The sequence below is a fragment of the Lepidochelys kempii genome, chromosome 2 (assembly GCF_965140265.1).
Source record: "Lepidochelys kempii isolate rLepKem1 chromosome 2, rLepKem1.hap2, whole genome shotgun sequence".
Taxonomy (NCBI): Eukaryota; Metazoa; Chordata; order Testudines; family Cheloniidae; genus Lepidochelys; species Lepidochelys kempii.
This window is the reverse complement of record NC_133257.1, coordinates 33,430,239-33,502,327: the sequence shown is the minus strand read 5'-3', so window position 1 is coordinate 33,502,327 and position 72,089 is coordinate 33,430,239.

Genomic DNA, 72,089 nt, shown 5'->3' with positions numbered 1-72,089 from the left:
TTTGAGTATGTAAACAAACATAACAAGAAAGCAAAGATAAAACATCATCTTTACTTTGTTCATTTATTTTGATAATTAGAACCCGCTCTGTAATTTCTGATAATATTTCTTGAGGTACTGTAAACAAAGTAAAACTATTTCCCCATGCTTATTTTTCCCCCTACTGTTACTCACACCTTCTTGTCAACTGTTGGATATGAGCTATCCTGATTATCACTACAAAAGTTTTTTTTTCTCCTACTGATAATAGCTCACCTTACCTGATCACTCTCATTATAGTGGGTATGGCAACACCCATTTTTTCATGTTCTCTGTGTGTATATATATATTGTGACAAAGTTCCTCCTCTACCTTGGTGGGTCTTGCGCTTATTGGTGGATTTGCTCACCTTGGAGCTTCACGGCAGCCCTCAGTTTGGCTGTTTTTGTGAACCCACAGTCCAGGTCAACTCCTCCTGTGTCTGACCAGGAATTGGGAGGTTTGGGGGAACCTGGACCCACACTTTACTTCGGGTTCCAGCCCAGGGCCCTGTGGAATGCAGCTGTCTGGAGTGCCTCCTGGAACAGCTGTGCAACAGCTACAACTCCCTGGGCTACTTCCCCATGGCCTCCTCCCAACACCTTCTTTATCCTCACCATAGGACCTTCCTCCTGGTGTCTGATAATGCTTGTACTCCTCAGTCCTCCAACAGTCCATGTTCTCACTCTCAACTCCTAGTGCCTCTTGCTCCCAGCTCCTCACGTGCATCACAAACTGAAATGAGCTCCTTTTTAAACCCATTTGCCCTGATTAGCCTGCCTTAATTGATTCTAGTAGCTTCTTGATTGGCTGCAGGTGTTCTAATCAGCCTGTCTGTCTTAATTGTCTCCAGAAGGTTCCTGATTGTTCTAGAACCTTCCCTGTTACCTTACCCAGGGAAAGGGGACCTACTTAACCTGGGGCTAATATATCTGCCTTCTTTCACTCTCCTGTAGCCATCTGGCCTGACCCTGTCACATTATGCGCAAATAAATTTGTTAGTCTATAAAAAAATAAAAAACCTTCCCTGTTACCTTACCCAGGGAAAGGGGACCTACTTAACCTGGGGCTAATATATCTGCCTTCTATTACTCTCCTGTAGCCATCTGGCCCGACCCTGTCACAATATATATCTTCCTACTGTATTTTCCACTCATGCATCCGATGAAGTAGGTTTTAGCCCACGAAAGTTTATGCTCAAATAAATTGGTTAGTCTCGAAGGAGCCACAAGTACTCATTGTTCTATTTGCTGATACAGACTAACACGGCTAGCACTCTGAAACCTGTACTAGTCAATGATCTCTAGCATACATTTTTAGGAACGTTGTAACTAGTGATTACCTCCACTTTTAAGTTTTTGCTAAGTGGTGGAGAGCATGCCAGATTTTCTGTATAGATCATAAAATACATGAATTAGTGAAGTTCTGTTCTATAGAAAATCAACTATCAAGGTGCACTTCACAATATGTAAAATACAAAAAGCTACATGAAGAAACTTGGTGTTTGGTAAAACAACATAGCAGCATGTAAACTCGGGAACTTTGCAATGTTCTATTCCTTGTCAGTGTTACTTGTTATTTTTGAAGTTTAATGGATGATTTTGTAGCCTAATTTTTAACATCAGTTTAGGGTCTCATTAAAGCTATGACTAATTGTTAAAACAGGTATAAATATACTTAATTCATTTGCTACTTTTAGTCATTTAGAGAGGTATTTAATAAACTCAGTGTGATTGCAGGGCTGTATCTAGGGGCAGAATGTATCCTACTATATTCAAAAAAAAATACCTGAACTGTGAGGGCAGAGAGAATAGTACTGGACTATCAGGTTTCTTTGCCACAATTTCTGAAGACAGTGGACCATGTTCTGCCATTGATTACCATCCTACAAGCCAACAATATCTCATGGTGAAGTTGAATATCTCATGGCGGTTTTGACCACAGCTCTTTTGAAGGATGGACTTCTTGTCCACAGACAGCTGGATGAGTGGTGCAGGAAATGTAGCTCAAATGGCAAGAGGTATCACGCCTGGCAATGAGCTGGGTGCCATGTTTTTCTGGAATCATCCAACTATGGTATAATCAAGCCAAAGTCTCCCTTTTCCTATTTTAGGTGTAGTATACAGTATCTTAATTTAGATATGGCTAAAGTCACCTCTGTGGCCCAGTCAACTGCAACCACAGCATAGGCACGTCTCCAGGTACTGATCTCTGTGAAACTATGTCTGAACCTGGTGCCATAGGCACATTTTTATGTGTGGCTGCTCCAACTCTGGTTTTCAGAAAGAGCAAGTTCAACATACTACAGACAGACATCTTCAGAGCCTGTTGTAAGACAAAGTTAAACTCCCTTAAATGTAACTCTTTTAACACTCTCAGACCTGGCAAAACTCACCTTAAGTGGAAAGTATGGCTCAGGAAACTCAACTCCTCCATTTCATGCCTCCTTTTTCTTTAATTGAAAGCTCAAACTGAGCTTCATGCGTACTCTACAGGACCTTTCTGCAAATCTTTTGGGGGTGCCCTAGCAATCATCTAGCATGGGAATACAGAAGCTTGTGTGAGGCTGATGCTGGCTTAAGAGATACACTGGAGAAGAACCAACAAGTGTGCCACAGTTCAGGGCAATTGCACCTGTTTCCCCCCCACTTATGGTCCAGCAAGGGAACCCAGTCTAGGCTCCTGGCTCCTCAGCCATCACCTCTCTTAGGGAGAGACTCATTTCTCTCCCTCCTGATGAAGGTTATTCCAGGCGGCACGGTTCCCTGCCTACGTTGTGTGAGAGCCCAACCAGTCAGACTGGCTAAGCAGACCTTGCTTTTCCCTCTCCTCAGAGGCTATAAATGCGTAATTGCCCACAGATATAAGGTATCACACAGCTCTTCCTAAGCAAGCATGTTTATTCTTAAAGTAAAAGCATTACAGCAAAAACATATTAAAACAATAAAAGAACCTATATGCCTGCTAATAAGCTACAAGTTCGGTGTTGTCTGGCCCATTGTTTTAAAACTCCTCTGAAGCTCATAATATTGCCCAGGGTTTACACTGGTTTGTCCAGGATAATACATGAAAATGCCATATCTGCCAAAGTGTGTACATGGGGATTCAGAATATGTTGGCAGGGAGAAGAGGATCTGACAGGTGTGTATAGGGGAAAATCAAGGAAGAGAAGAGGGTGAAAAAGGAAACTGAACACCTTGCATGTTTGCTTGCAACCTGACCATCTGCACACCCATCCACTCTCTTGTCAAAGACAACTGATAAGATACTGTAAAGCAACCTGAACCCAGGTAGGGCTATATCTGCTTAAAGTTCTGAAGAAAGAAGTTTGCTTGCTAAATAAAATAGGTGTACTCAAAAATTCAAATCTAATTGAAGCTTCTGTGTTGCTACATCTGCATTTTGTACCGGTGGAACTCTTCATGCCATACGCTAAGAAAAATATGCTCATTTTTGTAGCCTTGTATCAGACCATGACTGATTTCTGATTGGCAGAGAAATCTTATTTTGTTCTGAGAATTAACACACTTATCTCAATATCTTCTATCACTCTTCTCCACCAGTGATCCCCAACTTTCCTTTATTTCTAACATCACAATGTTGTTTTCAGAACAGCATTATGTTTCACTTTTTATTCTGTACTGTGCAGCTAGAATCATAATCAGTATTAGGTTAATTTAGTCAATTTGCACATAGAAGTTCTAAATATTTAGGGGCTTGCCATTTAGTTTTTAACAATTCTTCTGCTTCCATCACCATCAAAACTGCAAATGAGAAAGCTAGACTCATTGTATATCGGGGATGATTTTTTGCATCTGTATCCAATATGAAACCACTTCCGCACCCCTCAAGAAAAAGGTTCTTGGTGATGGTGGTGCGTGGGAGAAGGGGATTTATAACAAAGCTCTTTTGGGAGGGAGTGGTGGAAATTAACAGTGAGCCAAGGTTAACAAGAGAGGTTTTATTAATATTTAAAATCAGCCAGTACTGAAAAGAAAAGTCCTAGACATCTTGCTCACAGCTGCAGAATTGGCAGGATTCCAACAATTAAATATTGATTATTGTATAAATCCTGTACTTCATAAAAATCCAATCAAGTATTTAAAAGCTTTAAAATATACTCCATAACCCTTAACAATCTCCTTCCAGCTCCTGGCTGATATTTGATACTTCTGCATTCTGTCAGGATTGACTAGATCAGAGCAACTGTTGGCACGTGACACTGGTGGGCCACGATGGTTTGTTTACCTGCAGCATCTGCAGCTCCCACTGGCCGCGGTTCACTGTTCCAGGCCAATGGGGGCTCGTCCCAACCCACCAGTGGATTTCCCTGACAGGCCGCTTGCCAAAGGTTGCCAATCCCTGGACTAGATAAAGGCCTGAACATCAACTCCCCAGGCATACAAGTGTCATCTCTGAGGGTTTTAAGAAACAAGATGGAATGCTTTTTTAGGGGAATGATCCTGAGGTGTTTATGAATTACCAATACTGTCTGCTAAACTGAAGCTCAACTCTCACTTTGCCCTGCAAATCCTCAACTTGGTGGTACATAAAGAAATAGGAGGGCGGAGAAAGGTCCCAAAGACGTCCTTTACACTTACAATATAGTTTCCAGGAACTTTGTGCTTGGCCAGAGGAGTGAGGAAGCGCCAAACTCTTCCATGCAGAGAAATCCTATCTAGATTCCCATTGGGCAAAGGTAGAGAGTATGTTCATGCATCATTTCCTCCGGTAGACTTTCTGTTTCCATGGTTCTCAAGAAAGCTCTCCCCAAATGACTTTTTCTGCCAGGTTCACGAAGCAAGAAAAAGCACCATCTACACACAGGCATGGTGAAGAGAGCTCTGTGTAACTATACAGAATAAAGTCTAGAGGTAGGAAAAACAATGTTATTCCATGGGAAAATCTCCCAGTAGGTCCAGCTAATAATCACTCTTCACAGTGGGAAGTTACACCACAGAGATCTGCTTTTTTTCCTGTTGCCAAATGGGAAATGTTTAAGCCCTGCTCTATAAAAGGGACTTAGGAGAGAAAAATTATAGGTAAGGAACTGCCATATTGGTTCTGAAAGCATTTAAAGTCCCCACATTAATGGAAAGCAGTTGAACTGTCTGGGACAGGTGCGGTCTTTTCACCGTATGTCTATACAGGGCTTAGTGTCCTTTGGGAGTGGAAAGAAAATTTGAAATAATGCTGTATAAGCTAAATCAGTGTATTTAAACAGACTCTCCATTTGATATCAACCTTATAGGACATGGTCTTTATACAGAAGAAAGAAGTGTGCTCCAGTAATTTTAGACATGGGATTTGGAATCAGAAATCTTGACTCTGATACCAACTCCCTCTGTGGCCTTGGACAAGTCAGTTGACCTGTTTCTCCGTTTCCCCTTCTTAGTTGTGGGTGATCAGTACTTAAGCTATACATTAACTGCTGAATAAATTCTTACTATTAAAACAATCTAGGGACCCGAAAAGTAATTACTGTGTCAATTTAATCCTTTAATCATTTAAACTAAGGATTATGCTTCATCTCAGTCTTGGCACATCACTCTTGTTAATGATATCACTAGCAACAAAGCAATAGTATCAAGACAAACAAACAAATAACGCATTCAGAAGTTAAAATGCTCATCCGGACTTATCCAAAACTCTTTGGCATCAATATTAGGCTGAAATCCAACTGAGAACAGGCTGTCTTATATTACCCTGATACTTCAAATTCTGGCCAAATCCAGAAAGTGTGGACGTGTGCAATGTGAAATACTGGCATACAACTGAGAAAATGTAACTAAATCTTCTTGGACCCAAATTTTAGTTGAGATTCAAGCATGTTCAAGTCAAATCTCCCATCTCAAAATACTATACAGTAGTATTATAGCATATTCCATGGAAAAGGAGCAAAACACCTTTTCTGAGAGACAGCTAAAAAGGAGAGAATGCCAAACTCTACTCAGTTCCAGTTTCATTTGCACTAGTGTAAAGTAAGAGTCATGTCATTGGTTTCCTCACTTGAACCTCACACAAAGGTGTTGTAAGAGTTGCACAGCACCCTGAAAATATAAAACAGTGTAATAGTATTTGGCCCTTCACATAAGTTTGACATTAACAGCATTTTAAAAGCTTTTTAAAATTATTTGCATCTGTATGTGCTTTTAAAGCCACCTGGAAAATTAGGTTATATTCAGAAAAGTGATTCTCAGAGTGACATGGTTGTATTCCAGTAATTTTTTTGACTTCCATATCAAACTTGCTTGGTTTGTAAGTCAAAAAGTTTCCAAATTCAAAATTTGTAAATTCAAGTTGGGACCTAAAAGCCAAGCCCTATTCTTTCATCAGACAGCAAGAGATCTGTCAACCAACAATCTTCTTGATAACACATGTGGCGGGGAGAATCCCACTCATCCTATCATAGCTGTACTGACTCTGTGATACTAATGGAAGTAAAAATTTTGTTTGTGGGAATACAGCAAGCAGCTATACCATCTTCAGCAGGAGGGGGACACACGCAAAAGAAATAACTTTTCAGTACATCGAATAGTCATTCAACCATATCCTCCACTCTAGAACCTGATCTTAATACATGAGTGTATGCAAGTCAGCTATTTAAACCTGCACATTGCCAGTTATACTTCTAGCTGGCCACTTATACATGACAATTTCATATGCAATTATGGTATTTGCATATACCCATTCAGGCCCTAAATAATTTTTAAAACCTTCATTTTCTATTTTTTAACTAGACATCAGTTCCAAATAAAAAGGAGAGGATACTCACTCTGTGCAATAACTGTAGTTCTTAGAGATGTGTGTTCCTATGGGTGCTCCACATCAGGAATATATGCTCCCCAGGCACCTTTGATTGAAGTTTTAAGTAGAAGTGCCTGTTCAGACAGCATATGCACTCTTCTCCACCTCGTGCTCTGCACCATAGCTATCTAAAGCTGCATGGGAGAACTGCTCACAGTTCCTTCTCTACCACAAAGCTCCATAGCAGAGAATTCCAAAGCAAAGGGGAAAGCGAGAGTGTAGTGATGCACCATATCTCAAAGAACTACTGTTACTACACATGGTGAGTAACGTCTCCTTCTTCAAATAGTGTCCCTATGGGTGCTCCACGACAGGTGACTATCTAGCAGTACCCTCTAAGGAGGGGGAGCTTCAGAATGGAGACCAAAATTGAAGACAGTACAGTACAGCCATACACATCACCAGAAGCTGAGTCATGAATTACTGCATAATATTCAGAAAAGGTGTGTATGAAAGTCCAAGTTAAGGATCTACATATTTCATCAATGGGAACGTTCTTAAGAAAGGCTACTGAAGTAGAAAAAGGTCTCATTGAATAGGTTACGACTCTAGAAGGAGGCTGGAGATCATGAGACTGATAACAAAAGGTAATGCAGCCAGATAGCCATCTAGAGAATTTTTTTTTGGAAACTGGAGATTCCTTAGACCTGTCTGCAACAGACATAAACAATGGAGATTTTCTAAATGGCTCAGTTCTGTCCAAGTAAAAGGCTAATGCCCTTCTGACATCAAGTGCATGTAATACTGCATCCTCCTTATTCAGGAGTGGTTTAGGAAAGAAAACTGGGAAATGAATAGACTGTTTAATGTGGTAATCAAAGGACACCTTCAATAAGAATACTGTGAAGGGTGGAATATGCCATCAGAGCCCTGTCTCCCCAGCTCTTAGAGTAAAAGTAATGGCTACCAAGAAGGCCATTTTCATAGACAAGTCAAGAAGAGGACACGTTGCCATTGGCTCAGAAAGAGGTCTCATAAGGCATCTAAGCACCCAGTTGAGGTCCCAAACTGGGGTAGGATGTTTGAAAAGATTTCCCAATCCCTTGAGAAACCTCACCATCATTGGATGAGCGAACACTGAAAAACCCTCCATCAGGAAATGGAAGGCTGTAATGGCTGCCAAATGTACCCTAATGGAACTCAAAAGACAAACCTGAATTGTTCAGTTCTAGGGTGTAATCTAGTGTATCTGACAATGAAGAGAACACAGATGAAAGGTGTCTTAGGTCACATCAGCGGCTGAATCTCCTCCATTTTTGTAGGTAAGTATTATGGGTAGACTACTCTATGTAACAATATTCTTCTTACTTCCTCAGAACAGGTTGATTCTAACCCTGTGAACCATCAATCAGCCATGCTTTGAGGTGAAGAACACCAAGGTTGGAGTAAAGAAGTTGACAAACATCCTGAGAGAGAAGATGAGGGATGATCTGGAGGATGATCAGTTGACAAGCAGTCAACTTGATGAAACAAGGAAACCCCGTCTGTCTTGGTCATGTCAGAACCATCAGAATAACTCTGGCCCTGTCTTTCCTTATCTTGATCAGCACTTCAGATATTAGTGGAGCTGGAGCAAATGCATACAGACCCAACATCCAGTGAAGGAGAAAGCCATTTCCCAAGGAGTGAAGACCCAGTCCACCTCTTGAGCAGAACTGGGGGTACTTCTTGTTTCTGGCTGTGGTGAACAGTTCTATCTCAGGGATGCCCCAGCACTGAAATACAAAGTGAAGAATAATGGGAGTTTGCTCCCACTTGTGATCCTGAAAGAAACACCTCCTGAGGGTATCTGCAGTGATGTTTTGAATGCCCGGAAGATAAGCCACTGAGATGTTGATATGACTTTGCATGCACCAACCAGCCTTGCATGGTTTATCATAAAATTCCCAGCTGCAGTATGGCCCAACAACTGGAGACAGTTTTTGGCCAATGTCTGGGGCTGATTTAGACTGTAGTGACTAAATTCAATAGGGTTGTAAACCTGTGCATTAGGAGGGAGGCTTTGGCCACAACCGCATCTAGGTAAGCTCCTAGGACCTCCAATATTTGCACCGGGGTCAAGGTGGACTTCTGAATGTTTAACTGCAGTCCCATTCTATGGACTTCTGAGTGGCCACTGAGTTCTTGTGGTACGAGCATCCCTTTGGCAGTCAATCATCAAGATTTGAGAATATTAGGATTCCTCTTCTGCAAAGGTAAGCTGCTACCACTGACAGAATCTTTGAAAACACTCTGGGAGCAGAAGAGCGACCGAATGGAAGTGCTCTGTATTGAAAGTTGTTTTGACCTAGAATGAAACAGAAGAACCTTTTGTGGTAAGGGTGGATCGCTACATGGAAATATGAATCTTGTAGGTCAAGGGCTGAGAACCAATCCCCTATGTCCAATGATGGTATTATTGCTGCAAGTGTTACCATTTTGAATTTCTGTGTCTTCACAAACCTGTTGAGGAGCCTTAGAACTAGAATGGGCTCCACTTGCCATTCTTTTTTAAAACCAGGAAGTACCTGCAATAAAACCCCTTCCCTCTATGTTGTACAGAAACTGGTTCTATAATGCCTAAGTTCAGGAAGGAGTCTATTTCCTGCTTTTGGAGATGGTCATGAGAGGAGTTCCTGAAAAGGGATAGAGAAGGAGGTGGCACGAAGGGAGGGAGGTAAAATAGATGGAGTATCCTGCTGATATGATCTCCAAAACCCATATGTCCATGGTGATATGCTCCCAAGCTTGATGGAAGTGAGAAAGGCAGTCCACAAAGTGAGGAAGGTACGTGAACCATTCCAGCTGGTCAGAGGAAAGCAGGGGGTAATTCAGAACCTTGACCATGCTACCAAATCAATGGTTCGATTATGAGGATTGTAAGGTCAATGCCTGTGTAGCAGGTCTCTTTTTCTGGAACCTCTGCCTCTTGCACTGAGGTTCATAAGACCTCTGGGAGCAGAGAATTGAGCAGAATGAGATCTCTGTGCTGTCTGGGATTAACTAAATTTCCTTTTATGCACCAGTGTGTAAATTCTCTGAGAACGCAAAGTGGCCCTTGGATTTTTTAATGTATGCGAAGACTTATCTGTATTCTCCGTGAACAGTTTGGAGCCATTGAAGGGAAGGACCTCCATCAGAAATCCTCAGAGTTGAAGCCTGGAGGCCCTTCTCATGACTATCACCATAGAATAGGGTGAGCAGCTGTGTCAGTGGCATCCAGAGAAGCCTGAAGAGATGTTCTGGCAAGGAGCCGACTCTCTGTAATGATTGCCTGGAACTGGTCCCTCTGCTCTCATGGTAGATTCTCAATAAATGAACTAAACTTTGAGTAGTTGGTATGATTGCATTTCACCACCAATGCCTGATAGTTGGCAATTGTAAACTGCACAGTCACAGATGAATATGATTTGTGACCAAATAAATTGAGACACTTCTGATCTTTATTATACGGAGTTGATTTAGTGTGTTTTCCACATTCATTTACAGCCTCGACAACTAGGGAGTTGGGAGAGGGATGAGAAAACGGAATCTCTAGATCTTTAGATGGAACATAATGTGAACAGTACTGTTGCTGGGGTATGCCAGTTTACTTTTGCAAGATCCAACAGAGCCTCATTAATAGGTAGTGAATACCTAGCAGTTTGTATTGTGACTCCTTAACCTCCTCAAGTTGAATTTGTAAGGAGTCTGCTAGCCTTTTAATGAAGTCCTGGAGCTGTATGGAGTCATCAGCCAGGGATGGTGGGGGAGGCATGACTGCTTCATCAGGGGCTGAAGAAGAGATGTTGGTTGGTGGGGTGACATCTTTGTCCACTCTGACCTCCTGTTCCTTGAAAGTATATTATTGAGGTTGAGGCCTTTATAAGAGAAAGGACGAGGGTGAGGAAGATTGTCTACCCTGGTCATGGGAAAGAGTGATTCTAGGGGTCCTATAGAATTGTTGGTAGTATGCCATTCATGAATCCTACTATGGCCAATGAGGGGGCCTGTAGTGAGGCAGAGTGGCCTCCCTCAGCGTGTGACAGGGAGGGACCACTACGAACCACTACAGGTCCCATATGGTATAGGTGGAGGCACTGAAGAGTGCTCATACCACCAGGATGGAGCTTCAGGGTGTCTTTCACAAATATGTTCCATCTTTCTAGAAGTCTCTGGAAATCAGAGCCCTGAAGTGAAATTTCAAAGACCAATGAGAAATCCTATCATCATATTCAAACTCACTTTGGAGCATATGGAGGACCGGTAGAAAAAGGTGGTGACTCTGTCACTATCAGGTCAATGTCCTGACACTTAGGGGTCCTTAGTACCAAGAATGGACTAGTGCTGAACAAAAGAGGAGTCAGTCATCTCTGTTAGCACAAGGTTCCTTGAAAATCTAAACTCCTGAGATACCAACATGGTGGTTGGTACTGAGGCAGAAACCTAAGCAGAAGTGATTGTGGCAGAGGGAGCAGATGGTACCATAGGCTTTATGTGCTCCAAAGAGTGTCTGCTGGATGTTAGTCTGGTCTTCTGAGGTACCAAAATGTTAGGTACTGAGGGTCTGGCTGATTCTACTGGTACTGACTTAAAGGAGGTAGTCTTCTTCTCTTTGTCACCTCGACTCACTGAAGGTACCAAAGATCTTTCTGAGCTGGAACCCTTAGATTCTTTGGGCTTACTGGTGCTCAGAGTACCTGAGGAATCTGCAGCTTCATGGGTACCGAGCTGGGGACGAGCAAGTGTCAAAGTTGTCTCAACTGGCGACCAGGGTTTCTTTGAGGTAGATTCCCTACCTGGGGAACCCAAGCTCCATTTCTTAGAGTCTTTTTGAGAGGATTCTTGAAGCTCTAGGGTAGTGTTATGCCAAAATGGGTGAGGCATTCAACTTGTTCAAAGGTTAGTGTACAGGGGGGTGGGGGGTGCCATGGCCCAGATCAGAAGCTGGACAGGAGGAGCTCTCCTTCATAAGGAGGAGCAATTTAATCTCCTTGTTCTTTCTGGATCTCAATTTTAAGTCCAGGCAAAATTACACCTTTGGGGGATGTGTGACTCCCCAAGGCGACAGATGCACCTGGAGTGCCTGTTGCTCACCAGGATAGACTCTCAGCATGAAAGGTAACATTTAAAACTGAGAGTCAGGCATACCCCCTCCCAGCAATCTAAAGTTCCCAGCAGGGAAAAACAGAAAGAGCAATGGTCCTTACAACTTCTTAACTAAACTACTAATAATTATAACTAACTTCTACTACTATAACTAACTAAGCTAAGTAAAATTATGAGAAAAACTGCAGTTGAGGTATATGCCTCGAACACTGCTAAGGATCTGTCTCGGGCTGAGGCAGTTGAGAAGGAATTGAGGCTGGTTCACCCACATAGCTCTGTATAGCCACAGTGCAGTGGACAAGGCAGAGTAGAGAGCATGCACAGGCCAAATGGGCACTGCTGTGTAAAATCTCCAACCAAAGGCACATGGGGTGTATGCACACCTGAAGTGGAGCACTTATAGGGACATACTCAAAGAAGAACTCTCTTTTATACAGTTGTCTTTTTTGTTGTTGTTCTATTTAAAAAAAGACTAATACTCCAAGATATAAAATACTCATAAAATTATGGTTCCCCATAGAAAAGATTCTTGTTTTAGCCACTCTTTGCAGTATATCCTCCCAACCCTGTGAAACACAAGTCAGACCACAGCTCCTAAACAACACTTCAAAAACCTCTTTAGATCAACACAGGAGACCTAAAACTACCAAGAGGGTCAGTTCTAGAGAACATCAAGAAAGAATAGGCCACACAGAAGCACTTTCCTATGTAGACAAAACAAATACAATACATATAAGATTTCAACATATTTTCGAGCTCTTTTAGTGTTGATAGAAAAATGCACATTCCCTTGAGTCCTACTGAAAATATAAACTTTACCCTGGTATAGGCTTTGAGAGTTTATAGAAACTGCCATAGTGTTGATATTGTATTTTATATGGAGTATATTAGGCTGCTCTTACTTTTCAGTGTTGTCTCTTTCCTTTCTGAGTCCATAACAGAACATTTTTAACAACAAAATGACATAAGTATGTAGCACAGTGTGGGCACTATAAAATGAATACCATGGCCACAAATATGAGGATCAGTAAGACAGATTAACAATTAGAATCATACAGAAAAAATACCTGGAAATTAAACAAGAGATAAGAGTCAATCAATAAGCTGGTGCAAATATCAAAATCAATAAGATTCAAAACAAAATAAAACATCTTAAAATGATGGAGATCCAAGCAGAACAAGTCACTTATTCACACATTTAGAATATTATAAAGAGGTTAATATCACTGCACAAAGATTGGAATACGATGATTAAAGATTTTGGCAGAACATTGTAATCTAAGTGTTTTTTAAGCAATTCTGGAGTTCAATTTATCGGAGCATCAGAATCTTAACTAACATGATTTACAAAAAAGGCTTTAAAGAGTGATCTGCTTTAACTCTAGCGGAGAAAGACAAATGTTCAAATTGTATGTTACCATTTCTGTCAAATAAATGCTGCTCGCTGATTAGGATGAAAAAGGGATCAGGGTTATCTTTGCAAATGTCAAAGTTTGCACGATATGAAAGCTTTGACATGCTTTTGCTGGTCAAACATTTGGAAATATGAAGGACTACATGGAGACATTTTGACCCTTGAAAGAGGTATCCCTTGTTATAAAACACGCACACACACATTTTCTGAACCAAGTCAAGTAGAAATACAGAATAACGACAAGGTTTCCTCGAGCACTTGGGCCAGGGCTAGAAGCTGGTACTTGGTTTAACAGGATAAAAAGAATATTGCTTTTTTTTCTTGTTAAACTTGTAACCAATTAATAACTTTGCCCACTATTTAGAAGGAAGAGAACAAGATTTAGAAGGTAGTACATTTGAGAATTTTATTTTCCAAAACTACTTTAAAATACATACTTCATTTTATAGAAGAGTCTGATTTCAGTGGCTGCCTGGACTGAGATTGAATTCAAATGCTAACCATATTCCCATAGCTGGGTTAAAATCCACAACAGTGTAAGGTTTTAGCTTTATGTGTGAGCACCCTTGCATCCTGTCCACACTACAACTTGATTAAACTGTAACCAGTTCCCCTGACTGGTTATAGTTGAGCATAGGCAGGTCCTTGCTGATACATTCTAGGAGTAATTATGCAGGTTATGGCACAAAAAATACAGCTTTAATTTGAATGCCTGACAAAACAGAAGACTTTCAAAGTTGCTGTAAAATACAGGGTAGAGGATGTGGACGGTTGTTAATTACTTTACAACAGCTTTGGAAGTCTTCCATTTTTACATACATTCAGCAAGAAATTGCACTGCACTCACTCAATCCATCTGAATTCCTAGTGTCCATCTTTAGGCTGCCCATACCATATAGCTTCTTTTTTATTGCATTTTTCTCTTTATTATTATGTTTAGTAATGTTAATGACTTATTTTTAGACTTATGTTTAGTGCAGTTTCCCTTGAAAACAGAATTTCGGTGTTATTAGTGCATTTTTGGATGTTTGTGATTTCAGCATTACTGTACTGTTACATTAAAGGAAATGAGGCAGTGTTGCCCAGACAACACCAGCTTCTTGTTAAAGTCAATCAGCAGACAAAAAACTATCTTTGTCATGGAAGCCCAAGTTCAAATGCATGAGGATCAGATAATAAAATTTTAAAACATGGCATTTTGTATGAAATAATATGCTTTCACTTTAGGTAAGAAGTGAACACACAAGTATCTAAATCAGATGCTCTGGAACTAAAACAGTTAAAGTGAGTGCACTTTGAAGCTAAAAACGTGTCTCTGCACGCTCATATTATATTTGCACGCTTTAGGTTAAATAAATATAGTAGTACATTTTTAAGATTAATTAGTTCATCAAAAGAACAAAGTCAAGATAAATATTTAAATATATGCAGCCACCTAAATTTAGGTCCTAAACTGCACTGCAAGATTACAAGTGTTTTGTTAGTTTAGTGTAATTGCCTTAGATTTTTTTTTTATTCTATTTTAAATATTGGGGTAAGGGAGTAGGGAGAAGAACCAGAATTAGTTTTGATAAACAAATTATCATCCCAACATCCTTGTCTTTTATGTCCCAAATATGTAACAGGAAGTGGTGAATTGTCAGAGGTATGTATAGCTGTGCCTAAATTATAGCTATAAAACCAGCTACCCAAATTCTCAGAGAACTTCTAGTTAGAATCTACTCAGATTACTTGAAGATAATAAAAAAGAATTAAGCTAGGAAGCTGAGGGGTTTTTTGCCCACACATTATTTAAACATGAATCTAATTACTGGCATTCATGGAATGGTCGTCTCACTCCACCACATTTCTCTTAAAACAAAGATGATCTAACTGCATAGCAGCATTGTACAACCCTAAAATAATGGGGGCAAAGGACACCCCATCTACAATGTTATTCATGGGGGAAAACTCACTTTTAGTGTAATAAAAATGATGATATAATGAATAATTATAGGGCTTTATAGCTGAAAGGCATGGAAGTTATTTCAGAGCTATTTGTAATTAGTGTTATAAAGACGGCAGAATGTTTTACATATGTGTACAAAGTAGCTGGGAGTATGTATTAAACTCCAACATCTCAAAGAATGAAAGGATGTTTGTTCTATGCCTATCCTATTTCTAAATGTGAGTTGAGAAGCAACTAAGTAATTTATCACCAGATTTCTAAGGGGGGTGGGGAATGGAATGGGGTCCAAACCACCACCACCACCACCAAGAGAAGAAGAGAGCTCCATCTACCTTTTCTGGCTGTTGGCTGTATGATTCCCATCCCTCCAGTAGCAAACAAGCTTTCTAAGAAGATGCATGTGGGGATTGGTCCTCATAGGTTAATTAGTTCCAGCTACCATCCAAATGGGGATGAGTGCTAAAGGGCTGAGTGTGAGATGTGAGATAGTGTTGTCAACTCTCTCGATTTTATCCTGAGTCTGGCAATATGTTACCTTTTTCTCAAAGCTCTGGCTCCAGGATTAATGTGATGTGAGAATCTTTTTTTTTTTTTTAATGAAAACTAAGTTTCCAGTCCTCCCAATTGTGAAGAAAAACTTGAAAATGTGACCTGATGCAGTGAAAACTGCTTGAGTCAGCCTGATCTAGCAATTCTGAGGGGTGTGAATTCCCCCACGCATCAGTGGGGTGTTAATGACAAGACACACTATTTTGGGGGGAATTCTAACACCAACCCCAGCAGATACACTTCAGAATCAGGGGTGGGGCAGAGTTGTTTTCTGCTGTTACCCCCACTACTTTTGTGAAGAGGGCCTGTTGCCACTCCAGGAGGGAAAGATAGCTCCTTGCCACTGTCACTGCAAATATCAGGGGCAGAACTATAGCCACAAACTAAAACCACAGACTCCTTCAGATTTGCTCTGGTCAAAATTATGAAGGCTAGAACCAACTCAAGAGCCAATTTCTCCTCACGGGTAATAGTTAGCTTCAAAACTCTTCACACAGCCGGGAGGAGGTTGGTAATGGGTAGCACTCATGTGCGGAGGTGCGAACACACACATGGTCTGTAAGGGGTGGGTGATACACCTGAAGAATGACTGAGCCTATTCATTCTGGAAGGAGGATTAGCTCCACGGGGCTTAGCTGTCAGGCCATGATCTAGTTCTGGTCAAAAAATGGAAAAGGAAAATCACAAGATTCCAAATGGAGCCATTTCATTTTGGACAAATCTGAACAGTTCATAGGATCAAAATTTTGATTTGAAAAATGTAGAACAAAAAAGTTTAAACTCCACCCCCCAAAAAAAGTTTCAGTAACATCAACAATTTTTCACATAATGTATCAGTTTAGAAATACGCCATTTGGGATGCAAAAACAAATTTTTATTATTATTATTTTGACCCTCCTAGTAGGGCCACAGGACCTTAATGAAGGTCTGGGTGCTTCAGCAATGCTTGGGATACCCTCCTCATATCCGTCCCCCTCCCCCCTCCAAGTTCACTAATAGGTTTAGGAGATCTAGTGAAAGACTGGAGCATCAGGTTCCTGCCTATCCCCTATTAATGACACAATTCAATGTCTGGAGGTGAAGCTAGCCAAATTCAAACTGGAAATAAGGCATACATTTTTAACAGTGAGGATAATTAACCATTGGGACAATTTACCAAGGGTCGTGGTGAATTCTCCATCGCTGACATTTTTTAATCAAGACTGGATGTTTTAAACAAAGTTCTCACCTTTGTTTGCCTCCAAAACAACCCTATTTCATTAGTGATCCATTTGTGCTAATGAGCAGATGGTCCAGAGTTCCAGACTCAAGTCTCTGGTAATGTTTTCTGCAGCTTCTCCTGTGAATGTTCTTACGCACGCTGCCTTAACCCCCCCTTGCCCCAGACCCTGGAGTTCAAACCGGGTGAACTTCAAAACGGCTTTTCTTCTGAAGATGACTTGGGACATTTTAAAATATAAAAAACTGCTCTATAGTTCAGATTCATATACACTGTCCAGAATCTAGAAGTCTGATAGAACTGCCTAGGCCAGGCCCTGTGCATGTGACTGCTGTGCTTATAGGTTATAACTCTGAATTGAGGTACAACTGTGGATTAGTCTGTCAAACAAAAAGGTTCAATTGGTTCAATGACTCTCTCAACATTTGGCACTTTTGCAAAATTAGACCACATAGATAGGGGCCTATAGATGGCTCTAGGAGCCCAACTTTAGGTGCCCATTTTTAAAAATCACAAAGCATTAATGTCACACAAGTCCAAAATAAAAGTAATTCTATGAAATTCTAAGGAAAGTGCCAATAGTTAATAACCAGTCCTATCTGGATCAGCAAAGGATCATACAAAATGTTTGCAATGCAAAATTTGAAATGAAGCATATTTGATACAGAAAGATTAACCTATATATACACATATTACATACATACATGCAGACACACACACAAAATACACATACATGCCACACTTCATTCTGAAATGGATGCGGTTTGAGGCATAGTTTTGTGTTTCAAACAATGACTTTAAAATGTAAGTGGCATTGTATTTGTGGAGTTGCTTTTGAAAGAGTATAGACATTTCACTTCAATTTCCAGAGATTTAAACTACAAGACAACCAACGTCTGCCCACTTACTATAAGAATATAAACTGCTGGCTTGAATCCATTAATGAATTAATCTTTGTCAGAAGGGTGTCTATAAAGTAGGTACTTAAAAAGACCCCAAAGATGTTCTAGCATTGATGGTTTACCATTATGTGGCATAGCAAAATTTTACTCAACCAGTTCTAAGGGCATACATATGGAATCCATTAAAAACCTCCTTTTTTTGTGGTGTAATTCTGAATGGTTGTTTTATGCTACTTATTTAAAAAATGGATTGTAACCTCCACCACCAATTACTAAAATTCTACACATAGCATGTGCTTTATAAGATGCACAAACTCTGTCATCAGCATCTATAAACTAAAACTCTGTACAGAAATGTACTTGTTAGAAAGTTACTATTCAGCAAAATTAACTGAGATAGAAAAGAAATCTGAGAGACACATAACCTAGTTGCTGATTAAGTCAAAGGCAGACTTTCTAACTGCTCTCAAATTTGGGGTAGAAGTGCCTCAACCATAACTCTCCTTACACCTGGAACAGTTTCCCTGTCTTTGTGTGCAATTTGTTATCCTCTCTGATTTTTAAAGCCTTCTTTAACACAAGACCCTACACCTTCCATGAGGCCTGTCAACTGTAACCCAAATATAGAATTTTATTTTATACATTTTTGTTAAAGAAACTGGCAAATTTGTGAAACTAATCAAATTTGGATCTACTTTCCACAGTAATAACTACCCTCACTGCTCCCAGTTCTCCCCTCCTTGGGTCAGATTCTGATCCCACTTACAGCAGTGTATATCCAAAGTGAACTACTGTTCATAGTTGTCTACACCCACTTCCTTTCCCCACCCTGCTATGTTTTTCATTACCTAATTATTTAGGCCCCAGTCCTGCAATGAGTTTTAGGTAGGCACTGCAGTCAAAGGGGCTCCATGTGGGCTCAGGGGTACCCTCAGGCAGACCTCATTTCAGGATTGGATTCATAGATTGTAAGCTCCAAGAGGCAAGGACCAAGTTACATATGTGCTGATGTGCTCGCAGGATCAGGACTCAAATCATTATCTTCTTGCAAAGCACCCTACAAATTTATGAAAGGTTTCAGAGAATTCGTTAGTCTCTAAGGTGCTGTTAGGATATAGATATTCAGGCCTGTCTGTAAAGGCCTATACTCTAAGAATTTAGGTGTATTCTTATCACTTGGCTAGTTATAGAGGTATAAAAGAAAGAATCAAAATCACTGTCTGCTGGTGTAAGGTCCTTCTCTTACTATGACAGTCTGAGGCCCTGTGCTTAGGCTAAGATCTTTGGCTAAGCAGCAGAGGCAGCCATAAGCTGGGAAGTGAATAGTCAGATCCTCACATTCCAAACAAGTCACATTGAAATAAGGTGCTATTGGGCTGTTAGGAATACAATCCTGTCCTGATAATGCCTATGGCCTCCAGAGAAAGGGAAGTGCCTAGAAGATGTAAAAGGAAACTTAGTTTGATAGCATCCTGTCTGGCAAGAACTCACTTATCAATAGCTGGGATGTGAAATCCTCATTTCTTTGTTGTTCTATCACTGTAGTCCCCATTTCCCTATTGTTTGTCTGTATAATCTCTGTCTGGTTCTGTGATTGTTTCTGTCTGCTGTATAATTAATTTTGCTGGGTGTAAACTAATTAAGATGGTGGGATATAATTGGTTACATAATCATGTTACAATATATTAGGATTGGTTAGTTAAATTTCAGGAAAATGATTGGTTAAGGTATAGCTAAGCAGAACTCAAGGTTTACTGTATAATCTGCAGTCAATCAGGAAGTGAGTGGGAGGTCGGGGGGGGAAATGGGAACAGGGAATGGGGGTGGGGAAATTGGAATCATGTTTAGCTAAGGGCAGGAAAGAGAAAAGGGACACAGGTAAGGCTTTGTGGTGTCAGAGCTGGGAAGGGGGACACTAAGGAAGGAAACTGGAATCATGCTTGCTGGAAGTTCACCCCAATAAACATCGAATTGTTTGCACCTTTGGACTTTGGGTATTGTTGCTCTCTGTTCATGCGAGAAGGACCAGAGAAGTAAGTGAGTGAAGGAATAAGCCCCCTAACAGGTGCTACAAGTCCTCCTTTTCTTTCTACAAATTTATGGTGCTGTACAAATAAATAATCATTAATAAGGGAAGAAATTCTGAGATGGCAAAACACACGGAAATGCTTCCTGTGTGAACTATGGGTAAAAGGAGTTCACAGTAAAGCCCTGCCTGTCTTTAGTCAGCCCTGCACTGTTGGCTAACATTATGGGAAGGCTAAGTGAACATAGCTATGTTCTTGTAGTTTTGAGGGACTGGGCTGAGGAGAGAGATTTTAAAAGATATGTCAGTTAAGGCAGTGGTTCTCAAAGCCAGTCCACTGCTTGTTCAGGGAAAGCCTGTGGCGGGCCGGGCTGGTTTATTTACCTGCTGCGTCCGCAGGTTCGGCCGATGGTGGCTCCCACTGGCTGCAGTTCACCGCTCCAGGCCAATGGGGGTTGCGGGAAGCGCTGCTGGCCGCCCTTCCCGCAGCCCCCATTGGCCTGGAGCAGCGAACCGCGGCCAGTGGGAGCCGTGATCGGCCAAACCTGAGGACGTGGCAGGTAAACAAACCGGCCCGGCCCGCCACGGGCTTTCCCTGAACAAGCAGCGGACTGGCTTTGAGAACCACTGAGTTAAGGGACTAACTCCCTTGAATCTTTGAAAATCTCTCCTCTCTCCCCAAGTCTTTATAACCCACTTCACTTCGGCTGACTGTGGTGTTTGAACCTGGGAACCTTTAGCAATAAAAGCATGAACCTCTCTCACCTGAGCTAAAGGAGTTTGAGAGTTGATAGCTGTAATACATTTCTTCATATGTAGACCAGCCACTAGAGGGAGACAAACTGTTTACCTCAGGAAGACAAATGGGGAGTGATGAGAAAAGGACACTCCATGTTGGGGCACACTGCCTTTTCATATAACAACAGTCACAGAAACCCACATTGAGAAACACTACATAAGGTGAGAGTATGAAAATCACTCACAGAGAATGTAAACCAGTGATGGGGTGCGAGCTTTTCAGGTAGACATTGGCTATGGATCCAGCTACGAATTAGGACAGATTTGGAGCCCGAAGCTGCATGTGTTAGCACCTGCCGGCATAATACCATATCAGAACATAATATATTATTACCTGTCCTAAATAATATGTGCAGAATTATGCCATTCTATGGTGAAAGTAAGATTCCCAGTCAATTATTAAGGGTTATGGTGAAGATGCTTCTGTTAAGTTGCTAAGTACAAAATCTGAAGCTTTTTCCTTCCAGTTTTGGAGCTGCTGGTTTAATTTTGAATAGGAACAAGAGTGAGATCGTACCAACATTAATCAACATATACTGGCATTTGCGAAACAGACTTTTACTCTTGGAAAACAGCTCTTATGTTTAACTTCTATTCTGTAGTCACAAAACCTTGCATGCTTCGTACAGTAATCATACAAACTAGGAATTAACAATCAAACTATAACATACTGCAAATGGTCTCAGATGAGTCACTATGTTCTTTGTGTTCTTGATTCTTTGGATTCTTTTCCAAGCAATTATCATGCTGATTACTGGGCTAACTATAGAACACTGAAATCGTTACATCTGCATGGATATGGACATTTATGAAAAAGAGTAATTTGTCATTACTGCTGCAAGCCTCAGATTCAAGTTTAAATGAAAGTGTGTAATGATAGGGTTTTGTTTTGTTTTTTAAATCCTCTCAAATTCTTGTTCTGCCCTTATCTAATGTCCTGCACTTAGAAATTTATTTTACCTTCAAAAATATCCTACAACTCTGTCATCCACTCATAACTGTCATAACCATAGCTCACCTTTCCAGAATTTTATAATACATTTAAGGAGTTTTGGGGGCCTCATTTCAATTTTTAAACAAGCACAACAGCTAGATTATATTACAATAACGGGCCAATCTGCAAATGCTTGTTACGGAACAGGGCCCAATTTTCCATTGCTTTTGCACATTGTGTACTCATTGAGATCCGTGCAAAGTGAGTGTAGAGTGAATATAAAATGCTACCATAAAAGAACTGTCCACTCATTTACATCAATGGAAGCACTTTACACCCACTTTGGTCAGATACAAATGACTGCACAGGAGCAAGGCAGTGGGAGAATCAGACCCAAAGCCCCAGGATTTGAATGGGACTGCTTGTGGCAGAAAGCACTGTGCCTGGAAGAGTTTGTAGGAGCAGGCCCAGTTTGTATTGAGTGTATTAGTGACCTGTTAAAATCATCATTACCTCAAAGTAAAAATGCAATCACCCTACTGACAGTTGTTTGTCTAGTAAGATATACTTGCCAAAAAAAGACTGGCTTTTCTTCAAAGAAAACAATGCAAAACAGACAAGAGGCAGCCAACATGGAACAGGAGTTTATAACAGTAGCAGCAAAAGAATTTAAAGAAATCTAAACAATTTTTCTGGCTAATCTCATTTTTTAAGAACAATAATGGAAAAGCCTACAGCACTGCCCGATTTTGAGTTAACCCAAGTGATGTAGCTATTAGCGCTGGCAGATATTAAATCAAGTCTCCAATTATTTGTTATAACACAGCTGAAAGTGATTAGACACTTTACACATGACTTCTAGAAGCCCGGGTGCATATTATGTGGGCCATCGGGTCCCACAGCCTAAACACAATTCTTGATTTAATGGACAAATGAATTTTGCTAAACCACTTCAAATGCAGGAATGTTTTCTGAATCTGTGCACAGCCTGCTAGTATGTTCCTATGAAGCCTCTGAGTAAGATCTCTCAGAGTCAATAAAACATGCACCTCAAAATGGTAGACCACCCAGCTAGAGGGTACTTACTAGGACTGGCTGAAATTTTTCCACTGAAACGGCTTTGATGAAGAATTATTTTTTTACTAAATTATTTATTTTGTGAAAAATGTATGCTTCAAGTGCAAAATTTCAATTTTCCATTACAAAAATAGAACTTTTTTCCCTTCATTTTTGTCAAAAGTTTCCAGGGAAGTGAACACATTTTTCCACCTGCTCTACTGGTCATCTGTGCTCAGTTTCACAGAAGGCCATATGCTCCCAGTCTCCACATAGAAGTATCAATCCCAAAGTGATGGTTCAGTGAGGACCATACTGAGTTAAACAATAGGGCTACACAAGCAAGTTCCCCTTCCTCCTTCACCTCAGTCACTGATGTGATGAAGCCCAGCTCTTTGTGACAATGAGGGGAATGGTGAGGGCAGGCATGTGGGGAAACAGCTATTTTATGATGCATTTCCCTTTATGGTCATTTGATTACAATGCCTAAAGCATTTAAATCACTGCTGGTAGAAGACTCATGCCACCCACTCTTTTTATACACCATGGAATGTGGGATTTGCATATATGGGATAGAGTCTCCTGGGGCAGACCACAAGGAGATGGAAGCACGATACCAAGTATACTTGAGGCCAGTGATCTGCACTTGTCCCATTTGGATCTTTGCCTCCACAACTCTGACAGACTACTCTCCTCCTAGATGGGAGCATGGAACAAATCTGCACAATTTAACCTTCAATGCGGAAGACTCAGCCACAGCCAAGTTTTTGTTTGAGGAAGCCAAAAAACAACATATCTTTGATATTTATGGGGAAAGCCAAGGTAAGGTGAGCTGCTAGGACTTAAAGTATTGAAATGTGCATATCTAGGCATTTGCATATCTCATTTATGGATGAACCACTTCACTTGAAGAAGGAAGAGAGAGAAGAGAACCGTGCAATACTCGTGCTCAATTTATCTTTTATGCTTACTTCCTCTCTCTATATATTCCTCACATCATATTCTAGGTCTAGGAGACCCATAGCAAAGCCATTGCAGGTAGTTATTGTATTCCCTATAAAATTCTATCTTGAATTTTTTATGAGAAAAAATGAAAAATATATAATTCTGTAAATGGCTTTTAAGAACTCTATCCATTTTAAATATGACATAATGAAAATTCCAACCTGCCTCAGAAATGTCTTCTAGCTGGCTTTGCCTTTAAATCTGTTAAGACTTAATTCTTCAGTATCTCTAATCCAAGTAGGGTAACCGGATGTCCCAATTTTATAGGCACAGTCACGATATTCAGGGCTTTTGTCTTATATAGGCACCTATTACCCCCTACTCCCTGTCCCGATTTTTCACACTTGCTATTTGGTCACCCTAAATCCAAGCTAAATCTTCATCTTTTCCTAGCACTGATAAGTTACACAAAGGAATTCACTGCTCATTCCTCCCAATATCATAGGATTGGTATTTCTGCTCTCTTGTCTTCTAAAAAGAGAAAAAAGACTGACATGGTGGAACACTGTCAAGCTACAAGAACTTTGACACTTTATCACATAGCGATATTGCATTTGGCTGTTCCAGTAGAATGTCATGACTGTGCAGGTCAGAAAGGAAATTTATTTCCATCTACTCAAATATATTTGGGAATCTGTTCATCATGAAAGCCAGATCTTGCACATCACAAGGCAGAGCCCAGGAATAAAAACAAACAAACAAACTCCCCCCTCCAAAAAAACAGTAGCTTCCCCACAAAATTTAAACAGCAGTCATCTTGGACAATGAGAAACTCAGCAAAGTACAATGGGTTCTATTCCATAAACTTCATTTACACATAACTTCCACTGACTTTAAAAATGGTGGCATTTGTCACTCATTTTAAAAGATCATTTGCAAATATTTGGCTTTAACAGACAAAGCTATGAAATTTAATAGCTTGTCTATGTAACAATACAAAGGAAAAATACAGAGCATGAAATATGAAAGTGAAAATTGTATTCAAGATAAACACCATTCATGTTCCATCTCTGCAGACTATGCTACTCTCTATTATAAGTAGTATGTGCTGAAGATAAAAGTGATCCACAATTTGGTTTTAGCTAGAATAAACGAACCCCATTTGCAATCCAATGTGTTGAGACACCCTGATCTAAAAATACTTTGCACATAACTTCATGTAAATTAATTTTCATTGACTGGATGGGACTAGTCATATGAGTAATATTACTTACATGCAAAGGGCCTTCCACATCAGGCCTTTGGTGTTCAGATTTATTAACTTTTTTATATTAAATAAAACACATCAAAGCAGTTTCTCAGTGAATTTGTTATGTAAATCTACTACAAGCAACACAGTATTTTTAAAGTATCAATTTACTCTTAAACAATGTATGTGAGTTGACTATCTTATAGCATTTAAGACCACAAGGACCACTATGGTCATCTTCTGTAACCTCCTGCATAATAAATGCCATGGAATTTCCCATGTAATACTTACAGTGAAGGGAATTATTCTTCCCTACTTCATAAATTAGCACTACTGAGCTGAATAACTTGTGGATGAATTAGAGCATCTCTTTTAGAAAGACGTCCAATTTCAAATTAAAGATTTCGTAGTCAGATAGGAACAGAACCTGAAATATTTAATACTTCATTGACTGGTTGTTGTTGGGTTGTTTTTTTGTTTTGCAATTAGCTTTACTGTTAAATGGAGAAACCCCATCCTTTTCTTCTGAAAGAATCATTGTAGAGCTGCTTCACATATACTTACACTTTCTATTGCTTCTTAGTTTTATATCCATCACTGGAACTCAAGGCAATAAATTCTCCAGCCCTTTCTGTTTAAGGTATGTACTGCAAGTGGCGATATGTAGGGCCCTACCAAATACAAGGTCATAAAAAATGCATCACGGATCATGAAATCTGGTCTCCCCCTGTGAAATCTGGTCTTTTGTGTGCTTTTACCCTATACTATACAGATGTCATGGGGGAGACCAGCGTTTCTCAAATATGGGGTCCTGACCCAAAAGGGACTTGCAGGAGAGTCACTAAGTTAGTTTAAGGGGGTTGTGGTATTGCCACCCTTACCTCTGTGCTGCTTTCAGAGCTTGGCGACCAGAGACTGGTGGCTGCTGACTGAGGGCCCAGCTCTGCTGGCAGCAGTGCAAAAGTAAGGGTAGCAATACTGCAACCCCTACAATAACCTTGCACCCCCCTGCACACACACAACTCCTTTTTGGCTCAGGACCCCTACAATTACAACACTGAAATTTCAGGTTTAAATAGCTGAAATGAAAAATTTATGATTTTTAAAATCCTATAACCATGAAATTGACCAAAATAGACCGTGAATTTGGTACGCCCATAGCAATAGGCATCAGTGCATACTATTAAACAGTTGAACTTTCTTAAGACTTTTTGCTCATGACTTCTGAATAAATGAATAGCAGACGAACCTTGTCAACAATTTGCTAACTGCTCACTACAATTCTGACTACCATATTATAGAATGCACACTATATATCTGGTTAGGATTAAAGTGCATAATGAAGAACATATTTACATCCTGTATTTTTCCAATTCTGTTCACTATATTATAGGATTAATGGGTCTCAGGTTCATGTCAGGAGCCAAATTGTTCTAATAAAATATGAAGTAGTTCTTATATACTAAGAAGCTGGAAAGGGCACAGTTCATAACATCAATGCACTCTATAGTATATCCCTAAATCTGAGACTATTCAAACAAGACTACATTTGATTTATTAAATCTCATCCATGCTCCCTTCATTTTATATGCTGAGCTTCTGTTGATGTGATGGTTAAACAAAACTCAAGAACCTATGCAAATAAAGCCATTTCTTTTATTTTATTTTACAGAACACCAACAACGTGTTTGGTATTGTACAAGACAATTGTACAATGACACCATCCCTACTCCACCCTTCCTACGTTATTTCTCAGCTATCCAAAACCAATGGAGTTTACAATCTGCATAAAATACTGAGTGTGCTTTACAAGCAAGTAACTTCACTCATGTTGATATTCCCAAGAGAACTAATTAACATACTCATGTGAGTAAAGTTACTGAAGTCTCTTATTAGTCATTACTACGATCTACAAAGAACTTGAGAACAAGGGGTAACATTCTGCCCCCATTTAAGTCAATGGGAGATTTGACTGATAGATTTGATTTCAATAGGGTCAAAATTTCTTCCAAGGTCTCTACTCTGAAGAACGCACAGACCAATTAGACAAATGCATGGCACACTAGTTCTATAAACAAAAGGCATGGGGGCAGAAGGCCCAGTTTCCCACTCCATCACACAGAGGGCAACAGGGGTACTGCAACAATCTGAATAGTGGGGGTGCTGAGAGCCATTGAACCAAACTGTAAACCCTGTATATGATGGAAACCACTTCAAGCCAGGGGGTGTTGCTGCATCTCCAGAATCCCTAATTCCAGCACTTATGGATGGCAAGGAGATCAGTGAAGGAAGACTTCACAAAAGTGCATTGTATGGAAGAGACTGAAGGAGGAGAGTAGTAAGGGGTAAAAGACAAACCGTTCTAGGCATAAACAGCAGTATGAAAGAAGGTGCAAAGAAGAAGCAAGCAGAGACAAAGAACAGATGTTAATTTTATCTGACTTAGGAACTTGTATCCATCGTGTCATTAATAGGGCTCAGACTGACATGCCTATAATTACCCAGATCATCCCGCTTACATTTTTTAAATATTCCTACAACATTAGCCTTCTAGTTGTATGGAACATCCCCAGTGTTCCAAGATTTATTGAAAATCAACATTAGTAGTCCAGCAAACTCCCCAGGCAGTCCTTTTAAAACTCTTGGATGCAAGTTATCTGGACCTGCAGATTTAAAAATGTCTAACTTTAGTAACTGCTCTTTAACATCCTCCTGTGATACTGGCAGAATGGAAAGTATTACCATATTATATGACTACATCATCTCTTTTTCCCCCAAATACAGAACAGAACTACTTATCAAACAGTTCTTCCTTTTCTGCATTATTATTGATAATTCTACCATATCTATCTAGTAATAGACCAATACCCTTTTTAGGATACTTTTTATTCCTTATATACCTTAAAATATCTTTCCTATTGTTCTTAACTCTGCTGGATTACTCCTTGCATCCCTTTGATTTCCTTACCAATTTTCTACAAGTCTTAGCTTCTTATTAATATTAATTACTATCAGCTTCCACTTTCTTCCATTTATTGTATTTTTTTTTAAATTACAGCTTCCCTTCTAAATGAGGTTGATCTTTTAAACAGAATGGACTTCTTCCTTGGTTGTTGGATTGTGTCTTTTTGGGTATTAGTCCATCTCTCTTCTATGGCACTCATCACCATAGTGTCCAAGTGCCTCACAATTATTAATAGATTATCCTTGTGACAGCCCTCTCAGGCAGGCAAGTCTTATCCCCATTTTACAAGGCAGACTCAGTGGCTTAACCAAGATCACACAGGAAGTCTGTGGCTGAGCTGGGAAACGAATATAGCTCTTCTGCATCCGTATGTAGTGCCCTATTGTCGAATTCACTTTTCCATTCTAAATTTTTGGAAATATTTCACAAGTCCTCAGTGAAATTAGAACTCAAGACCAGAGCTGATTAAAAAGTAGCAAATTTGCTTTTTGGAGGGAAATTTCAAAGTGTCAAAAGTTTTTAAAAGACAAATATTGGAATTTTACACATACACACCCTCGGCCGCCCCCTCCCCACACAAAAACAGTTTTTTGACCAAAAAAAACCTGGAAAACATTAACCAAAATAAAAATTTCCTGACAAAATGCCATTTTTCATCAAAATAGCATTTTAGCAAGCTCTACACATGACCGGTGCTTTACAGGCCAGTGCTGTAACCTCAGAGCTATGGAGCACTCCTCTGAAGAAAATAAGGAGTGAGAAGTGACATAGGAAGATGAGGAGAAAGGGATAAGTAGGGGTGAAGCTGCACAGTGTCTCAGGAAAGAAGCTTGAATTTGATAAAGGAGGAGAGAGAAAACCAGTGACAGTTAGGATTCCATGAGGGAAAAGGGAGCTAATGAGATTGGAGTGGCAGAAGACCAAGATTATTTTAGCTGTAGAGTCCTAGGTAAACTGTGAGGGGAGGGGAGTGGCACTGAGAAAGATTACAATAGTCAAGAAGAGAGAGACACCATGGTTTTAGCAGTAAGCGTGGAGGGGAAAAGGTGAATTTTAGAGACAAGATGGAAAATATGAAACTCATTTGTGTCCTTAAAATCTATCCTGCATTATCAATGTATATACACCCTGAACCAGAAGAGCTGGAAATGGCTGGGAGCAGGAAAAACATTCCTATGAAACATCTCTGAGATAAAGGGCAGAGACTTTGACCCTCCTTGGTTCCTTGTTTTCAGATACCAGGCACTTGCTTTTTCCAGAATGTAGTGCTGAGAAATAAGGCTCTCTGTAAGTTGCTTTTAACATGCTGTTTTAAAATATTAAGATATCCACATAGTTTTTAGGGAGTTATATAACAGAAGTATAAATATACTTTCCTAATTCTATAGTACCCTTCATCCAAGGAAATCAAGGCACACTACAATAGTTTAACTAAGCCTCACGCTACCACTGTGGGAGAGGCACATATTATCATCCTTATTTTACAAATGTAGAACTGAGGCACTGAGATTTAGAGCCTGACTAACAGATGTGCAAAGCATCCGCAGTTCCACTGGCGTTGCAAATTCTCAGTACTTCTGAAAAATCAGGCCCTTTCTGACTTGTCCGAGGCCACAGAGCAAAAGTAAACAGCAGATCTGTTCAACAGAGCTGGTCAAAAAATAAAGGTATTTTTTTAAAAACAAAGATTTCATGGAAAATTCATGCTTTTTCAGGGGTTGGAAAATTTTTAAATTCTGAATTTAATGACCAGCTCTTCTGGTAATTTTGACTTTTTCCATCTTGACTCCAAATGTCTTATTGTTACCACTAAACCACTCAAGATATTTAAGTAAAGCTGTAAACTGTAGTATCAAATTACAAATGTAGTAATCACTCTAGGATATATTTGAACATAAACAAGACTGTTCAGCTAATTAAATTTCTCCTTTAGTTAAACACTAGTATCTAAACCAATCAGAAGTTATCCCATACAATGGAACATCTAAGGGATTATTACATTGTTACTGCTGAGGGTAGCGAGGGATGGAGTGTAGTTTTTAAATACTGTAATTAATATTTAGTTTGCAAAGAAAAAATAACCTTCATCGTACTGTGGGTACATCTACACTTGGAGTTGTGGGGTTTGATTCCCAGCTGTAGGAGACATACTCGTGCTAACTCTTGTCAAGCCAGGGCACTAAAAATCAAGTGTAGCTGCAGCAGAGTGTGTGATAAAATGTGCTAGCTGCCCCAGATCTGTGCCTACCGTCTGACAGGCTCATGCTCAGGGCAGCTAGCCCATCCTGCAGCTTGCATGGCCATAGCTACACTCTGTTTTTAGTGCGCTAGCTCAACAAGATCTAGCACAAGTATGACTCCTGCACCGGAGAATCACACCCCCAGCTCCAAGTGTAGACAGACCCTGAATGGTTAAATGAAGCAGCTAAATGGTTTACCAGAATCTAAAAGCCAGGAAATTTGGCTAGAAATGAGATATAAATAGGAAAGAAGGATATCACCAAATAAATGGCTCCAACAATAAATTGTTTCAATATAAACCTTTAGGAGAAATAAATGATTCCTCCACAGCATTTTAAAATTTGAAATGGTGTGTCCTTTCCTCCTACAGCGTGGGTCATTTCTCTCAGGTTTGGCCACTGATTGCAAGCACATTCTAAAGTGGCAAGTAATTATGTGCTGAAATTGGCAAAATCTAGAGCTGGTTAAAGTTTCCTTAATTTCGATCTTTTTTCACAAAACAATTACACAGGAATTGCCATAATGGACCAGACCCATAGTCCACCTAGTCCAGGGGTTCCCAAACTTAGTTCGCAGCTTATTCAGGGTAAGCTCCTGTCAGGCCGTGAGACACTTTGTTTACCTGAGCGTCTGCAGGTACAGCCACTCACAGCTCCCAATGGCCGTAGTATGCCGTTCCTGTTCTGCCATAGTTAATTATGAAAACTCTAGATTTTCTTGATAGCTATATACAAATATTTCCCGTTTTTTGACCTGCTCTAGGTAAGTGACACTTGCAACTTGATTTTTCAGAGGGACTGGGCATCTGCAGTTCCCATTCCTCAGCACCTATGGGGAAAAAAATAATCAGGCCTTTACCTTCCTCACAGGGGCGGCTCTACCAGTTTTGCTGCCCAAAGCAGTCTCCGCCAAATTGCCGCCTCCACAACAGCGGTGGAGCTGCTGCCGAATTGCCGCCGTGCCTGGAAGAGTGGCGGAGCTGCCGCCCAAAAGCCTCCACAGTGGGGGCAGAGTGGCGGAGCTGCCACCTAATTGCCGCCACGGGACACGGACTGCCACCCCATTCTGAATGCCGCCCTAAGCACCTGCTTGGAAAGCTGGTGCCTGGAGCCGGCCCTGCTTCCTGAGCCTCAGCTTCCACCTTTGTAACTGATCCTCCCCCTCCATCACAGAGGTGCTGGAAAAAGACTTTGAGATCCTCCAGTAGAAGGCACTCTAGAAGTGCAAGGTCTATACTAAGGAGTTGGCATCTTTATAGGGACTACACATTAAACACATGGGCTTGAAGCCCTTACAGGTAGATTACAGGGGGTGAGGGGGAAGACAACCATTGACATTGCACTGGTCTGAATAGCCACTGTACTCTACATTTTCAGTTGGACTCTAAAGTGGAGTTTTAAAGTGTAAAGTGCCAATACAAGTATATTCTGAGGCAACTCAAAGCTAAACATATGAACTACACATGTAATGCTTGATCAGTTAGAGAGCACACACTGAGCTCTAAGTGAGGATAAAAGCCACAGAGTGTAAATGAAAAAATGTTAAGACTTTTCTAATTAGAAAGAGCCAGCTGCAGCTAATAAGGAGGAAGAATGTTAAACTGGGATTTTTTTTTTAATTTTTTTTTTTAACTTTACTGCAGCTGAGACATTGCAGCCAAGCAAATCACTGGACCCTTTCATTGTTTGATTGCTGGTAGAAAACTGCCCATGGAAAGACTACCAGCAGCTGATCTGGTAGGAACACAAGACCTAAATGGAGGTCTCTCATTCAGGTCAAGCTTTGGCAAGCTCTAATCCTTCTCAGGTGACGTTACTTGTATTCGACCACATCCAGTTGATCTCCTCAAATATTTTCTTTCCTCTCCTCCTTAAGCCTTCCAGAGTGTGTTTAAGTAGCACAGACTGTTATTTTACCCAGTGAGCCTCAGATTACACCAGGACGAACATGCAGTAGTTTCACTTAGTAGCTGCTTGGAAAGCTATTAAGAGAAAACAATGTGAGACCAAGTCTGTTTTAGGATTCAGGTTTAGAAGGGTCACATTACAATCCTTCTCCAAAAGTTGGGGGGGAGGGAACCTACATGTATTTATGCTGCTGCTAACGTTACCATAAGTAAAATAGAAGTTGGAGGCTGCTAGATTTTTTTCCAGGAGTCTGATGGAAATAGAACTGGAAAGAATGAAAATGAGAATTTGGGTTCTCAAGTGAACTCCAACTCTTATTTAAGAGCATTGCCCAGCTTTCAGCCTTTTTGGTTGGATCTCAGCATGTCTGACACTACAAGAGCACTGCAATACACAATGCACAGAAGCACCATTTAAAAGTTACAAGGAACACAGCATGCCTCATTCTGATCCAACTAACGCTGGTATTACTGCTAGTGTAATTCCCCTAAAATCACTCCGGATTTACCCCAGAGGGAGGAAGCTCAGAGTCGGGCCCAACACCTTGGCCATTTCACTCACAGTGTGTCACTGAGTGTATTATGAAGTGTTCAATGGGGAAAGAAGAAACAGAGGACGGAAAAGCTTACGTAAAAGCTAGGTAGTAAGGTGGGAAGCAGAGCTCCTGGGACATGTGGAAAATCAGGGATAAGCTCAACAGCCCAGGTCACTCAGATCAACTCCTCTTTCCACCTTCACTTTCTTTTCATTTTGTTTTTTAATTTCCCTTAAGTTTCTACTTCTGTTTTTTCCAAACTTTGCCTTTTTGGTTCATGTATGAAAAAAGGAGGGGCATATTCCGGGAACTGTGTTGGACCTAAATTCTTGCTGAGGGGAAGTGACAGAATTGGGAGTTCCTGTTCCCTCCCTCCTCCCAGAGACCAGGAAACATGAGGTTGTCAGTGTTTCCTACAAAGGGGCTAGGAGAATTATGAAGCTGCAGAGAGTTCAGCTTCCCAAACCTTTGTACCCTGGGGATTCCCCAGAGTAAGAAACCCCAGAGGCTCTCCAGGATGCCCCTCTGCCTCTCTCATATTCCCCAAGGGTGAGTGGGTCTAAGAAGACCCAAGTTAGCAATCACCAAGAACAAAACCACTCTCTGAGAGCACTGCAGACAAGACCTATGGTTAATGAAGCACAGATGATATCCATACCTGAGGAGAGGAGAAATATAGCTCCTCTCCTTCCTGCCTCCCCAAAAACAAGCTGAGCCAGAAAGCCTCTGCAGGGTTAAAAGAAGAGTGTGTGCGCACATGGGAGAGCAGGGTGGAAATTATACAGCAGACACAACAATCACTCCCCCTTTTCCACGTCCGCTGACAGAAATATAGTCACGTCAGAATTCTGCAGTTTCAAATTGAGGCTTGCACTATAATGACATTTTAAAGCAGGAAGGCAGTGTGATTCAGTGGATATGGCTATGAACTGGGAGTCAGGAGACCTGCGTTCTATTCCCTGGCTCTGCCACTGATCTACTGCATGATGATGGCCAAGTCACAACATCTCTTTGTGCCTCTGTTTCCCCTCCCACACTATGGCTGTCTTGTCTATTTACTCTTCAGGGCAGAGCTATCTTTCACTATGTGTCTGCACAGTGCCTAGCGCAATGGGCCTCATAGGCATTACAGTAATACAGAAAATTATAATATTCTTAACTAACATTTGGAATATATTCTATACAGAGTCTCATAACACACAAGTCCCACTCAGATTACAATGAGGTTTTTGCTGCTGTAATATTTGAGTGAAAAAAATAAACTTGCATCAATTTAAACATTTTCTCTAAACATATTCTAGAAGAACCAAAAGTTACTGTAATAACTTTAATACAAAAAAACCCCGATCGGTTTCTTAAAAATTTTAGTCACAGATTTTCCTTTTTACTGAGCCTCAGTTCTGAAGAAGTCTTTAAAATCAGGTGCATCATGGGGAGAGTTCAATAAAGAGTGTATTGAATGAAAAAAAATGGAGGTGACCTCTCGTAATTCTGTAGCATTTCATCATCAAAACAAAGAAACCACAACCCACTGTCATCGCAGCATCCTTGGAATCACTGCTGTTCACTAGCTAGCAATGTTGCATTGAGAAAAATATCTTGAGCTCACAACACATATGCAGAACTGAGATCTCCTCAAGATGCAGTAGCTGATCAATTGCCATGACAAAGCACAGGCATTAACTACTTCAGCCTATGGCAGCACCTCAGCATATGGATAAAGCAGAATGTTAAGGTTTATATTAACATGGACCTTGATGAGCAACAACCTTTATAGGTGGCAAGGTGATAAGAACACCCCCTTGTGATTTCCTGAATTCTCCCCATTAACTATGAGAAAGCAGGGTCCAAGCCACAATGTTCAGATCCAAACTTTATGAAAGTTCAGGGCCCATATCTGGTCTGAAGGTCTTTCCTATCATTCAGCTGCTGCCATAGCAATAAGTTCATGAGAGAAAGACTAGGTTGCCAAGCTGTCCCAAAAGGGGCTTTGCTGAATGGAAGAAAGAAGTTAGCTGCATGACTTCTGCGCTCCTATCTAAAGATGACCATCCACAGGAGTGAAACATAGGGGAGAGTAGCTAGATCATCATGGGAGGGGGTGGGTTTGGGGAAAAGGGCAGCAATTTTAAGATGTACCTTAATAAAAGTACAAGGGCTTCAGAACATAACATCCGAAGAGAAAGAATAAATAGGCAGAAGTTTTTCTGCAGACTCGCTAGTAGATTCTTTAGGTAAATATGTCAGTGGATTTGTATGAAAGTGTATAATAGCCATTACAGATCTTGTGGTAATACATGGCAGAAACTAGAAGTCGTCATTATACAAGCCTAGCCTGAAATGGATCAGAGCTATAGTTGTGATGACATACTCCATCCAGCACATCCACTTGGAGCAATGCTAAGGGCTTGGTAAGTTTGTGCCAGTGTAGCTATAACACCACAAATTCTTACTGTAGACACCATGGACTAGAGCAACATGGGGTTGCACTGGTGTAGCTAATCCCAGTATGTTACCAGGGTACATTTCCCAGTACAGATCGTGTTTTAACTGCTGTAGATTGTCTACATTGAGGGGTTTACACCAAAGGAGCTGCACTGGTACAAAAGACACCTAGTATACATAGGGTCTAAAAGTTGAAATTGCTATACTGTTTCTTTCTATACTTCTTTAGCAACACTTTTCCTACAATACTCCCTTCTCTTCACACATAACTTGTGCAGTGTGTTTACATTTGTAAGTAGAAAAATTCTTCAGATAATAAAGAAGAAAAATCTGGAAATTTAGCTAAAAAGGGACAGAATCCAGTGGACCAGAGTCCGGTACTGACCACTCCCTAATCCATCCACTCTGGCTTATTTGTAGACAAATATTAATTTCCTGTTTATAGGGGTTTGAATTTCTTAAATAGAATTAAAGACACCTTTAATCCTATAGCAACTATATATGAAGTTTTCTGTTATCTTCATCCATAAGTGTTCATAACTCAGTCAAAAGAATGTTTTCATTTACTCTGAAACATAATTATGAAACTGTATAAGATTGTTGTAAACACTAGGTATAATTTGTTGAAGTCATTCAATCACACAATCAGTTTATCTGATAGAAAGGGAAGAGAGTAAGAGTACAGCATAAGCTTTTTTTTAAAAAAAAAACAGAAGTTAAAGGGCAAAAGCTTATAGCTGCACTGAGTATTTGGCTGCAATTGATTAAATATTTTGAGAGAGGGGATATTTAATTGATTTAGGTATTGATTTCCAGAGTCTGCAAACTATGAAGGCACCAAAATGTTGTTCCAGGAACCTATGTTATTATACTGGATCAGGGGACCTCAAACTTCTTCTATATTGTGGGCCACAACTTAATAGAGGATTGTTTGATGGGCATCTCTCCTCCCTTTGCCATCATATGATCTAGGTATTTAGGATATTAATTGTTTCCTTCTGCTTTCTTTTAGGTAGCCTTCTCTTCCCTCCCCATGCCACCCATTTTATCTTTTTTATTTATGTCCTTTAAGTGGAACAACTCTTGATATAAAGAGGAAAATCTGGGAAAGGCAATCACCAACCTTTCCCATTCCATACACACTAAACAAAATTTGGGACAATTATTTAGACTTTTAACAAAAGCGTATTTAAGACTAGATAAGATTAAAGCAAAGTTATATGAATCAATTTATTTTTATCACTGTAGTATCTGAGCATCGTCACAAAGAGAAGCCAGCACTGTGTGACCAGCAAGTGCTCCATTGACCACAGTTTGGTAATTGGAGATCAGAGTCACACGTGCATCTTAGAATTTGAGATGTCCGAGACAGAACTATCCAAGGTCAGGGGGTGGGATTAGCTTCTCACACCCTGGTGATGGCCTTGGAGGCTGTCAGAAATCCCCTTAATCTCTGGAGAAAAAAAATCTGATATGTACCTGAAGCTAAATCAGATTCTTGTGAAATCCCAAGGGTCCTAAGGCAGTTAGAGGGGTTGTCTCCCTTCCATACTTAGGGCTTAGCTTTCATGCCAGCCTCCAACTAGTAGGTGTGTTGAAATCTGAAGCTTCAGTCTGTCAAAAGAACCCACCCACCCACTCATCACAGAGCTTCCTGGCTGCTACAAAGATGCAGAGGAGGGCTGGCACTACTTTACACTTCAACCAACCTTATTTTTCATCCTAATACATATCTCCAGAGCCTGACACTGTTGCTGTCAGCTTTTCCAAGCAGCAGCAGTGAGAAACCAGCCTGATTCATCTCAGTTTCACAGCTCCTCAGATTCTGAATATCAGTATTGAAAACTGATGAGACTGGTCACATCTCATTCTGGGGTAGGTTGGCAAGTCTCGAAGCATCAGGGTGAGCTGAAACAGTCAAGTCTGCACAGTTAGAGAAACAGCACTTCCGAAAGCTCATGCTCAAATAAATTGGTTAGTCTCTAAGGTGCCACAAGTACTCCTTTTCTTTTTGCAAATACAGACTAACATGGCTGTTACTCTGAAACCGAGCACTTCATCAGTTCATCCTTGATTCGTGTTTGCAATGTTTTCTTTGCAACCTCCAGGGCTGAAAGCTTAATAGATATGAAAGCAGATTCTGACAAAATTGCCATTAAAGCTTCACACTCACTCCCTAAAATGGATTGGTCAAGCTCCAAGCATAGCCTTCTCCTATGTCACCAACCTTCCCACCCTCTACACCAATTTGTGAAGATGATTTAGGCTTTAAGTTTATATAACTTGAGCCACAGAATTTTGATTTCACCTTACTCTATTCTTTCATATATATATATGACTCATATATAAATTCTGTGACTCAAGTTTTATAAAGACACAAAGTTAAAGCTGATGCAGACTCGTAATCCCAATTAGCTAATCAGTTACTACACACTAGATCATGGGTTGATCATGGGTTAAATGACGGCTTCTTGGAGCAGCTAGTTCTGAAACCCACAAAAGGAGAGGCAATTCTTGATTTAGTCCTAAGCTGAGCACAGGATCTGGTCCAAGAGGGAATGGGTGACGGGATGGATCACTTGATGATTACCTGTTCTGTTCATTCCCTCTGGGGCACCTGGCACTGGCCACTGTTGGAAGCGAGGATACTGGGATAGATGGACCTTTGGTCTCACCCAGTATGGCCATTCTTATGTGCTTGTGTTCTTATGGGTTCTCAATCAGGGAGAATCACAACCAAGTTTCAGGGGGTTGTGACCAGCCTCCCTATTTAATAGCTATATGGAAGTTGGGGGGCACAATGTCCTAAAACTTTTTTCCTGCTATAACATAGGGTCACAGTATGGAAAAATTTGAGAACCACTTCACTAGATCTGTGCAAAAGCAACCTGTGCTGCTTGATTAAGAAAAACTACTATGCCTGCTTTTTTCAAGGAAACACCTCAATTCCAGAAAACGTAGCTAGAGTTCTCTTGTAATCAATGTTATAAAAAAACAGATCCCTGATCTTCTGATTTTTCTCTACTGCAACTAAGGGCATGTCTACACTACAAAGTTAAATCGACTTAATGTAAGTCGACATCCTGCCCCACAGTAATGAAGTCGGTGGCGCATGTCCACACCACACTCATTGTGTCAGTGGAATGTATCCTCACTAGCAGCACTTGCATTGATGCATAGAGCACTGCACCATGGGTAACTATCCCACAGTGCAACTAGCCGCAGGGAACAGGGGGGTTTTGGGAAGGCTTGCAATGCCACATGGGACCAAAACATTGTCACAGGGGGGAATAGGAACATGGCTTTGGCCTCCCAAGATGCAGTTTTCTCCCTCCCTACCTACCCTGATATCAATGGCAAACAACCCATACTTTTCTCATGCCTTTTTTCAAAAGCCCGGCTTAACTATGCATACAACATAGCCTGAGAAGCATGGACCTGCTCAGCTGTGCACTCTTGTTGTGAGCATTACAGACAACTCGCTGTACAACGTTGCTACTTAAAAAACACTCCCCTTACTACACTCAAGTGCAAACCAGAACATAATCAGAATCCCTAGCTATTCAACTAACTGGTTTGCTGTTCCAGTCATGGTGAGCATGGCTCAGAAGCTTGGGCTGCAACTTGTGGAAAACCCACGTCGGGAGAACAGGTGAGCAGATGGACAATAACCCCTGGCATGGATGTTGCTCCATGAGACCTGGGACCAGCATTAAGCCTTCCAAATTGTGGTCTTCGTCTGAGGTGGCTCCAGGGGAGGGATGGTTTGCAGCCATGAGAGAACACAGGAATCCCACCCCCCTTCCCTTAACGTTGATGGTAATAATCGCCCTGGACTTGCAGAATCTGGCAGACCCCTGCCAACCAAACCATCAGCATGTTAGGGAAAGTGTGGCTGAGGAACCCAGAAGTCACCATACGTGGTGGATCACATTCTCTATTGTTTCCAGTACGAGCCCTTGTAATGAAAACTTCCACCATCTCCCCTAGGTGACCCTGTGTGATATCAGTTTTCTAAGAGTAACAGAGATGGCAAGGGAGCAGATGCTGTAAGCGTCTGGATACTGACTTGGTCCTCATGCTGCTATGCTGTGTACCACAATGATGCCAGCAAAGTTAATATTGGAGTGGCATGGGAAAGTGTTCCACTGTAGTGGAAGAAATAAGGCAGCCCTCCCCAGAAACCATCTGCAAAGGATGACAGAGTACCTCCATGAAAGTTTCCTAGAGATCTCCATGGAGGATTCCCGGGCCATCCCTGTGCACGGTCTTTTACCTGGGGGGGGAATGCAGGGAGCACCCCCTGCCTAGCTGGAGCAGCCACTGGGAAGCAGATGCCCACTGCAGCTCACTTTTTCTTCAGATTAAACATAAAATATAAGACCATATAAGCCCTATAGTTTGATTGGAATTGCATACTCACCAGAAGTGCTTTCCTTGGCATCATGCTCAGCCACAATGCTTTCCTGCAACTGTCTGGGCTCCAGGGTTAAAAATAGCTCTGGAAGAAAATGGATCCACCTCTTGCCTGTCTCCCTTTCTCCTCCTCCTCTTCCTCACCCAGAACGTCCTCCTCATTGTTGCCTGAGGTGGCCCAGAACTCAGACACCTGGGAGAAATCCACACTGCATTTGGGGGTAGTGGTGGGGTCACCACCGAGAATCACATGCAGCTCATTGTAGAAGCAGCATGTCTGTGGTGCAGAATCAGAATGACTGTTCGCCTCCCTTGTCTTCTGGTGCACCTGCCGAGTTCTTTGATTTTCACGCAACACGGCTGTGTGTCCCTGGTGTAGCCCTTCTTCCCCATGCGCAATCTTTTCATTGATGTCTACATTTCTTCAGTTGGATCGGAGCTGTGCCTGCACAGACTCTTCTCCCCACAGACCTATAAGATCCCACCTCCTGTGTATTCCAGGCTGCAGCACATTTCGGGCATTGAGTCACCATGATTAGCTGGGTTGGCAAGTTCTCCATGCTAATCAAAGAGGAAATGGGAATTCAAAAGTCCCCGGGATTTTAACAGGAGAGGGGCTGTTTCCTCTGTACATGGCTGCTGTGCAGCAGAGTTGAAAATGATCTCCAGAGTGATCACAGTGGAGCATTGTGGGATACCTTCTAGAGGCCAATTCACTCGACTTACACAGCATTGTGTCTACAATGCCTCTCTGGTGACCCATCAACATTGAATTAAGCACTACGCCTCTCGTGGAGGTGGAGTAATTAAGTCAACTTTACAGGCAAGTTAGGTCAGCAGAAAGAGACCGGGTAGTGTAGACGCATACATTATTATGTCAACATAAGGTGGCGTACGTTGACCTAAGTTTGTAGTATAGACCAGGCCTAAGAATCTGACTTACCCAGCCGAGTAACTTACCCTAAGAATCTGACTTACCCAGCCAGTCTGGATGTAGCCTCAGACCTAGGTATGTTTTGTACTCAGAAGTCAAAGATAGAAGGTGACTTGTTTTTCATAATTTTAAGGCCAGAAGGGTCGCTATGATCATCTAACCAGACATCCTGCATAACACAGCACATAGATTTCACCCAGCTCAACAATTTGTAGCTGAACAAGAGCATCTCTTTTAGAAAGACATCCAATGTTGGTTTAAAGACTCAAAGTGAGGAAGAATCTTCCACATCCCAGTGGTTACCTTCACTGTTAAAATGTTAACCTTGTTTTCAATTTGAACTTTGTTGACTTGAATTTCTAGCCACTGTTTTCTAGTTTTGTTATGCTTTTGCTTGCTAGATTAAAGAGCCCTCTAGAATCAGATATCTTCTCCTTATATTGGTGATTATAGCCACATTGCCTCAACCTTCTCTTTGATAAGCTAAATATATTGAGCTTCTTCTCAACGTATATTTTCCAGACAACAACTTATTCTTGTAGCTTTTATTTTAGCCCTCTCTAATTTTTCCATAACTCTTTTTAGAGTATAGACATGAGAACTGTATGCAACATTCCAGTAGTGGTCTCACCAATCCTGTAAGGATAGTCATAGAATCATAGTACTGGAAGGGACCTTGAGAGGTCTTCTAGTCCAGTCTCCTGCACTCATGGCAGGGCTATGTATTATCTAGGCCACCCATGACAGGTGTTTTGTCTAACCTGCTCTTAAAAATGTCCAGTTAGGAAGTTTTTACTAATGTCCAACTTAAACGTCTCTTGCTGCCATTTAAAGAAAAAAGTTCAAGTACAGAATTTTTCCCATTTTGCATCAGGGTGAAACCATGATCTTTCCAGGTTTTTCATGATTCAGAGGAGGGACTTGAACCTCAGTCTCCCACATCCTAATTGAGTGCCATAGCCACTGCGCTCTTGGCTGTTATAGGTAGCATCAGCTCCCTATTACTGTTCAGTATTTGCCTATTAATACATCCAAGTACCATATTAGACTTTTTGTCACAGCATCACATTATAGCTTGGTTATCTATAATGACCACTAAGTCCTTTTCAGAGTCACTGCTTTCCAGAACCCAATCCCTCATCCTGTAAGTAAGGACACTGTTCCTAGATGTTTTAAGATAATTTTGGTTTGAAGCTTTTGATCTCTCACATGTCCCTGATGCTGGATATTCACTCAAATGCATAATGCAACAAACTGCTCGACCCAAAGAGGTATTACCAAGACACTGGCTGCAATTGGTAAGGTGCACAAGGCAAGCTTGGTGACCACTAAGGGAGCTAGGAATAGGGACCTGAAAACAAGCCAAGGCATTATAAGACCAGTGTAAAAGCAAGCACTTAGGTAATTAAGTATCCAAGAGAATTGCAAAATTCAATTATGCCTTCCAGATCAAGAAAAGGAAAGAAGATACTTTGGTATACAAGATTAGTCTACTGGTGTTCCACCTATATTACTTTAAAATAGGTTTTAAAACAGTTTCTGCAGGAAGAGTAAACAATCTTCCTAGTAAATCCTAGCTTTGAGACACCCTTGGACAAAGACTTCCCACTCTGAAAATAAGAGTATTGATATGAATTAACTGTAGCAAATAATATTTTAGTGCCACAGCAGAAAACTATTAAGTGTAGAGTAATGACAGTGTAAGTTATGTATGTTTATTTATAACTTTTTTTTCCTGTTGCACTAATAGAAATCTCTTGATTTTGAGGAATTTAAAGAATATATTTCTGATGTGACCTGTTTATTTTATATTGTTTAATTGACTAACAACATGAAATCAATGCCTGTTAGGAATCAAAATGTAAACCTCAAATTTTTCATCCACTTTTATTGTATTATGTTACATAATTTGTTCTGGGATGGGAAACGGGGAGAAGGAGGAAGGAAAACATATGATCAGCCTTCTCCAGGATTTACTATTCTCTCCTGGAATATGCTAGCTATAAATCCCATTTCCTATGCACAGAAATGCAGAACCACAGGTCATTGTCCAGATTTTTAAAATGCTTTTTTTAAAAATCAGTTAATATGGTAGATTTGCTTGACATTCCAAACTGGATGCAATTGATTCCTACTGCATAGGAGAAATGATCTATGCCAAGAATTTTATTTCATTAGGAAAACTATATTATGGAGCATCTGAGATCACATAATATACATAATAGAATGCCAGAAAAGTTCTAACTGCCAGTACCCCACAGTGAATGCCTGATTATTTACAGATGAGAAATGGAAAAATTGTGAAATTACAGGAATTTTGAATCCTGAACTCAGACATTACTTCAGTCTGTATGTTGCATGGTAAATGTCAATTATAATTTCAAATATATTCACAGATCTTGCCTTCAGCTCTTATCAGCCACTTTTATTTCTTTAAAGTTTATCAACTGAAACTATATTGCATTCTCTTCAGTCAAAAATGAAAGCCTTAGGTGATAGCACAAAACGGATCCAGTAAGTCAACTGTCAATACCAATGTTATTTTGCAAGTAATCAAATGTCCATCAAGAAACTAATTTAAATCAATCTCCTTTGTGAAAGCCAGTTATCCAGCAAGTACAACAATTGGTCTAAGATCAATCAGTGAACATGAGATCAATTAAAACCAGCTTAAGTTTTTGTAGGGGGACAATTCATGCAACTCAAGTTAGATCTCTATTCATTTCTATACTCCCACAATGCAATCCTTAAGCTGTGCTGTAAAGCAGAAATACTGCTATCACTCTCCACTGTCTAGCCAGCACTCTAAGTAGTTCCACATTTAATTAAAGACACAGTATATCCTTTGTTAGCACAGATAGTCAGTCTGGTCACTTTAAAGGACTGCTGCAGTTTTAGCCACGCATACAAAAATTTAATTCTGCAAACCATCTGTTGGGAAAACATTAGAACTAAATCATTTTACTATGTAATTTTGACCCACTCAGAAGTCTACGTGTGCCTGAAAGTATAAGCCTCTTCTGCTTTGCAGTTTCATTAGGGCTTATATTTGCTAAGTACTGGAGATGTTAACAGGTTTACCAATAACCTTTTGATTACAATGTCTTATGAAATGTGAGTAGTAGCTGAATTACCAGATTTTCTGTTGTTCTTAACTATGGGTGGGGGTGAAGAGTGGGGAAAGGGAAAACCAATATAACTACTTAAATTTAGATACCTATAGTTCTAGATGAGGGCAAGACTCAGAAAAAACAACTGAATTTGGAGCGAAGATGCAGTAACACTTTTGTCCACATGGGTGCTGTAATGACATATTCCACAACACCAATAACTAATCTCCAGCAATTTCAATTTCTGAAAACCTCCAATATTTGGAAGCAAAACAAATTAGGACTTTGTGATAATTCTCTAAAATGCATTTCTCATACAAAATCATCTCTCTCTGTGTCCGTAATGTGTACTTCAAGAAACTCACTATTTAAAAAGCAAGGGTCCCACTTAAAACTCCTTAAATGGATTTATAAAAACAAATGTGTGCCAAAATCAGTTATCAATCTCCTTACATATAAAAAAAGAAAAGGAGTACTAACAAATTTATTTGAGCATAAGCTTTCATGAGCTTTCATAAGCTTTCATGAGCTACAGCTCACTTCATTGGATGCATCTGAAATGAAAGCTTATGCTCAAATAAATTTGTTAGTCTCTAAGGTGCCACAAGTCCTCCTTTTCTTTTTGCGGATAGAGACTAACAGGCTGCTACTCTGAAACCTTATATTATAAAGTGCCCAAAACATTCCTTGGGACAATATAATGAGGAAACAAGACTCTAAACTGGATTTAATGACTCCCAACCTAAACAAATATGTACTTAACAAAATCCTATTTTAATCCCTGAAATATATTTAGATCTTTTTTTTTTCAGCTAAAAAAATCCCTTTCCTATTTATAAACCAGTCATCCCTAACAGTATAGTGTAAAAAACTTTGACTGGTTTAAAACCAATTTACAGGATAAATGACAAAGTAGTTTACTTCCAGTGGTAAATACAAGCTCATTAGTAGTTGTAGATATATGCAAGGTAATAACTTCTTAAGGGTAGAATAATTTACCATGTGCAACTAATCACCATAGGCATAAGACCAGATCCCCTCTGTAAAAGGAGCTCAGGCGTACTCGGGACTGAGAAGTGCTGCATCCGCTTGGCAAAGGGCTGAAGTGAGAACAGTTTAACAGAGCAGTGAGAGGCGGGCAGAAGCGCTGCCCCCAGGAGAGCCAGAGGCAGGAATATTTCTCCACAAAGCCCGTTATAAACAGATCACCTCCCAGGCTGGGCAGGGGAAGAGTCGGGACCTATTGATCTAGAATCAGAAGCGCTATCAAGACTATCTCCTGGGACAAAGGGGAGTCTCTGGGGCTGCGGGAGACGTTGCATGAAATTACGACGCGGACAATCAATAACCTGGTTCTTTCAGGTCCCAAGGGGAGAGGGCTCGCTCGCTCGCACACAGGCGGTTACCCACTGGCTATCGCTGGGTCATTCAGCAGCGGGGAGTGAGCGCTGGAATAGGACTGTGCAGGTGAATCTAGATCACATGGCCATCAATGGACCTGCGGCTTCTAGATTCACTGCTGCTCTGTTCACCAGACCATCTAATGTCCTGTCCCTGGATCCAGTCCCGTTGGTGCTGGGATGGGCAGTCGCATCACACACGCAACGCGCCCCTTTCACTGACGGGCTCCCGGTACCCAATCCACCCTATTCTAAATAGAACCCCCCCCCCGGGCAAACCGGGGGTCGCAGCTTACAGCGCCGATCCCCAGTTTCAGCACGATGTGTGTGTCCCCCCCCCCCCCCCCAGCAGAGAGCCACGTTCAGCGCCCGGTCCCACCGCTCTCGCTGACCAACGCAGGTCGGCTGGGATTTTCAACTCCCCACGTGCAAACGGGGATTTCCTCCGTTTGGGACCAACCAGCCCACGGGGTTTCTCTGCGAGTTAGCGCAGCTCCGAGGGCACTGGGGGGCGGGGGACTCAAGGCAGGGCAGCTGAGGCGGTGCCTTCTGTCGATGGGGTTTTAATCCACCTGCCTGGCAGCCGGGGGGGCGAGCTCAGTGGGGAGGGCGAGAGCGACTGCACCTCCTGGGCCAGCTCGGGGAGCGGGCAGGAGGCACTTGTTGCTCCCCAATAAGTCACTTTTAGGCTAAGGCTGCGCAGCGCCGCCAGCGCACACTCCCGCCTCCCCGGGGGCTGGCCGGTCCCCGGCCGCGCGTGCTGGACAGGCGCTCCCCCCCAGTGCACGGACCCGGAGCCAGCTAGGCAGAGGGGCGGCAGCCGCCGGCCGGCCGCGCAGCCCCGGGGCAGCGGTGGGTGCCAAGCTACTGACCTCTTTTGCTGCGTCTCCAGCGGCTGGCTTGGCCGTGGCTGTAATCCATGCAGTTCAGGACGAGCAAGGCAAAGGAGAAGAGGCGAAACCGCATCCTGGGCGGCGAGGGTGGGCAGCTTCTCTCAGAGGGGGCAAATCAGTCGGCTGGCGGGGCTGGGGCAGGCGCCGGGGGTAGCGGCGGTGCCAGGGTCCGCTCCGGAGTCACCACCCGCCTGTCGCGCCCCTGGCCAGGCGCTGCGAACTGGCAGCAGCTCCCAGCATCTCCTTTGATCTGCAGACAAGGCGCAGAGAGGGGTGGTTATGTGTGTGTGTGAGGGGGGACGGGGACGGGGGGTTACTCCCACCCTCCCGGCCTGCCCCGAGGCCACGGGGATGGCAACACGGAGCGGCGCGGGGGCGACCCGCCACGAGCCCCAGCTCTGCCCCAGGTGGCTGCACTCAGGGAGCGCCAGGCAGGCTCGGCCGGGGCTCGGTGTGCCAAGGCAACGCCGGGCTCTTTTGTCTGCCCCCCACCGGGGGACTGGCGGGGCAGGAGCCCGGCGCCCCTCGGGGCAGGCTCTGGCGCACGGTCCGTACCTTCAGCGCCGAGCAAGCCGCGGAGCAGCCCCGCCAGCGGCACCGGCCGCGGGTCAAGGAAGCGGCGCCCCTCGGCTCCCCGGGACTCCGCCAGCAACACGTGGGCAGGCGAAGTTTGGGAGCCGCTCCGCTGAGGGGCGCGGGGGCTCCGCGGGGCGGCCGGAGCGGCTGCCTGGCCGGGAGGAGAAGCGGCGGCTTTTGCAACGTGCCCCTCGCCAGCCCCCCGCCTCTGCTGGGGAGCAACCAGGGGCGCCGCCGCCCCACGAGTCCGGCTGCGCCTCGCCTCCCGGCCCTTTTATCCCCGCGCTCCGGCTGTGACGTGGGGGCTGTCCGGCGGGGCAGACTCGCCCTCGCCCTCCGCAGCCGGGGCGCGCCAGAGGGATGCGCTGGGGGCCGGAGGCTGCAGTAAGTAGGTGGTGCTGTGGTCCACAGCATCTCGGAGCGGCCCCCGCGCCCCTTCCGCCAGGTCCTAGCGCCGCGGGGCGCTGTGGTGCCTCAGGGTCCTAAAGCCCTATGCCGGGCTGCCTCCCTCCCTCCCTCCCCGGGGCTTGAACGGCAAAGTCCTCAGCCTAGAGCAGCGGTGTCCAATCGAAATTCGCTGCTAGCCACACTGGTGGTTTTGAATTTTTCTTATTAGCCACATGATAAAAAAAGCCACTCGCATTAGCCACAATTCAGTAGCCTATTAGCCACATGTGGCTAGTGGCGAACATATTGGACACCGCTGGCCTAGAGGCTCTCTTCCTCCACAAGGCCCTAATGCAAGATCCACCTCTCCTCTCCCGCTCCTCTCCAAAGCCTGGTAGCTCCCCCCAGGAGCCTGCTGCTTGGGGTTGTGGGCAGATGTTGGCCACACTGTAACTGCCTTTCACATTTCAGCTTTGTCTCTCTTTTCTGGCCTCTGCAACTGTTGCCAGTCGACACCACAAAGAATTTCCAATTCCTCTGCCTATGTCCTGAAGCCCCAGGCAGGGTCCTATAGCCTGGTAGACCATCTCCTCCACCCCTTCCTCTGGGGCTTCTAGGGCCTGGGGCCCCTTGCAAGGGAAGGATCCAAAGCCCTTTAAGTCAATAGAAATTCTCTCCTTTGTGTCAATGCGCTTTGCATAATGCTTCAAATCTCTATACAACCGTGGAGCTTTTCCTACATTCCCTCCTCCCAAGTCCTTAAACCCAGAGTATCTCCTGCTCTACAATGTACTCAACCCAGCTTCATCTGTTCCCCATTCTTCCCCAGACTAAAATCCTTGTTCATCTCTTCCTCTTTCTCTCCATTCGTTCAGTATCCCAAAAACCAGGTTCATCTTCTTTGTCTTGTGGTCTTTGCCTCCTGCAAACTGCTTACCGGGTGAAAGTCTCCAAGGGAAAATTAAGTATCACTTGATGTTCCAGGTGCATGATAAAAACAATCTCTGGCTGACTCAAAATTTTCAGTAAATTAGGCCCTGATCCTGCAAGTTGTTTTGCAGAGGCACACTTCCATGTCTGAAGGGAGCCTCACTAAAGTCAAAAGAAAAGGAGTACTTGTGGCACCTTAGAGACGAACACATTTATTTGAGCATGAGCTTTCGTGAGCTACAGCTCACTTCATCGGATGCATTCAGTGGAAAATACAGTGGGGAGATTTATATACACAGAGAACATGAAACAATGGGTGTTACCATACACACTGTAATGAGAGTGATCACTTAAGGTGAGCTATTACCAGCAGGAGAGCTGGGGAGTGGGGGAACCTTTTGTAGTGATAATCAAGGTGGGCCATTTCTATTCAGAGGAATAGTAGGGCAGGGGAGAATAAACATGGGGAAATAGTTTTTCTTTGTGTAATGACCCATCCACTCCCACTCTTTATTCAAGCCTAAATTAATTGTATCCAATCTGCAAATTAATTCCAATTCAGCAGTCTCTCCTTGGAGTCTGTTTGTGAAGGGTTTTTTTGTTGAAGTATTGCCACTTTTAGGTCTGTAATCAAGTGAACAAAGAGACTGAAGTGTTCTCCAACTGGTTTTTGAATGTCATAATTCTTGACGTCTGATTTGTGTCCATTTATTCTTTTACGTAGAGACTGTTCAGTTTGGCCAATGTACATGGCAGAGGGGCATTGCTGGCATATGATGTCATGTATCACATTGGTAGATGTGCAGGTGAACAAGCCTCTGATAGTGTGGCTGATGTGATTAGGTCCTATGATGGTGTCCCCTGAATAGATATGTGGACAGAGTTGGCAATGGGTTTTGTTGCAAGGATAGGTTCCTGGGTTAGTGGTTCTGTTGTGTGGTGTGTGGTTGCTGGTGAGTATTTGCTTCAGGTTGGGGGACTGTCTGTAAGCAAGGACTGGCCTGTCTCCCAAGATCTGTGAGAGTGATGAGTCGTCCTTCAGGATAGGTTGTAGATCCTTGATGATGCATTGGAGAGGTTTTAGTTGGGGGCTGAAGGTGATGGCTAGTGGCGTTCTGTTATTTTTTTTGTTGGGCCTGTCCTGTAGTAGGTAACTTCTGGGTATTCTTCTGGCTCTGTCAATCTGGTTCTTCACTTCAGCAGGTGGGTATTGTATTTGTAAGAACGCTTGATAGAGATCTTGTAGGTGTTTGTCTCTGTCTGAGGGGTTGGAGCAAATGCGGTTGTATCGTAGAGCTTGGCTGTAGACAATGGATCGTGTGGTGTGGTCTGGATGAAAGCTGGAGGCATGTAGGTAGGCATAGCGGTCAGTAGGTTTCCGGTATAGGGTGGTGTTTATGTGACCATCGCTTATTAGCACCATAGTGTCCAGGAAGTGGATCTCTTGTGTGGACTGGTCCAGGCTGAGGTTGATGGTGGGATGGAAATTGTTGAAATCATGGTGGAATTCCTCAAGGGCTTCTTTTCTATGGGTCCAGATGATGAAGATGTCATCAATGTAGCTCAAGTAGAGCAGGGGCATTAGGGGACGAGAGCTGAGGAAGCGTTGTTCTAAGTCAGCCATAAAAATGTTGGCATACTGTGGGGCCATGCGGGTACCCATAGCAGTGCTGCTGATTTGAAGGTATACATTGTCCCCAAATGTGAAATAGTTATGGGTGAGGACAAAGTCACAAAGTTCAGCCACCAGGTTTGCCGTGACATTATTGGGGATACTGTTCCTGGCGGCTTGTAGTCCATCTGTGTGTGGAACATTGGTGTAGAGGGCTTCTACATCCATAGTGGCCAGGATCGTGTTTTCAGGAAGATCACCGATGGATTGTAGTTTCCTCAGGAAGTCAGCGGTGTCTCGAAGATAGCTGGGAGTGCTGGTAGCGTAGGGCCGGAGGAGGGAGTCTACATAGCCAGACAATCCTGCTGTCAGGGTGCCAATGCCTGAGATGATGGGACGTCCAGGATTTCCAGGTTTATGGATCTTGGGTAGCAAATAGAATACCCCTGGTCAGGGTTCCAGGGGTGTGTCTGTGCGGATTTGTTCTTGTGCTTAATTCAGGGAGTTTCTTGAGCATGTGGTGTAGTTTCTTTTGGTAACTCTCAGTGGGATCAGAGGGTAATGGCTTGTGGAATGTGGTGTTGGGAGACTGCTGAATTGGAATTAATTTGCAAATTGGATACAATTAATTTAGGCTTGAATAAAGACTGGGAGTGGATGGGTCATTACACAAAGTAAAACTATTTCCCCATTTTTATTTCCCTCCCACCACTGTTCCTCTGAGGTTCTTGTCAACTGCTGGAAATGGCCCACCTTGATTATCACTACAAAACGTTTCCCCCCCTTCACCCCGCTCTCCTGCTGGTAATAGCTCACCTTATCTGATCACTCTCCTTACAGTGTGTACGGTAACACCGATTGTTTCATGTTCTCTGTGTATATAAATCTCCCCACTATATTTTCCACTGAATGTATCCGATGAAGTGAGCTGTAGCTCATGAAAGCTTATGCTCAAATAAATGTGTTAGTCTCTAAGGTGCCACAAGTACTCCTTCTCTTTTTGCGGATACAGAGTAACACGGCTGCTGCTCTGAAACCTGTCACCATAGTCAGCAGCCAAGCTCTGCGCAGAGGCTGATCTGTGTGGAACACCTTGCAAGATCAGAATAATGTAAGCATTCTGGCGACCTCAAGCATAATCAGTTGGAATAATGTGCTTGCACAGTATTCATTATTTACCCGTCTGATTTCTTATGTTTTTACAACACTTGAGCTCCATTCATTCAAAACTCAGCTTTATGTGTAGTGTGCTGACTGAAAAAAGATTTCCTTCCACACACCCCTGTAAAGAAGCCAAAATACTGCTGCTGTTGCAATATAAAGCAGTTGAACCTTTACATGCTTTATGGGGCTCCACAGAGCATGATCTTGAAGTCTCCTAACTTTACTATACAGAAGAGGCAGTTCTTAAAATGAATGATACCAATATTTGTGTAATCAAAAATTCCTATATTATATATTCCTCTATTCTTATAGCTGGGAGACCCATCTCCTGTGTGCTGAAGTCTTAATAATTCCTAAGCATGTTACTTTCTCGGTGTGATATAAAAGTTTCTGTTGATTTACGTTGCAGTGAATGAGACAGACCTTTAATCTCAGTAAAAGCAGGGAGTGGTTTAGAGAGAATGATTTGCTTCCTTCTTCTATGAAATATTGAAATGCTTTACTTCTAAACTTTAAAAATAAATATATGTCTATATAAACCATCTTCCAACATCCTACCTGTCAATCATCCTCTGCCTCCTCCTCTTCCAAATTCATCATTCCTTAAAGCCCACTGGCCTCATGCATCCCTCAAAACATGATCTCCTCATTGATGTCACCTCATGCTATCTTATGTTTGAATCGTTATCCTGTGTATTTTCTGCTTGTCTGAATTAGGGCCTGATCTTCTAAATACATTCTCTGTGGAATAACAAGCACTTTGTCCAATAATAAGTGTCAATGAGTCTATTCAAGGTAACAGGCACAAGGGTCTTCCTATTGACTCAAAAGCCTGTCCAATCAGACCCTATGTTCTGCAGTGTTTGCAGTATGCTGGAGTTAGTCTATAAACACCTTGAAGCAGGTACCTTGTCATTTGTATATTTATAAAATCCCTACATATTTAGAGCAGTGTATATACACTAAATAATAATAAAAGTATGAAGTCCCTCGTTAGGTGGAGAAGACTGCCCCACAAAATAAAAAAAACATTTAAGGAGTGTAAGTAGCATGCTCTCAGAACCTTAATGGCGATAGGTTAGTTCTGCAATTGTGCAAAAAGAAATCTCTCTCTCTTGATTTCAAAGGAAGGAGAAAGACTCCAACCGTTCTATTATTTAATTCCAAGCTACAAAGGAAATATTTTCTTTTATGAAAAACCAGTGAAGCAAGACCAGGCTTAATTCTTCTATCATCTGTCATACCCAATACTCTGTATGGTAAAACTATTCCCATAAAAATGTATTATCTCAGCAAAAACACCGAACATCTTAAGCAGGGTGATTGTAGAGACAGTTAAGGAACTGTGAGTGGGGGTTAAAAAGATATTTAAATAAATCCACAAATATACTGAGCAAGGGAGAGAGTGCCTGCCCACTTCCTAACAACTCTCCTCTCTGAAATACACACACTTCATTTTCTGTCTCTGTGTTATTTGTCTCTGTATCGGTTAGGCCCAATCTTGGACTCCTTGCTCGAGCAGAACTCCCAGCAATGTCTATGAGCATTTTGCCTGGGCAAGGAGCGGCTATGTATGTATGTATGTATGTTTTCATTAAGGCACAGAGAAGTAGATGGAAAGAGGGATAACGTCTCTAAAATAATTGTTGTAGCTCTCAAGTTTAATTTCTACTTCTTTCTGTGAAAAGGAGAGAGACACATAAAAAGTAATATGAAAAATATGCTCTCAATTATGCGTATCCTCCTCTTTCAAACTGGACCAGTACCAGAGCACCAGTTCCATTCTGCCAGCTAGGGACACCCTACTACTCTTGGAAAGTGCCAGACACAATTTGCCAGTATTGGGATATCATTAGCCAGCTTAGAAACCAAAAAATGACAGAAAACTCAAGATCCACTGGCACAACGGGACTTTCCTTCTATGGATTTGGGGTATTTTTATTTCATTGTAATCATAGGAGCCACAACATGTGTATAATAATCTAAGAGTTGCTCTAACATGGCATAAGAGGGCAGGCCCTGCAGAGGGCTGCAGAGGACAAAGGTGATATTTGAGCTATTTTTGCACTCCATCCTCTTACTTGCCCTTACTTGCAATTCAGGTGGGCCGCAGGCCTGGCCCTTTGTCTCCCACACACCTACACAATAACCCTCATGTATAACTATAGCTAGATTTTATTTCTACTTCACATTCATTCTCTGTCTTTGTTGTCATCTGTACATTAGAAAGAGGAAAAATACATCAATAAGCAAAATATCTTGCAGCACCCTCCACAAGACACCATACTCTTTCACTCCTCACATGGGCTGTGGGAGGAGTAAGGAGCAAGCCTGAGTATAACCCTGCAAACATGAGACCTTTCCCATCATGGGGGTGCCCCTGAAGGCCAGAATTGGCTGGGAAGACAATTCCTGTTAAAGAGAAAAGCGAGTCAATTAAGCCTTTATTTAAATGGATCTTTAAAGTAAACCCTTAGTAAATTACTTTCCTGTGGAAGAAGTGTTGCTCAGCACAGAGATGTTTTGCTGGAACAATATACTCAACAACTTCTCAACTGCATAACCACCTATCTTAAGTAACTGATTGTCAGAGATTGTCTGCAGTCAAGACTCAGAGGCCTTTAATTAGGCCATGAAGGAGGCAATGGAGTGGATAGAGCACTGGACTGAGGTCTGGATTTTATTTTTGGCTCTTCCACTGGTCTGCTGGATGACTGTGGGCAAATCACTGTACCTCTTTTTGCCTCAATTTCCCCATCTGAAAGAATAGTGACAATTATTAACTAACTTTCTTTGTAAAGTGCTTTGAGATTTGCTGAGGAGAAGCCCTATATAAGAGGGTTTGCATGTGTTTATAATTAGTTAATGGTTCATACAGTGGTTTGAAAATGTAAAGTAAGTATTATGATGTTGAGCACATGCTTAGTCAGATACAGCAATTTTGCAATAGAGTAGTTGCAGTATTTTGTTGGACTACACAAGGATTATGTCTGCCAAATGATAATAAAGAGGGGAGTTTGAAAGGAATCTTGGACAGTTAACCTTACTCAAAGTCCTAACATTTTTTAGTTACATCTTCAGTGAGTTAAAATCTCCATTTAAATCAGAACATATCACCAGGTGGCATTGGCATAATCAGTGAACATTACAGTGCATGCTGCTCCATAATCTGATTATTCATTGTCTTATTTATCTAACAAAGCTCATGTGCAAAAATGTAAACATACTTAACCCATTATTAATGTTATGGCCTTTCTCACTGAAAACTTCCATCTCTCTTAGCTGGAGAGAAAGCCTATCCTCAACAGATGAGTTTTACATCACAAGATCAACAGCCTATGACACAAAGAGAGAACAAACTTGGGTGCTTCACCTCTCTGCAATTCAGATAGAGAGCACTTCATAGGAAGTGGGACATAAATCTAAACACAGAATGAAGGTGTAAATTTGTTGGGGAAAGAAAATAGGCTGCTTTTCAGATTCTTCAGTGGGATTGCACAAATGTACCTGAGGGCAGAATTGTCTTGCAAATGAAATTCAGGAGAGTTTCCCTTGATTAGGGTACACACAATTGGCCCTTAGTTAAACATGGTGTTGATGATGCATAAACCAGACTAGAATCCTAGACTTATACTGTGCCAATCACCATCCTATCCAAGTGCCAGCTCGCTCTTGCGCTCTATCGCATAGCTGCATTAGCTCTGTAGTATTACATCTGTAGAACCATCCACTCTGGAGCAAGACTTTTTCTCTTATTTCTGTCATTAAAGTGAGCAGATGTGAGTGAATGCAATGAGGGAGTAGAATCATTGAGTACTTCGGAACACCATAATGGGTCAGACCAATGGTCCATCTAGACCAGTATCCTGTCTTCCAACAGTGGCCAATACCAGATGCTTCAGAGAGAATTAACAGAACAGGACAATTTATCAAGTAATCCATTCCTCTCTCATCCAGTCCCAGCTTCTGGCAGCCAGAGGTTTAGTGACACCCAAAACATGGGGTTGTATCACCGACCATCTTGGCTAATAGCTATTGATGGACCTATCCTCTAGGAACTTATGTAATTCTTTTTTTAACCCAGCTATACTTTTGGCCTTCACAACATCCCCTGGCAACGAGTTCCACAGGTTGACTATGTACTGTCTGAAGAAGTACTTTCATATGTTTCAGAGTAGCAGCCATGTTAGTCTGTATTTGCAAAAAGAAAAGGAGTACTTGTGGCACCTTAGAGACTAACAAATTTATTTGAGCATAAGCTTTCGTGAGCTACACGATGAAGTTTCGTGAGATCCCTTTGTAACTCTTTGCAGTCAGCTTTGGACCTAACTCTCTTGAGTAATTTTGTATCATTTGCAAACTTTGCCACCTCACAGTTTACCTATTTTTTCCAGATCATTTTTGAATATATTGAACAGCATTGGTTCCAGTACAGATACTTAGGGATTCTTCTATTTCCCTGTCTCCACTGTGAAAACTGACCATTTATTCAGGGATAGCAGGGAGAGGGATTGCTCAGTGGTTTGAGCATTAGCCTGCTAAACCCAGGGTTGTTAGTTCAATCCTTGAGGGGGCCATTTAGGGATCGGGGCAAAAACTGGGGATTGGTCCTGCTTTGAGGAGGGGGTTGGACTAGATGACCTCCTGAGGTCCCTTCCAACCCTGATATTCTATGATTTCTACCCTTTGTTTCCTATTTTTTAACCAGTTACTGATCTATGACAGGACATTTCCTCATACCCTATGACTGCCTACTTTGCTTAAGAGCCTTTGGTGAGGGATGTTGTCAAAGGTTTTCTGAAAGTCCAAGTACACTATGTCTGTGGGATTGTCCACATTTGCTGATCCCCCTCAAACAGTGCTAATAGATTGGTGAGGCATGATTTCCCTTTACGAAAGCCATGTTGACTCTTCCTCAACATATCATGTTCATCTATGTGCCTAATAATTGTGTTATTTACTAAGTAAAGTAAGAAGGTGCCATTTTTAATGTCACTCTTCAAAGTAGAACCATACTTTAGAATAAGCCTGGACACGGTGCGATAGCCACCATCTTGGCCAATCCATTGGACTGAACTGGAAACCTTCAGAGCTAAAAGCATGAGCTGCTTCAGTCTGAGCTAAAGAACCAAGGATCTTTAACTGGGGGCGGCAAACCCTCATGTCCTTTGTGGATTGGCACAGAGGAGGAACTGTCACACACACTCACCAGTCGGATACAAAGGCTCTAATACATACTGCAGGGCACATTCCTGCACTGGCAGATGATAAACTAGGCGAGCTAGTAGGTGATTTCCATCCTTAAATTCTATTTCTTCTCAGACTCAATTTTACCTCTTCCTCCCCATATTAAGCACTACACAAGCAAGCTAGCAAGACCCTTGCTCCCAGACACATACTCAGCTTTCCACACCCCCACTCAAAACCAGAATAAAACCTGTAGTATCCTTTAATTGGTATTTTAGAATTTGTTGGGACGTTGACTATTTCATCGTTAAACACAGGCTCCTCCATTGCAGACAGTACAAGGTTTTGTGCTTCCAGTCATCACGCATGACGTAATCAAATGACAAAAAAATGACTGAGTCAGATGACTTTGAAACTAAATCCAGCCACTAATTGTCTTGAATGCCCTCATGACACTTGGAAACCTTCCTTTGGTCCCTAAGCCTGCTTTGGCACAGATACTCCCCAGTAGCTGGCAGCTGAATATTTTCCGATTAATAGTTGGCTGGCTGAATATAGTCAATAATCATATTGGGCCCAGTTCTACCACTCTTACTCCCACTAAATAGTGTCTTACGTGGTAAGCAGCCCCTAACGAAGTCATTGTGGCATCATACTACATATTTCCCCAAACCAGCCTGATAGGCATGGCTAGCTGCTGCTGCTGCTGTGATAACCTCAAATGAGATAGTGTTGAAAGAGGTAAACTCATCTTTTATTAAGTCAGACACTCTAATGAGGTGCCAACTTCAGACCCCAATTAGGGTATTTAAAATTTATTAGAAGACCAGGTATTTGGGGTAATGATTGGGTCATCTTTTGTTTTGTGTTTGTGCCGTGCCTAGTACATTGTAGAACCACAAAGCACAGAGCATTTGTTGCTTGGTTGGTAGCAGAGAGCTGGCTGGGTACATGATGCTGGCTACTCCTCTTTGTTTCCACCTGCTAAATTGCATCAGAAGACAATTTTAAAAGGTTAAATATTTTTTTAATATTAATTTCCCATGTCAGCCCTTGGGGTAGTTGCTTCAGGGATTGTCCGTGGAAAGTGAAGTGGTCAATGAGCAGAAGGTAGTTCATGAGAATCTTCAAGGAGTCTGGTGGCATCTTAAAGACTAACAGATTTATTTGGGCATAAGCTTTTGGGCATGAGAATCTTGTTACTAGAATGTGGTGCAGGCTATAAAAAACTTTAGGAACCCCTGAAATAACAAATAATACTTTCTTGGGAATTTTTGTTAGGAAATTCAAAATCTACATTAGCATGTGTCTATGAATAGTGGTTGTCCAAAATTGGCCAGCTTGGAAGAAGATGAAGCAACTAATGCATACCTTTTCTGGCTTATTGCTTTATTAATAAAGCTAGAGCTGCATAGTGGAAAAAAGTCAGGAAATGCCTAAGTTAAAGTCCAACAGCAACATTAGCTCAGCTACATTGCACATCATGTATATTCGATAGCAAGCATAAAACACCATGCAGTGGTGTAGGCTTTCTTTATATTTTCAAACCACTTTGCAAACATTAACTATTTATTAGATTTAAAAAAAACAGATCAGACAGGGTCAAAATAACAGATACGAGGCCTCAGTCCTGTGGTGAACCCCCATATTGGCAAATCCCCATTGACTTCAATGAGGCTCCACTGAGCACAGTGGTCTTCCCACATGGACCTCATTGTAGCATCAAGCTAAAGTTACTATCTACTATCTAGTTTAATAGCTCATGCAATTTGATTGTGTCCAGGGGACACAAATGATCAGCTATTGATGGCTAAAACAACTAATCCCTTTAAGTTTTGTATCCAAGTCTCAATGTCTACACTGCAATCATAAGGTATGATTGCACCTTGTGTAGACGTAGCTGACTGAGCTTTAATGTATCTAGCTTGGGTTCCAGAGAAGAGAAGAGAAGCTGCAGCAGAATGGGCTTCAACACAGGATCTACAAGCCTGCCTGGAACCCTGGGTAATTACTCTCAGGGCTAGCTCTCACTGAAGCACTCAGAACATGAGCTATCTAGATTAAAGTTAGCTCAGGCATGTATATGTGAGGTGCACACACTTTGTGATTGCGGTGTAGACAAAGACCAGTCTAGCAATACCAAATTGATTCCTAAAGTTCCTGTCAGCCTGGGTGTGAGAAGTTCAGGTTGCTGTGACTGCTTGCTTTCAGTCCTCCTGAAATCACTTTATTTCTTCATGGCATTCTGTTTAGGAGCTCTTCTGTGAAATGCTAGTTCTGAATACTTTTTAAATTGATTGCAGGAGTGCTGGTACGTCCATTCCCTCAATGGCAAGCCTACCTCAGTAGTATTTAATAAATCATCCTTTCACACACAAGAGAAAACATTCAACTATGTTGGAAATTTAAAATTGGATCTTGTCTGTTTTTCTCTCTCATCAGAAATAAACCAGAAAGAAAGCAGTTTGGGTACTAGAAGCCTTTGGATTACAGCTACTAACCAAAAACTACAACGGGCTGCCAAAGAAGCTACTTCCTCAAGCTTAATATTTCATTTCTGTTCCTCCCCTTTAGCTCCCTCAGCTATTATGTTCCCAGCAAAAAGTAAAACAGATACCTTGTCAAAAAGGCCTTATTTTAGAGAAAGGAAATAGAACAAAAGTCTATGGAGAGCACTATGCGTGCATCTCCTCTGTAACAGTCTGCAACAATACTGAAAACAAAATGGCTTCTTTCTCCACTGATAAGCACAGTTCTTAGATATTTAACGATTCAGCAAACAGAAAAATAAAACAACATTAAGCTATACAGACCAACCATTCACCATTTTTCTTTTTTCCCATTTTGCTTGACTCAGCACTTACCTCCCAACTACTGCCACTAACTAAAGCACCAACAGCTGGGAAATAAGTGCAGCTCAAACCCTTTCACTGGCTTGCTGTCTCTCACTGCAAATTCAAACTCCTCTCCTTTTTTTCTTTTTCTTTTTTCCAAAAAAAATAAAAATAAAAAAAAATACCAGATTCATTATAATACACCAAGTAAATAGGGTTAGGATAAAGGGAGGAGAGAGGAATGACATATTTATCTTCAGGGTCCACCTTAATTGAAGACCTCTGAAAAGTCTGCCCAATTTGCCCTTCTGCAGAACACTAGTCATTCATTAGCTGTGAGGCCAGCTGTATCACTGAGCCACACCTAAATGTTTGGTGGGGATGATGAGGTTACTTACCTTGTGCAGTAACTGTGGTTCTTCGAGATGCGTGTCCCTATGGGTGCTCCACTTCTGGTGCACGTGCATCCGTCACGCCCTTGATCAGAGATTTTCCATTGGCAGTGTCCATTTGGCCAATGCATGTGTTCGAACCAACCCTGTGCCACGTACCGAGGATAAATAGAGCTGTGCAAGTGAATCGCCCTCAGTTCCCTCTCTATCCAAATATCCAACGAATAACAGTCTGAAGCAGAGGGGAAGGAGGGCAGGTAGTGGAGCGCCCAAAGGGACATTCATCTTGAAGAACCACAGTTACTGTACATGATGAATAACCTCTTATTCTATGGGCACTCCACTTCAAGGGACTCCGGAGCAGGATCCTCACAGGGAAGAGGGAGCTTCATAATTGAGTCCAAGACTGAAGACATTTTCCTGGTGGCCAGTCAGAATCAGGTCATCTGGGGCTCCTCCAGCTTCTGACTGATATGGTTGGCAGGGTGTTGAGGTCTGGCAGCTCTGATCTTGGGCTGTGTCTTTGAGTTAGAGTCCAAAGAAATTCCTTTTAGACCCCAGTTTATGTAGTTAAACTTGAGTCCTGCTTAGCTGTACCTTAACCAATCATTTAAAACTAAAGTACTACAAAACAGTATTTTTCACCAACCCTAACCCATTACAAAACAATTCTTTACCCAGTCATACCCCACCACCTTAGTTGATTTAAATCTCGCAAAATTAGTTATGCAGACAGAAAGAAACAATCAAAAAATCAGACAGAAACTGTAAAGTAGGAACCATAAAGACAAAACAATAGAAGTATAGATTTCACAATCACAACTGTTGATAAGTGATTCCTTGTCAGACAGAATGCTACCAAACAAAGTTTTCTTTAAACATCTTAAGATCTGTTTCTTTATCGGGTGATGCTGGGTACTATTAGGACAGGAGCACCTTCTTAACAGCCCGATATTACATTGTTTTGATGTCATTTAGATGGAACTTGAGGATGTGGCTTTCTACTTCTTAGCTCATGGCTGCTGCTGTCCTAATGTATCTGCTGTTGCTTACTAAAGAAAAAGGTCTCAGAACTTACAGCACACTGTTTAGAAAGATCATGCACTGAGGCTCAAGTAGCAGCTGTTCATATTTCAGACATGGGACTGTCCTTGCGTAAAGCTAGAAGTGGAAGTTGCCTGTGATCTGGTAGAGTGTGCTATAATCCTTTGGATAGGCAGAGCACCAGCAGCATTGTAGCAAGTGATGGTACACTCAGAGATCCACCTCAGAAGTCTCTGTGTAGAGATCATTGACCCTTTGGATCTTTCTGCATTGGAGACAGCCTAGGAGATTTCCAAAATTGCTTGATCAAATCTAGGTAAGAGGCCAACAGGGGGTCCGCCTTCAAGGCCCCAGCCTCCCCAGCCCTACAGGTTGATGTAATAGCTACTAGTAAGGCTGTCTTCATAGATAAGTGAAGCAAGGAGCAGGGTGCCATAGGTTCAGATGGAGGTCCCTTGTGGTATCTAAGTACCAAGTTGAGATCCCAAGAAGAAGAAAGATTCTTAGCCTGGGTATAGAGGTTCCCCTAATTCCTTAAAAAATCTTGAGGGTGAGTAAATATGGAAAACCCTTCTAGTGGGGGATGAAATTCTGATATTGTGGCCAGATGAACTTTAATAGAGCTAATTGATCACACTGATTTCTTCAAGTCTAGCAGATAATCCGCGATGGCTAAGAGCAAACAGGATTCAGACACAAGACAGGATTCAGGGATTCCAGTGGTTGAACTTTTTCCATTTCTAAAGGTAAGTAATTCGAGTTGACTCCTTTCTACTGTTTAGTAACACCTGTTGTATTCTTGTCAAGCAGGTGGATTCTAATCCTGTGAACTATCTAAGAGTCAGGGTTGGAGGTGGAGGACCCCTAGATTGGGCTGAAGCATGTGACCTGAATCCTGGGAGAGGAGATAAGGGGTTGATACTATAAGGATGACCCTGGCCTTGTCTTGTTTGAGCTTGTTCATCACTCTTAATATTAGTGGTATTGGAGAGAACACCTAGAAAAGGACCTTCATCCAGGGAAGGAGAAAAGTGTCCCCCAAAAGTGGTGACCCAGGCTTCCTCTCAAGGACTTCTTCTTGCTGAATGTGGCAATTAGGTCCACATGAGAAAGTCTCCACCTTTGGAATATGACATGAAGAATTTGAGAGCCCAACTCCCATTCACAGTCCTGGGAGAAGTGCCTGCTGAGTATATCGGCTGTGACATTTTGGAAGGTAAATGGCTGAGATTGGACTCTGATGAGATATATACCATTCCATAACTTTATAGCTTCAGCGTACAGGGAAGGGGATCTTGCTACTCCCTGTTTGGTGGTATAGAACATGCAAGCCATATTGTCCATCACAATTATAATTTCCCTTGATGATGGCAGGAATTCAAGGCAGGCACTCCTGACTGACCTGAGTTCCAACAGTTTGATATGGAGACCAGTTTCCAGAGATGACCATCTACCTTGAGTTGTGAGGGTACTGAGGTGTGCTCCCCACCCTGTGATGCATCTGTTGTCACAGTTATTGTTGGAGCTGGACAGATGAAAGGGAAGCCTGTACAGACACTGCGTTGGTCTTTCCACCAGTCTAAGGAGTTCTTCACCTGGAGGGGAACCATGACCTGTTTGTCCAGGCTGTCTCTGGTTGAGGAATAGATCCTTCTGAACCTGCCCTGAAAGCAGCAAAGACGTAGTCTTGCATGCTGGGTCATGAAGGTGCAAGCTGCCATATGACTCAGTAGCCGTAAACAGTTCCTTATTGTAGTTCAGGGGCTCCCTTGAATTGTCCCGACCAGATTTGCTGATGTTATGAATATGTCTGTGGGAGGGAAGGCCCTGGTTGCCAGTAAGTCCAAGTACACCCCTATGAATTGTATTCTCTGCACAGGAGCAATGTGGATGTTTTTATATTTAGCTGAAGACCCAAGTCCTGGACAAAAGAAAGGGCTGTCTGGGTGGAAGTTAGTACTGCTTCATAAGATTGCCCTTGAGTAGCCAGTTATTGAGATACAGGAAGATTAAAATCACTTGCCACTAAAGGTAAACAGCCACTACTTCTAAAACCTTTGCAAACACCCTTCAGGCCAAAGAGAAGCTGAAGGGAAGTACTCAGGATTGAAAATCTTCCTGGCCCATGGTAAAACATAGGTATTCATAGAATCATAGAATCATAGAATATCCGGGTTGGAAGGGACCCCAGAAGGTCATCTAGTCCAACCCCCTGCTCAAAGCAGGACCAATTCCCAGTTAAATAATCCCAGCCAGGGCTTTGTCAAGCCTGACCTTAAAAACCTCTAAGGAAGGAGATTCTACCACCTCCCTAGGTAACGCATTCCAGTGTTTCACCACCCTCTTAGTGAAAAAGTTTTTCCTAATATCCAATCTAAACCTCCCCCACTGCAACTTGAGACCATTACTCCTCGTTCTGTCATCTGCTACCATTGAGAACAGTCTAGAGCCATCCTCTTTGGAACCCCCTTTCAGGTAGTTGAAAGCAGCTATCAAATCCCCCCTCATTCTTCTCTTCTGCAGGCTAAACAATCCCAGCTCCCTCAGCCTCTCCTCATAACTCATGTGTTCCAGTCCCCTAATCATTTTTGTTGCCCTTCGCTGGACTCTCTCCAATTTATCCACATCCTTCTTGAAGTGTGGGGCCCAAAACTGGACACAGTACTCCAGATGAGGCCTCACCAATGTCGAATAGAGGGGAACGATCACGTCCCTCCATCTGCTCGCTATGCCCCTACTTATACATCCCAAAATGCCATTGGCCTTCTTGGCAACAAGGGCACACTGCTGACTCATATCCAGCTTCTCGTCCACTGTCACCCCTAGGTCCTTTTCTGCAGAACTGCTGCCTAGCCATTCGGTCCCTAGTCTGTAGCTGTGCATTGGGTTCTTCCGTCCTAAGTGCAGGACCCTGCACTTATCCTTATTGAACCTCATCAGATTCCTTTTGGCCCAATCTTCCAATTGGTCTAGGTCCTTCTGTATCCTATCCCTCCCCTCCAGCGTATCTACCACTCCTCCCAGTTTAGTATCATCCGCAAATTTGCTGAGAGTGCAATCCACACCATCCTCCAGATCATTTATGAAGATATTGAATAAAACCGGCCCCAGGACCGACCCCTGGGGCACTCCACTTGATACCGGCTGCCAACTAGACATGGAGCCATTGATCACTACCCGTTGAGCCCGACAATTTAGCCAGCTTTCTACCCACCTTATGGTGCATTCATCCAGCCCATACTTCCTTAACTTGCTGACAAGAATACTATGGGAGACCGTGTCAAAAGCTTTGCTAAAGTCAAGAAACAATACATCCACTGCTTTCCCTTCATCCACAGAACCAGTAATCTCATCATAAAAGGCGATTAGATTAGTCAGGCATGACCTTCCCTTGGTGAATCCATGCTGGCTGTTCCTGATCACTTTCCTCTCATGCAAGTGCTTCAGGATTGATTCTTTGAGGACCTGCTCCATGATTTTTCCAGGGACTGAGGTGAGGCTGACTGGCCTGTAGTTCCCAGGATCTTCCTTCTTCCCTTTTTTAAAGATTGGCACTACATTAGCCTTTTTCCAGTCATCCGGGACTTCCCCGGTTCGCCACGAGTTTTCAAAGATAATGGCCAGTGGCTCTGCAATCACAGCCGCCAATTCCTTCAGCACTCTCGGATGCAACTCGTCCGGCCCCATGGACTTGTGCACGTCCAGCTTTTCTAAATAGTCCCTAACCGCCTCTATCTCCACAGAGGGCTGGCCATCTCTTCCGCATTTTGTGATGCCCAGCGCAGCAGTCTGGGAGCTGACCTTGTTAGTGAAAACAGAGGCAAAAAAAGCATTGAGTACATTAGCTTTTTCCACATCCTCTGTCACTAGGTTGCCTCCCTCATTCAGTAAGGGGCCCACACATTCCTTGGCTTTCTTCTTGTTGCCAACATACCTGAAGAAACCCTTCTTGTTACTCTTGACATCTCTGGCTAGCTGCAGCTCCAGGTGCGATTTGGCCCTCCTGATAACATTCCTACATGCCCGAGCAATATTTTTATACTCTTCCCTGGTCATATGTCCAACCTTCCACTTCTTGTAAGCTTCTTTTTTATGTTTAAGATCCGCTAGGATTTCACCATTAAGCCAAGTTGGTCGCCTGCCATATTTACTATTCTTTCGACTCATCGGGATGGTTTGTCCCTGTAACCTCAACAGGGATTCCTTGAAATACAGCCAGCTCTCCTGGACTCCTTTCCCCTTCAAGTTAGTCCCCCAGGGGATCCTGGCCATCCGTTCCCTGAGGGAGTCGAAGTCTGCTTTCCTGAAGTCCAGGGTCCGTATCCTGCTGCTTACCTTTGTTCCCTGCGTCAGGATCCTGAACTCAACCAACTCATGGTCACTGCCTCCCAGATTCCCATCCACTTTTGCTTCCCCCACTAATTCTACCCGGTTTGTGAGCAGCAGGTCAAGAAAAGCACCCCCCCTAGTTGGCTCCTCTAGCACTTGTGCCAGGAAATTGTCCCCTACGCTTTCCAAAAACTTCCTGGATTGTCTATGCACCGCTGTATTGCTCTCCCAGCAGATATCAGGAAAATTAAAGTCACCCATGAGAATCAGGGCATGCGATCTAGTAGCTTCCGTGAGCTGCCGGAAGAAAGCCTCATCCACCTCATCCCCCTGGTCCGGTGGTCTATAGCAGACTCCCACCACTACATCACTCTTGTTGCACACACTTCTAAACTTAATCCAGAGACACTCAGGTTTTTCTGCAGTTTCGTACCGGAGCTCTGAGCAGTCATACTGCTCCCTTACATACAGTGCTACTCCCCCACCTTTTCTGCCCTGTGTGTGGGATGCATTTCCTGTGTGTGGGATGCATTGCTATATGGAAATAGGTGTCCTATAGGCCCAGGGCCAAAACCCAGTCTCTTGCCTCCAGAAAAGGAATTATAGCTGGATATATAGCTAGAAATATAAAGGAATCATCCTGAACTTCTGAGACTTTATGATTTTGTTCAGTCATCTCAGATCTAAGCTTGGTCTCCTCCTTCCATCCTCCTTTGGCATGAGAAAATGCATTGAGTAAAACCCTTTCCCCCTATGAGGAGATGGGACTGGTTCTATTGCTCCTAAATGAATGAGAGGGATACCTGAAGATGAACAGGAAACAGGGTTGGGGAGGAGGGATGTAAAGTGGATGGGGTAGTCTGATGTTATAACCTCCGTGACCCAAACATCTGTTGTAATATGCCACCAAGTCTGTTGGAAATAGGAAAGGCAGTCTCTGAAAGTGGGAAGGTGGGTGAAAGTTGCAGCTTGCAAGCTAGATGTGAAGGAGGAATTGAACCCTCGACCAACCCATCAGAATTGTTTTTTCGATGATAACTGGGTATTTCCTGAAGGAGGGTGAGGTGCTCTCATCCTGTGGAATCTGTCTCTCTTTCTTGCAGGTTCAATGGCTCTGTGAAATCCAGAGAACTGGGCAGGGTGCGATCTCTGGGCAATTTGAGTCTAGCTAAATCTCCTCTTGTTCATAGGGGTATGTATATCAAGAGACCTGAACATTGCCCTGAAGTCACAGTGTGTGTAAGGGCTCATCTGTCATCCCCAAGAGGAGCTGCAGATCATCAAATGGGAAGTCCTCAACAGTATTCCAAACCTCTCTCAGGAACCCCAACAACTAAAGCCATGATGTCTTGTGCATAACAATCATTGTGAAGATGGATCTGCTGGTGGTGTCTTTGGCATATAAGGAGACTTGTAGAGAGGTTATGGTTAATCATTGACCATCTGTGATGATGGCCTGGAAGTGTTCTCTATGCTTCTATGGAATATATTCAATAAAGGCTGCAAATTTGTTGTAATTTGTGAAGTCATATTTGGCCATGATCGCCTGATAGTTTGCAAACCCATTTCATTTACAGCATCCACTACCAGAGAATTAGGTGTGGGGGGCAGGGGCAGGGAGGAACAAAAATTCTGAGTCCCTGGGAGGAACATAATATTTCTTATCCACCTGTTTGAAAGTTTGTGGGATGGTGGCAGGAATTTGCCACACAGTTTTTGGTGGCTCTAGGAGCGCTTTATTAATGGGCAGCACAAGCTGGGTGGGTGTTGCTGGCTGGAGAATGTCCAGGGGCTTGTGTTGTGAGTCTTTAACCTCAAGCGTTATCTGAGGGTCAGCCATATTCTTTACCAGATCCTGGAACTGCCAAAAATCACAGGCCATCAATGGTGGTGGAGGCATGACTGCCTCGTCCAGAGACAAAGACAAAATAGGAGTTTGAGCAGTGGCCTGTTTGTCCTACCTAGCCTCCTTCTCCTGTTGGGGGTTTGGTAGAGGAGACTGCGTAACCCTAGCCTCTCAGTGCAATGGAGCTGGAGGTCTGGCAAATTGCTGCCTATACACCGCCAAGGATCCCAGTATGGCCACTGGGGACCATACAGGAGGGAGGGTGGAACCCAGGACTGATCCCACCATCTCTGTCATGGGTGAGGATCTTTGTCAAAGTATGGGTTCCTGTGCTGATGGGGCGGGGAACACCTCACACTGATAAAGAGGAGACTGATTGAGGAGGATGAAGGAGACATTCAATGTCCTCAAAAGGGGGGCCCAGGAGAAAAAAGCAGAGAAATTTGCAGTACCAGGAAGCAATGGTAATCCAGAGACTGGAGTCTTGGTGCTAAGCGTCGGTCAGTATCCATAAGCAGTGGAGACTCCAGCTCAGCTAAAACTGGCACGTCCCTGGGGTAGTGGAATTCCTGCGGTATTGACTGTGTTGGTACTGATGCAGGAGCTGAGGTGGACAGTACCTTTGAACCGGAGCACCTAGGCACCAGGGCCAAAGGTGTCTGGTGCTTCAATTTTGCTGGTGCCAAGTGAGAAGGCACCTATGGTAAGTCTGATGTAGACGCTGCTATTTTAGAGTACTGTATGTCCCAGGGCTTTCCTCCACAGACAGTACTGAAGGCCTGCTGTAGCCATCCTTCTCTGAAGTGCACCAGGATCTCCTGGCCCTGCTGGAAAAAGAGGAAGAGTCCTTTGCCTCTGTGACATTATCTGATTAAAATATGACCATACAGATCAGTGGTTCCCAAACTTTAATAACCTGTGAACCCCTTTCACTAAAATGTCAAGTCTCGCAAACCCCCTCTTAAAAATGAACATTTCCAGGGATTTTCTCCTTTACCTGAGTATAAATTATAAAAGCAGTGATCTTGGAAATATCAAATTTGTTTTGATGACATGCTTATTACACACTATTTATTATTAGTTATTATTTATCGTTACAGTATTTTTATTACATTATGAAAATGGCGACACTCTTCCAAGATTTCACTTTCAGAACGTGTATCACTTTGAATAAGCCTGTTATAAGACAAGGCTCCTATGTTTCACCAAGGAGTATCAAATGTGAAACAGCATGAAGGGATTTAAGAAGCCAACTCAAAGAGTTCCTCCTGCACAAGCATTCAGATCTTGAGCCGTCCAAGCAAACAACGCCCATTACAACAAAGCTTAAACTTGTTCTTTGTAATAATTTTAAAAACAACACCAGCTGCCTATTTAATTTTAAAAACAGCAAAAAATATCCACCTCCCTTTCCATTTCTTATAAGGAGTCTTGAAGTTTAAATCTCCTCAGTGTGATAGATATGCTTGCTTTGATCTGCTTAGCTCTTGGAAGTCCAGGAGCTCCAGGCTGCTGGCCTGGGGTCCCTAGGGACAGCTCTGTCTGCCATTAGGGAATTTTTTCCCCAAAACCACCTGTAACATTTTGCAAACTCCCAGGGGTTCACGAACTCCAGTTTGGGAACCACTGATATAGATCATTGTTGCAACCACTGTTATATATTTGCAACAAGTCTTGTACAAAATGTGGCATGTAAGATGTCTATGGAAAGGTTATGATTTGCTGATATGATTATACTATTTGTGTGCATGTATCATTTTTGTATTTGAAGTTATGAGTATTGGCTCTATAACTGGTTTCAGAGTAACAGCCGTGTTAGTCTGTATTCGCAAAAAGAAAAGGAGTACTTGTGGCACCTTAGAGACTAACCAATTTATTTGAGCATGAGCTTTCGTGAGCTACAGCTCACTTCATCAGATGCATGCCATGGAAACTGCAGCAGACTTTATATATACACAGAGAATATGAAAAAATACCTCCTCCCACCCCATTGTCCAGCTGGTAATAGCTTATCTAAAGTGATCATCAGGTGGGCCATTTCCAGCACAAATCCAGGTTTTCTCACCCTCCACCCCCCCACACAAATTCACTCTCATGCTGGTGATAGCCCATCCAAAGTGACAACTCTTTACACAATGTGCATGATAATAAAGTTGGGCCATTTCCTGCACAAATCCAGGTTCTCTCACCCCCTCACCCCCGTCCCAAAAACCACACACACAAACTCACTCTCCTGCTGGTAATAGCTCATCCAAAGTGACCATTCTCCCTACAATGTGCATAATTAAGGTGGGCCATTTCCAGCACAAATCCAGGTTTTCTCACATCCCCCCCACCCCCATACACACACAAACTCACTCTCCTGCTGGTAATAGCTCATCCAAACTGACCACTCTCCACTCTATAACTGGATTTCAAATGTTTGCTCAAGGGGTAACGCCCACAAGGTATTTAGCCTGCACACCTTGGAGGGACTATTCAAGTTGAGTGGCCCATCAAGGAACACTTAACTGACAATGAACCATAGGAGATGCCTATCTACAGATCATGGGCTTTCCTGCTATGACTAAGAGAAATTATATAGGGATATGTGACTCCAAACTCCATCTTTTACCTGTAATTTTCCACTGGCTGGGCTGAGGGCTTTGTTTAAAACACGTGGGAAAATGTTTCCCTCCACGTGGGAAAATGGAGATGTTTCCAGGGCCTTTTATGAAGGCCCTGGAAACACCTCCATTTTGCCTCTTTCCTGCTCAAATCTCTGGACTATGGACTTTTACTAATGGGAGCATTCTAAGCAAGGGACTGAGGTCCTTCCAATGATTTGGAAGCAACCAGAGACTTGATTTAAGCCAGCAGTTTATTCCATCACTGCTTCAAGCCTGAACCAAGAACTTTGCAATTACTGTATGTATTTGATTCCTTTAACCAATTTTAACTCTCACCTTTCTTTCTTTCTTTTTATGAATAAACCTTTAGATATTAGATACTAAAGGATTGGCAACAACATGATTTTTGAGTAAGATCTGAGTTGTATATTGACCTGGGTGTGTGACTGGTCCTTTGGGATCAGAAGAACCTTTTATTTGAGGAGATTGGTTTTAAAGAACCGCTCATCTTTAAATCCAGTGTTTTTGATGGTGATACAAGGAGTGGAATATCTAAGGAAACTGCTTTTATGACTTCTTGTTAGCCAGTGTAGTGAAACAGAAGTTTCCTTTTGTTGCTGGTTTGGTATATCCTATGGAGGAATAACCACCAGTTTGGGGTGTGTCTGCCCTATTTCTCAGCAGTTTGTCCTGAATTTGATATGCTCAGTTGTGACCCACAAAGGCACAGTTACAGTGGCATACGCTGTCTAGGATTCACAGAACCAGATCAATTAAGTTTTGGATCAAATCCCCAAGCTATTCAAAATTTGAATTTTGATATTGAGAGTTTTAGTGGTTAAAGAGCAGTTACAATAAGTGAGCAAGGATCCTATGAAGATCTTGATAGAGAAAGCCTGGAAGAATTATGCTCGCAGAAGGGGTTGACTTGTAGGAAAAAAGCCCCAGAGCTTTTTTCCTATAAGTCAACTGAAAAATCTGTTAATGGCCAATGATCAGAAGGCAGGGACAGAACTGAAGGCACCTTTGGCAGGAACTTAGAATATGGACATAAAAATATATTATCATTAAAAACACACAGTAAAGGGGAGATCTGCAATCAAGGCTCCAATCTTCCCGACCCTACAGGCCAAGGTGATGGCAACCAAAAAGTCCATCTTCATAGAAAAATGAAGTAGGGAGCAGGTTGCCACTGATTCGAATGGAGGTCTTGTGAAGTTGGTTGAGAACCAGGTTGAGGTCCCAAAATGGGGTGTGGTGTCTAATGTGGGGAAAGAGATTATCTAGGCCTTTAATCAATCTGGATAATAGTGGGTGAGCAAAAATGGAGACTCCCTCAATATGGGGATGAAAAGCTGATATGGCAACCAGGTGTACACTGAGCGAACTGATGAATAACCCAGAGATCTTCAGATCCAGCAGGTAATCTAGGATGAGGGAAAGGAAAACTGTTTCCGGCTGGTGGTAGTGATGACTGCACCAATGGATGAAAGTCTTCCATTTCAACAGGTAAGTTAATGCAGGTTGATGTTTTTCTACTGTTTAATAACACCTTATGTACCTCCATACAGCAGGAAGCCTCTATTCCTAAATACCATACAAAAGCCATGCCCCAAGGTGTAAAAGAACTGCCAGATTGGGTGAAGGCATGACCCGCATCCTGAGACAGGAGATAAGGAATGGTTGGTAGTCTGATTGATGGTTGGATGCAGGTGAGCTTGTCTCAGCCAGGTAAGTACTCTGACAATAACTCTGGCCTTGCCCTGCCTGATCTTGTTCAATGCCCTTGGAATTAGGGGCAGTGGGGAAAATGCAAAGAACATACTCTTCCTCCATGTTAGAAGGAAGGGGTCTCCCAGGGAGTGGTGAAGCAGATATCTCCCCACTCGAACAGAAGAGAGGACACTTCCTGTTCTCAGAGGTGGCAAAAGATTGATCTCTGTCAGTCCCTACCTCTGGAATATGCAGTGGAGAACCTGGGTGTCCAGTGGTCATTCATAGTCACGGGAGAAGTGTCTGCTGAGGCATTGGCTGTAGTGTTCCAGATGCCTGGGAGGTAGATTGCTGAAATCTGGATATAGTGGACTAAGCATCAGTTCCAGAGCTTTATAGCTTCAGCACACAAAGAGTGATATCTTGCTCCTGCCTGCCTGTTGATATAAAACACGCAGGACTTGTCTGTCATGCTCCTGATTGCTTTGCCCCTGCTGAGGGGAAGGAAATGGAGGCAAGCATTCCTGCATGTCATGAACTCCAACAGGTTGATGTGGAGACTGGTTTCATGGGATGTATATCTGCCCTGAACCATGAGGGGGTCAAGGTGGGCTCTCCATCCTAACAGGGAGGCATTGGTTGATAGAGTCACTGTTGGGGGTGGGGGACAGAAAGGGATGCCTGCACAGATGCAGAGTTGCAGTTCAGGAAGTTCTTTATGTGGAAGGGGATCATTACCTCCCTGTCTAATGTGTTCCTGTTCAGAGATTAGGCTTTTCTGAGCCAACCCTGGAAGCAGAAGAGGCAGTCTTGTGTGGTCACAAAGGTGCAAGAGTTAAAGCCAGTTCCTTATTATGGTCTGAGGGCCTCCTTGAATTGTCCCTACTAATCCTGACAAGGTCACAAATCTGTCTAAAGGGAGGTACGCTCTGGCTGTCAGTGAGTCCAAGTACACCCCTATAAGCTGTATCCTTTGTACTTGTACTTGCGTGGATTTCTTTCCAGTCACTTGCGCCCAACTCTTGGAAGAACAAGGGCCTTCTGGGCAGACAATAACACTGCTTTGAAGGAACAGTCCTTGAGTATTCAGTTGTCGAAGTATGGGAAGACCAGGATTGTTTCCTGCCAAAGGTAAACCACCACTACCGCTAGAACCATTGAGAACACCCTTTGGGTCCAAGAATAGGTCAAAGGGGAGCACTTGGTACTGGAAATGATCTTGGCCTATGGTGAATCATAGGAATTTCCTGTGCAGTGGGTGTATAGTTAATGGAAGTAGGCGACTTGTTGGTCAAGGGATTAAAATGAATCCCCTTAATCTAGTAAAGGAATTATAGTCGTCAGAGTTACCATCCTGAACTTTTGAGACTTCACGATCTTGTTCTGCTATCTGAATTTGGCTCCATGTGTTTATAAAGTATACATACAATGCTCCATTAATATGTTGCAAGTAATGTACAATTTAATCCTAATTTCTGTTTTTAATAATATCTCAGCCCTAGAGTTTAGTTTTGCTGCCTTCTGATAAGCCTTTTTTGGAACATTGTTTTCCTCGGCTGCCTTTAGTGGTGAGCATTATTTGGGAATAAAGAGAGAAATTCAATGAGCCTGAAGACAAGCTCACCATTGGCAGGGTGCATTGCTTTTCATTTTGGCATGCAGGCCCTCCAAGTAATACAAGTCTCCTT